The sequence below is a fragment of the Lampris incognitus genome, chromosome 5, assembly GCF_029633865.1.
Source record: "Lampris incognitus isolate fLamInc1 chromosome 5, fLamInc1.hap2, whole genome shotgun sequence".
In the NCBI taxonomy this organism is placed as follows: domain Eukaryota; kingdom Metazoa; phylum Chordata; class Actinopteri; order Lampriformes; family Lampridae; genus Lampris; species Lampris incognitus.
In genome coordinates, this window is record NC_079215.1 from 3,420,466 (window position 1) to 3,491,475 (window position 71,010).

The window sequence follows — 71,010 nt, forward strand, 5'->3', positions numbered from 1 at the left end:
GAGACGGTAAACCTGGGTCCATCCACTGATATCCTGTGTTCACAAAGCCCACATACACATTTCTAGAGAACAAGTTGAACAGTAACACACTGGCCTTATTTTACTTTTACATCGACTAACATGTAAGTGCAGACAGAACGCCTCATTTTTATAACATTTTGACTTCGAACAGATGAATGGTTAAGATCTACAGCTGTTTTACATCGATTTGGACAAATTTCAATCTTATTAAATTATTCTTAGCTAGAGGTTGAATATCTCACTGTAATTATTCCAGAATAATTAAATAGTAATGGGTGTATATTGTTGTATGAATAATAATACTGGCACCTGAAGCTCATATCTGCTACAACCACTAGTACTACTACTACTACTACTACTTTCGGCTGCTGCCGTTAGGGGGCGCCACAGCGGATCATCCGTTTCCACGTCCTCTGCATCGTCCTCTGTCACACCTGCATGTCCTCCCTCACCACCTCCATAAACCTCCTCTTTGGCCTTCCTCTTCTCCTCTTCCCTGGCAGCTCCATATTCAGCATCCTCAGCGCCTGAAGCATAGAGCGGTTTTTATTACTCACTTTACAATCATTAAAACCAAAAGTCCCAACGACCCCATTAAAAGGTAGTTATATATACAATCCTTTTCAAAAACAGGAAGCTCACAGTGCAGCCACTTTTTTATGTTAAGCACTTAGGCACTGTTGTCTTGGAGAAAACAGTTGGCTTGCTAGCATAACTACGTCTGCACCCCTCCAGAGAACACAAACCTGGACCGTGGAATTTTTCTTTCTTTCAGTCAACATTCATTCATTCATTCACTCACTCGTTCACTCATCTTCAGCCGCTTCTCCGGGGTCGACGAGTTGTGAAACACCAATGCAGTTGCCAATATCACCACAGGTGTCAGTAAATTAAGCAAATATTACAATCTTCGTGTTTGTCGCTTTAACGTTGTGCACCAAAGCTTTAACGTTACACACTGAAGTAGTCCTCTGACATTTACTCTGATGCATATGACTGTCGGAAGTGGCAGGGTTTCAAAATCCTCTTTTCGCCGTTATTACGTTTGCCCCTGTAAATCTGCTAAGTTTGCTTTTGTTTCCCGCTGTCTTCAGGATGACGGAGAAGATGCTGCTGATGCGAGCCAGTCAACACAAGAGAGCTGGACAGTGAGGACCAATAACAAGGAAAGCAAGAGTAAGTCCCTGTCAGCTGGTCCCATCTGGCAGCCTCACCAGGCATGTGGCTTGTTAACCTGTGAATACTGAATCCCACATCACTGCACAAGGGGGCCTTTACAGTCAGTTAAGAGTCAGGGAAATATAATATAAATGCTTTGAATCTTTCCGGCTTTGTTTGTTGAATTGGGATTCGGATCCTAAATTCAGATAGTTAATTTTTCCCCCTTAAAGAGACCCAAATAAATAGTTCCTTATTACCGGATGTTTGTCAAGATGTGATTTCCTAGTGTGAGGTTTGAATAGCCTGTCAGTTTCAAACGTTTTTTCCACTTCCGGTGTGGGAAGATGGCGGCGCGAATTCACATTTGCGGCGGCCTCACCCAGTACTGTCCATGCAGCGTCTCTGTCCACGTCTCAGTTTTGTCTTCGTTTGATGGCTGGGAGAGCTGAGTCAGGTTCGATGCTGGCAGACAGGCTATAGAAGCAGCTCACATGGACACATGCTGTTCGGACACATGTTCTTCAGGCAGCAGCATAGGACAGTGTTTCCCAACCCAGTCCTCAAGGACCCCTATCCTGCAGACTTTTCTTTGCAACCCTGAATAGGTACCTGTTTGTAGTTGTTCAACCAATCAGCAATGAATTATGTCAGATGTTGCTCACCTTGCATAATTAAGTGCTGTGAGATGATTGGTTGAGTGAGGACAAGCAGGGCTACCTATGCAGGATAGGGGTTCCTTGAGGACTGCGTTGGGAAACACCGGCATAGTGAGTGTGCTTAACAGTAGGATTTATTGTCTTCAGGGGGAAAAAAAATTCTTGTTTTTTTTTTTTTCCCGTCTCCCAATTGTATCCAGCTAATTACCCCACTCTGTTGAGCCGTCCCGGTCTCTGCTCCACCCTCTCTGCTGATCTGGGGAGGGCTGCAGACTACCACATGCCTCCTCCCATACATGTGGAGTCACCAGCCGCTTCTTTTCACCTGACAGTGAGGATTTTCACCAGGGGGACGTAGCGCGTGGGAGGATCACGCTATTCCCCCCAGTTCCCCCTCCCCCCGAACAGGCGCCCCGACCAACCAGAGGAGGCGCTAGTGCAGCGACCAGGACACATACCCACATCCGGCTTCCCACCTGCAGACACAGCCAACTGTGTCTGTAGGGACGCCCGACCAAGCCGGAGGTAACACAGGGATTTGAACCGGCGATCCCCGTGTTGGTAGGTAACAGAATAGACCGCTACGCCACCCGGACGCCCTTTCAGGAAGATTGAATACAGCAGAAATGTCTCATCAGTGTTGCAGCAGCTGTGTCGAGGATACGCTTAACGAAGACGCACCATGACTGCTCTTTAAGAAAGTCCGTGAGCTCTACTTGGGGTCTAAACTTGGTGACCCAGAGAAACCCTGGACTCCTCACAACTGTTGTGCAACATGTGCAGTCAACCTGACAGCTTGGCTCAGAGGTACTTGGAAGTCGATGCCGTTTGCATTCAATCAATTAATCAGTCAATCAAGTTGCATTTTATATAGTGTTTTTCTAGCTGGAACAGCCACTCAAAGCTCTTTACAGTTCACACACAATAGTGTGATCCTCCCATGGGCTACGTCCCCCTGGTGAAACTCCTCACTGTCAGGTGAAAAGAAGCAGCTGGTGACTCCACATGTATGGGAGGAGGCATGTGGTAGTCTGCAGCCCTCCCCGGGTCAGCAGCGGGGGTGGAGGTATTTTAATGTTTCTCCAGATTCCTGCGTTACACAGCAAATGTGAAGTTGTGTTCAGCTTGTCCTTGTCTAGCAATCTGTTTTTTTCAGGAAGCAAAACGTTTGAAAGAAATGGCTGTCCAGTGAGCTTGCTAACAGTCATGTTTTGCTAGCAGTGTACAACTAGAAAGTATTTTTTTGGCATAGCGTATATTAGTTGAACGGCAACCTAACCGTCGTGGTTGCAAAGCTGAAATATGCGGGGGGGGGGGTTTCTGTTGTCACACTTGGGGGAGCGGCTCTGTGAATGGAAGTGTGTGTGTGTTGAGTGTTTCATGACACGTCAGCCAGGGCTCATTCCCCAGCAGCCTCTTAGCAGAGCCGTCATGACAGGATCAGTCTGACGGTGACCCGTTTGTTCCCCACACAGGCGTCCAGGCGTCCCCGGACCTGCTCTGCGCCTCAACAAGCGTGGACGATGGACCGTACCTGGTGGATTTGGACAGGTAAGTTGTCCTGAACGTTCTGTCTCTGTTCCTTTCTCATCACACTTTTAGACCATCACACATTTCAAGTTCTTTATTGTCACATCCATAGTACACACTCGGCGTACATGGGAGCAATATATCGTTCTTCACAGTGCAACATACACAACACCACTGAAAGAAACAGATGTAACGGGCCTGGGTTGTAAGAAAATATCGAGTATTACGATACTGTTTTGTGATACTGTACTGATTCTCAAAAAACACAACCAATTTTTAATTAAGCTTACATGCCAAGATTCGTGGCAGATGAGGGTTAATTTTGTGTTGTGTGTAAACCCCCGACCGTTAGATAGCAGTGTTGTAATTCATCTTCAGCCATTTGGCTGTCCCACTCCTACGTAACAACGCAAACAGACAGGAAGTAGTGTCACGAACAACACAGGCCTGTGAACTTGCAATGTATCACCTTGCCTACTACTACTACTACTACTTTCGGCTGCTCCCGTTAGGGGGCGCCACAGCGGATCATCTGTTTCCATCTCTTCCTGTCCTCTGCATCTTCCTCTGTCACACCAGCCACCTGCATGTCCTCCCTCACCACATCCATAAACCTCCTCTTCCCTGGCAGCTCCATATTCAGCATCCTTCTCCCAATATAGCCAGCATCTCTCCTCCACACATGTCCACACCATCTCAGGCCATTGCAAGCAAGAAAGGGCTCAGAACTGATCCTTGATGTAATCCCACCTCCACCTTGAACCCATCTGTCATTCCAACCACACACCGCACCACTCCTACATACTTCTCTGACACTCCCGACTTCCTCATACAATACCACACCTCCTCTCTCGGCACCCTGTCGTATGCTTTCTCTAAATCTACAAAGACACAGTGCAACTCCTTCTGGCCTCCTCTATACTTCTCCATCAACATTCTCAAAGCAAACATCACATCTGTGGTGCTCTTTCCTGGCATGAAACCATACTGCTGCTGCTGATCACCACCTCTCCTCCTCTTAACCTAGCTTCTATTACTCTTTCCCATATCTTCATGCTGTGGCTGATCAACTTTATACCTCTGTAGTTGTTACAGTTCTGCACATCACCCTTGTTCTTGACAATCGGTACCAGTATGCTTCTTCTCCACTCCTCAGGCATCCTCTCACTTTCCAAGATTGTGTTAAACAATCTAGTTAAAAACTCCACTACCATCTCTCCTAAACATCTCCATGCCTCCACAGGTATGTCATCAGGACCAACTGCCTTTCCACTCTTCATCCTCTTCATAGCTGCCCTCACTTCCTCCTTGCTAATCCACTGAACTTCCTGATTCACTATCCCTACATCATCCACCCTTCTCTCGCTCTCATTTTCGTCATTCATCAGCCCCTCAAAGTACTCCTTCCAGCTTGTCAGCACATTTCCATCTCTATCCTGGATCACCCTAACTTGCTGCACATCCTTCCCAGCTTGGTCTCTCTGTCTAGCCAATCAGTACAAGTCCTTTTCTCCTTCCTTAGTGTCCAACCTGTCATACAACTCACCATACACCTTTGCCACCTCTCTCTTTGCACTCATCTCTCTATCCCACGTCTTCTTTGCTAACCTCTTCCTCATTCCACCACCAAGTCTCCTTGTCTTCCTTCCTCTGTCCTGATGACACACCAAGTACCTTCCTAGCTGTCTCCCTCACTATTTCTGCTGTGGTTGTCCAGCCATCTGGCAGCTCTTCACTACCACCCAGTGCCTGTCTTAACTCCTGCCTGAACTCCACACAACAGTCTTCCTTCTTCAGCTTCCACCATCCGATGCTGCCTAGCTACGGTCTCCCGTCACCACCTTGCAGTCTCCAATCCCTTTTAGATTGCGCCTCCTGCTTAAGATATAGTCCACCTGTGTGCACTTTCCTCCACGTCACCCTGTGTTCCTCCCTCTTCTTGAAATATGTATTCACCTCAACAATTTCCATCCTTTTCGCAAAATCCACCACCATCTGTGCTTCCACATTTCTCTCCTTGACACCATACCTACCCATCACCTCTGTTACAGTATCACAATATATTGAACGGTAACCCCTGTGTTGTGGTACGTATTGGATCGCCACATTCTTGCCAACACACAGCCCTGTAACAGAAACACAATCACTAAGAAAAACAAGTAATAATAACATAATATATTATTTGGATGGCGGTTCAGTGGTTAGCGTGATCGCCTCACAGCATGAAGGTCCTGGGGTAGTCCAACCTTGGGGGTCGTCCTGGGTTGTCCTCTGTGTGGAGTTTGCATGTTCTCCCCGTGTCTGTGTGGGTTTCCTTTCCTCCGGGGGTCCGGTTTCCTCCCATGGTCCAAAGACATGTAGGTCAGGTGAATCGGCCATACTAAATTGTCCCTAGGTGTGTGATGGCCTGGCGGCCTGTCCAGGGTGTCTCCCTGCCGCCCAGTGACTGCTGGGATAGGCATCCCTGCGACCCTGAGAGTAGGATAAGCGGTTCAGATAATGGATGGATGGATATTATTTGGATGGTTACAGGCTACACAATTACGGAATGTGGTCCAAGAAATGTAATCAGTCAGTCCCAGAGAAAGAAAAAGCGTGGCTGGTTCAGTTCAATGGCGCTGGGGGGGTCGGGTCCTGTGAGTGTTCAGAGTCCTGATGGCTTGGGGGAAGAAGCTGTTACATAGTCTGGCAGACCTGGCACCTCCTTCCAGATGTCAGGAGTGCAAAGAGATGGTGGGAGGGGTCAGCTACTATGTTGGAGGCCTTTTGGACACCAACATAGTAGCTGGCCCCTCCCACCAGCTTTTTTTTTTTTTGCTCCAGTGCTGTGCTAATCTAATCCCTGATTAGCCCTCCCTTTTTTACCCTACTTTAGCCACATGTGAACTGTATGAAATGCTTGCCATTGACATGTAATGACCATAATCAATACTTTCCAACCCTGTGTCCAATTCATTTACATCCCACTTTAGAAAATGAAAAGAATGATTTCAAAACTTAGAACTCACTCTTGTGTCTTCTCTCCCCCTCTGTCCTCTGCAGCTCCTCTCAGCACGTTGTTGATGAAGGGTGCATCATCAAGATGTTGAGGACATGCCTCAAATGCAACAAACAGTGTACAATTAGAAAGTGTGTCAGAGGCCTCCACCTGATTGTGTACCAGAGCTGCTACTTCTGTCACTGCCACTTCAAATGGTCGAGCCAGCCCGACAGCGACGTCCTTATCTACGGAAAATATGCATCGCTCCAGTATCACCACATCCGTGTCGAGTGTGACCGTACCGCTGTATCTCGGCATCCGCCAAAACTGAAGTGACCGTTAACGCCGAAAGAGGATCAACCATTCCTGTGACACACACCGGTCTTTCCTTTTCACTGGGAGTGATTCTGCAACGGCTGACTCGTCACATAAGCAGACAGTCCAAAGAGGGCTGTGTGGTCAAGATGATAGGCAGCCAAACTGAAAACCACATCAGGGTCGCACAACATGGGCATGATAAGCAACGTGTGAGCGAGTTAGCCCTTTCAAAAATCTTCCATACTGTAAGATTTGACTTGCTGCAGCCGGAATCATGAGACTGGTCTGGCCAGTGAGGCTTTACTACGGTCAGGGTCGCAGGATGCTGAAGCCTATTCCAGCAGTCATTGGCCAGCAGGTGGGGAGACACTGCACAGGCCGCCAGTCCATCACAGGGCCGACACATTCACACCTAGGCACAGTTTAGTAGGGTGATTCACCTGACCTACATGTCTTGGGACTGTGGGAGGAAAACCACGCAGACACGGGGAGAACATGCAAACTCCACACAGGATGACCCGGGATGACCCCCCTGAGGTTGGACAACCCCGGGGTTCAAACCCAGGATCTTCTTGCTGTGAGGCGACTGCGCTAAACACTGCGCCATCGTGCTGCCCACCAACAAATAATTTCAAAAATGTTCAGAGGTCCAAGGGCAAGTCTGCCGGAAATTTGTCAACTTGTGTGAGCATTATCAGCTACAGATGACCAGGGCCAAATCAGTTCAGCCAGGGGTGGAGCAGAAGCCCCTCCAAGGTGGGTCGTTCTTCAGGACTCTTTGACAGACACTTCCCCAGCAGATCCTCTCGATATTGGGACATCATATTCCTAGAGACGGTTCGAACACCTGTGACACAATGGAAACAGAAAAACTACAACTGGGAGTTATTAAAAGACTTTCCATCGATTTCCCTGAATCTGACTCACTTCTTTATCCCAGACACGTTAGAGTCAAGCACATTCCTCCTAAACAACACTCAACATTTTATCAAGCTTACTACAACTATTGATTCATGATCATCACAAGTTTAATATCAGCAAGAGTTTAAAAAGCTAAGCTGGTATACATGTGATTCCTCAAACTGTTTTGACCTAACCTAATAATTTATGTCAACATGTTACACTGGGGCACAACCCAGACACTCGTGTATGAACAAAATGGACAAACCAGCAGATGTGGCAGCATTGCAAGCCATACAGATCTTGTTCTGGGTCTTGTGGTCCCAACTTATCTGCTCGGTTCTGTTAACCTGTGGCTGATGGTCGACAACAGTCAGGATGGAGTTAATGAAACAGGGCCAGTTTAAAATATCGCTATCACCCCATGACAGCCAGAAACATTAGTATAAAAATAAAATGATGAAGCCACTGAAATAAATAATCTGGCACAGTTAAAATGGTCAGGAAGACATTCAGAATGCAGGGAAGGGGAAAACAACTGAATTCATTCCTGTCAGCATGTGACATTCATACTAAATGTCTCAGTCCCACTTGGCAGGAGGAATAGTATTTTAACTAGCGGTCTGTTACAACACTAAAACCTGCACAGTTAGGGGGTCATTAAAAACACTCAAATGGTCGCCCACTGGGGACCGGGGTTCGCGCCCTGGTCTCGTCAGATCCGACTATGGCCGGACTCGATGAAGCAGCAATAACGCTGTCTTCGGGAGGGGGGGCGGAGTCGGCATGTGTTCGTCACATGAATGTGTGTGGGGAAAAAGCAGTGGTTCGGCCTGGATTCACCTTGTCCCGGAAGTGGCGAGGCGTCTCCTTCCAGACTGCCGGCCGCAGAGATGCAGCTGGCGAACGCATGCGGTACGAGGGTGGGTGTTTGAACTAAAATAGGCATCGATTGGCCACTAAATTGGGAGAAAAAAGGGAAAAATCAGAAATAAATAAAAAACAAAAAACACTAAAATGATCTATTAGTTAAAAACCAGGGAAGAGAAGGACTTGGTCCAAAGTGACATGAAAATCATGTACAGCAGTGCAGGTGAGAGGAAGAGTTAGCTGTTAGCTACATATTAGCAGTGTGCTTCCAGATCCCTGGTACAGATCTGCTCCATAGGGGCGACTGGGTGGCATAGCGGTCTATTCCGTTGCCTACCAACATGGGGATCGCAGTTCGAATCCCTGTGTTACCTCCGGCCTGGTCGGGCGTCCCTACAGACGATTGGCTGTGTCTGCGGGTGGGAAGCCAGCTTTGGGTATGTGTCCTGGTCACTGCACTAGCGCCTCCTCTGGTCGGTCGGAGCACCTGTTCTGGGGGAAAGCGTGATCCTCCCACGTGCTATGTCCCCCTGGCGAAACTCCTCACTGTCCGGTGAAAAGAAGCGGCTGGTGACTCCACATGTTTCGGAGGAGGCATGTGGTAGTCTGCAGCCCTCCCCAGATCGGCAGAGGGGGTGGAGCAGTGACCGGGACAGCCCGGAAGAGTGGGGTAATTAGCCAGATACAGTTAGGGAGAAAAATAAATATCTGCTCCATGTCACAATCCTTTAACAGGAGGCTGAGTCAACGTCTGTGTGTGAGTCACTTTAGTCATCCTGAAGAAAAGCTGTTTCTGTGTTGGTACTTTGTATTGCCAAGTAACAGGCAAAATATTGAACAACCTGCAAAAATAGGATCTGCAGAAAGGATCCGTTTATAATTTATAGACCCCCACCACCTCAAGTGAATGAAAAGTCCCTGCCAATGTCGGAACGGATTGGAATGAGAAGGTGGGTGAAAAAGCAAAAAGGGCTTTGAAGAGTGGGAGTGACCGCATTAAAGTAAATATTAGCGAGTCAGAAGCTGAAGTGGGGATTAAGGGACAAATCAAAAGATGTTGCAGAACGAATGGGACAAAGAAAGTAAAGGAAGCTATCTTCTTAAAAATAAACCATTAGTTGGGAGTTCAGAGTCTGGAGGGCAACATAGTGTAGCGAATTCGGGGGGCAGCCCGGGAACCGCCGCAGCCAGAACGTGAACCCGGATCTCCTGCACCGCGGGTGACAACGTTAACCAGTCGACTAAAGGGTCCGACCCGTTAGCCAAGGGCTAGCGAGTCTAGTCATCCATGCATGTTACACTAGGAAAGAGGAGAGGGTTATAACAAGGTTAGGGAATGGTCTTACTGGTAGTTTTGCTCTGTGATTGGAAAGTATAATAATGGAAAGAGTGAATATTGTGGGGAGGAAGAAACAGTGGATCAGGTATTATTGTAGTGGCAGAAATATGAGAGAGAAGTTTTAAGGAATGCATTAAGAGATTGGAGAGCAAAATATCAATCTAACAAAAAATCTTCAGGTGACGTGTTAGAATCTCCTGAAGTATTTAAGGTCATCAACACTAAAGAGTAGAATTCGAGAAATATTAGTGTTATTCATCTTATTCATTTATTTAGTTAGTTATTTAATTTGGTTTATTTAATTTCTTTGCTTGGTAGAAGAATTGGAGAGAAGGTAGAGCTTTAGTCCACTCCAGATCAGTGGGTGGCGCTAATGCAGCCGAAAGCTGTTTGCCAACCGCCAATAAACTCAGAAGAAGCAGAAGAAGAAGGAAATCGCCAGGAAAGCACTATTTACTTTCTCAAGTGCACTTTATCCATCAAGTGAGCTGTTAAGATGTGGTATCGATCATAATAACTGCAGCTTCTGATACAGAAACGCTGATCAGGGTTTTTTTTCCCATTGCATGTACTCTGACATTGCATGTACTCTGAGATTGCATGTACTCAAGACATTGCAAGCACTCTGACATTGCATGCACTCTGACATTGCATGTACTCAAGACATTGCATGTACTGAAGACATTGCATGTACTCAGACATTGCATGCACTCTGACATTGCATGTACTCTGACATTGCATGTACTGAAGACATTGCATGTACTCAAGACATTGCATGCACTCAAGACATTGCATGCACTCTGACATTGCATGTACTGAAGACATTGCATGTACTCTGACATTGCATGTACTCAAGACATTGCATGTACTCAAGACATTGCATGTACTCAAGACATTGCATGTACTCAGACATTGCATGTACTCAAGACATTGCATGCACTCTGACATTGCATGTACTCTGACATTGCATGTACTCTGACATTGCATGTACTCAGACATTGCATGCACTCTGACATTGCATGCACTCTGACATTGCATGTACTCTGACATTGCATGCACTCTGACATTGCATGTACTGAAGACATTGCATGTACTCTGACATTGCATGTACTCAAGACATTGCATGTACTCAAGACATTGCATGTACTCAGACATTGCATGTACTCAAGACATTGCATGCACTCTGACATTGCATGTACTCTGACATTGCATGTACTCAGACATTGCATGCACTCTGACATTGCATGCACTCTGACATTGCATGTACTCTGACATTGCATGCACTCTGACATTGCATGTACTCTGACATTGCATGCACTCTGACATTGCATGTACTCAAGACATTGCATGTACTCTGACATTGCATGTACTCTGACATTGCATGCACTCTGACATTGCATGTACTCAAGACATTGCATGTACACTGACATTGCATGCACTCTGACATTGCATGTACTCAAGACATTGCATGTACTCAAGACATTGCATGTACTCTGAGACATGTAGGGGGGATTTGCAGGACTGGCTGTTAACCAAAATCCAACTTTCTCCTCTCACAAGAGAAAGTAGTGTGTTTGGTATCAACATGAAGGACATGAAGAGGGACTTGGATTTGAACAACATGACAGTCCTGGCGACATGTTTCATCCACACATCCAAATGGAGGAAAATGAAACCCCTTTTTCTGTTTTCAAAAGGAACCTTGTGGACGATCATCTCAGTGCATTGTGACTAATGAACAAAAAAAACAAAACAAAAACATACAAAGTCTCTCCACAGAGCTTATGAAGAACTGACCATATCTGAGGACCCCTAGAGCAACTATGAAAAAGTGCATAAGTGTTATCTTTATTAACTTTCTTATTCTCTATCATTTGTTAAAACTTTTACAACAAAACAAGACTTAAATCCTACCCATCAACCTTGTGTCACTTGTTTTATTGAAAGCAATTCATTTACAAAACAAAGGCATAACAAAATAAATAAATCCATTTATGTTATATATTTTATTTTATACAATTTAAGTTCTCTTTCTTCGCTGAGGTGCCTTGTATGTTAAGAGGCGTGTGCTGTCATGGTTTGTACGCCTTTATGTTTTGTACATGAATCACTTTCAGTAAAAAAAAAAGGTGACACAAGGTTGATGGGTAGGATTTAAGTCTCGTTTTGTCGTGAAAGTTTTTTGTTGCTTTCTTTTAAAAAATTATGTATATATGTATTACGTTATGCTGTGTTGTATGTGTTGAAATAAATCGTATTTTTTTAAAAAAAGTTACACTCTTGTACAGTAGGTGGCGGTATGCACGTTAAAGTTGTTTGCGATCCGCCAGTAAACCGAGAGGGGAAGAAGAAGAGGAGACGGCGGAAGACAAGGTAATGGCTATCGGACAGTCACGCTTCGCCGGAAGTGATCTCACCGGGCTGGACCCGCCTGCGTTACTATGGAAACTTCAAACGCGTTCCCTCTCATGCTAGGCTAGTTAGCAAAACACTCCCATTACTAGCAAACAGTCAGAAATAACGTTAACGTTACTGGTAACACTAACAATGGAGAGCAACGCTGGTTACTCCCAGCGTTTCAATTCATATTGCTCATTTGAGTCTAATCTTAGACAGCATGAAGTTGACACCACATCAAAGTTCATAGTCCAAAGGAAGGACAAAGATTTTGGTGTTTACCATACGATTACTGGTGAGTTTGCGGTCACTTGTTTTAGTACGAACGTTAACGTTAGCTAGCTAGCGTTAGCTAACGTTAGTAGCGTAAAGTTAGTAGTAAACGTTATCGATAGCCAGCGAAAGTTGTAACTTAACTTAAATTTGCCCGTAACGTTAACGCTGTCATGTTTTCCTAGTTGTCCGTAGCGTTAACGTAACGCTGGTTAACGTTTCCTGGTCAATTACCTACACAGGAGGACTATTATCATCCTGCTGCACCGGCGCTAACGTTATATATGTGCTGGAAAAGTATTACGTTAACGTTATTTAAGGCTAGTAGAAGTAGATGTTGACAACAACAGACCAGCTAACTAATGTCATCTGCTAACATTAATGTTACAGAGCCCTGGCCTGCTTGTTATCATGTCCATTGGGAGAGCAAGCATATCCCCTTCGATGGTACCCCGTACATTGTGGTAGGGAGGAAAGGGTATGACTGTCACCAGGGTCCAGACAGGCATGAAAGGCACAAGAGTCGACAACAAGAACTGGTAAGGGTTGCCACCTTGAGTTTGTCCAGAATCAGATCTGCTTTAGAAGGCTATAATATTTCCACTATTTCTCAACCTGGGTCCTATTTTTTTCTATCTCTTTATCTAGCTACATGTGGTTTTGTCTTTATTTGATGCCTTCAATAACTAGCCAGGCTAATAATAATCTAATATCAAAATAAAAGTGCTGTTCAACCTCTGCTGGTAAAACCAGGAATAGCAGCTATACTCAAAATTTGTATTGACAGCATTTACAGAATAGCAGCTATTGAAACAAGCTTAGTGTGGGAAGAACTTCAGTCAGTTTGGCTGGTCCATAACTCCCGACAGGAGCTATTTCAAAAATTAAAAATGTCACCACTCATTTAATGTCAGGAAATAGGGCCCAGGTTGAAAAATAGTGGACATTTCCTTTAATCTTTTTAGTCAAGTCCTTGAAATAAACCTGAAAGTTGTCAGTTCACATCCAAATGCCCCACCCTAGTGTTCCCCATGTTATTTGTGTGCCATTTTTACAATGGAACCGGACAGGGTGTCAAATCCTTATGAAATCAATCATGTGATGTGAAAAGTTTTAGTAGTGTTATGTTCTGCTTATTTTCTAGCTGAATGACCACACGGACCACTTAGGTCTACATAAAGAGAGGAGACGCCTAGTCCAGGACACAAAAAAGCTTGGGTGCCCAGCTGCCATCCTTGTGGTTCATGTCACCAGATTTCCTGAATACAAGGTATTTTCTCATTGAGTTCAGCTAACTTTAATCAGTTATTTCCCCAAACATGTCTCCATTGGATCGTATTTTGTGTTTTAGATTGATGAGGATTCTCCTAAATTGAGGAGGAAGAAGGCAGGAGAACTAAAGGTAGCCTTAGCAACCAACCAACCTGTAGTTCAGGAACAACAGTTCAATGGGTCCTTCCCCCCAGTTGAGGAGCATAGAAACCACCCTGTGACAGGAGAGGCCAGAGAGATCGGAGACCCCCGCTCTACTCCACCGCCCGTGACCAGAGAGACCGGAAACCCCAGCTCTTCTCCACCGCCCGAGACCAGAGAGACCGGAGACCCCAGCTCTACTGAGATGACCAAACAGTCCAAAACCAAGAAAAGGCAGAAGTGTGGCAGCTTACTGCGTGAGATCTCAGACCTTGCATACCCTCTGCAGGATGAGTCATTTCTGGACTCTGTGATTGGTCGCCTCACTGACCTTTTGGAGGATGTTAGGGTTCACACTCCTCACGACGAGACCCTTCCTCTGTCATACACCCCACCATCTAAGAAGGCTAGACACCTGAAATCTCTCAGCATGGTCCCTAAAAAACATCCATTCTCAGGAAGGGTTGGTCGTCGGGCTGAAGCAATGAGATCAAGTTCAAGTTTCAAGCTCACAAATCTGCCGCCCTCCACTCACTTGCCCTCTGACCATTCCCAGTCAACCACTACAGTTCAGTCATTGGTAAGTTTTATAACAGATAGTTATTAGAATTGTCTTAAAGGGATGTATAGATCATACATGCTGAAGGTTAATTATTTAGGAAGAAAGTGCACATTTTCTTACTTATCTGCTGCACGACTAGACCAAAACAATAACACAGAGAGATGAAGAAGAAAGCAGAACCTAAGAAAAACTATATTATATTTTTACTTTTTGACTAGATGGTACATTATAGTGGGATTTACGCCATCATTTAGTATGATTATTTTTTTTAAATAACTCTGTATTTTATTTTTGAAGGGATAACCTGCATGGTATCCCTTTAATTATTGTTCAAGTTAGATCTGATCATGTCATTTGACATGTTGTGATTGGTTGAGAGGAATTATATGAGAGCTGATATGCATTCCCTTGTTTGTCTTCTATCAGGCTGTAGCTGAGGGTGTGTTATCAAATATGCCTGCTTCTGTCTCATCACCTGATTATCAATCACAGACAACAGAAGCTACCACTGCTTTGTCACCCCTGAAGTCTATAAAGGTTAGTCTATTCATCAAATCTGTGTTATTTCCTTGTACTGTATGTTATAAGTTCTCTAAATGCTACACTCTTGAGCAATCTTAAATGCAAAGCTTGACCCTAACCCGAGTGTGTTGTGCACCCTCTTCCCTCAAGAGTGTTGAAACAGTTAGGCTAGGGGAGGTTTAAGACCTTCGGCTTTGTCTCGGGCCTCACAGCTCACATAGCCATGGGTTATTTTCCCAACCCTTAGACCTCTCATGATTTATCGCTTATAGAATTTATGTGAATTGTTATTTTAGATATTTTAAGAAGATACATTCAGTTTTGACAACTGCGTTGGATTACATTTTATATTCGTTGATATTTGACAGTGTTCTATTGAGTGATTTACTTTTCACGTTGTTTTCAGGCTTGTTTGATGATTTTATTATAAAGTATTTATCGGCTAATGTTTAGCATATTTTAACCTCCAATTCATCGCAGGCAACTTTGTTCTTCTACCTGTTTTTGTTTGGTTAATTTATCCTAACTCATTTAATTATATTTTGTTAAAGGTTATGTCTTCTGATGATACAAAGTTTATTTCTAATTCCTAATAACCCCAAACATACTGTAGCCGTGTGGCAGCATTGGTTCATACTAACTTTATTTCTATTTTCCTGTTTTTTTCATTGTATGTGATATGGACCTATGTCTGAAATAAAGATTTATTATAATCTCATCCATCTTTATTATAACCCTGAGAACAACATTGGGCTAAAACACTAGACTGTAATAGCCTTATCTGGGAATCTACCACTATCACCGAAGGAGGTAACTGATTCAGCCTATAATTCCCATTCATGAAACCGCTCATTTTTGTGAAGGTGCGTCTGGTGTCCCTACCAGGCACACAGTCACAAAAATGGGCATTGTAGCAGATGCTGAAGGTTTCATGAATGGGAAATAGGCTGAGTAGTGTTGCCTCCTTCAGTGATAAGTCAGCTGACATAGGCTATCAAAAAAAGTTAAAGTATTCCACTAATAGGCACATGAAAGCTTTCCCAAATACCCCCTGCTATTCCACTAAGTACACCTAGCTTAAGCTGTGTTAGCTATCCGTTTTTAAACCATTAAAGTAAATATGTTATAGCTAACAATTATGTGGCGTCTTTCCTGTTCGTTTTCGCCTAACGTTAGCTAGCTAGCTAAAATTAGCCCCGAGCTAACCTCGTCTATGGAGATTAACATTGCAAATCATCGCTAGCTAGCATATGCTAACGTTAGGCGAGCGGTCAAATTAAAGTATTGTGTTATGTTTCAGGTACATGCTGGATACTGTAGTGGGTTAAGGCATATGTATTCAGTGGTTATTTCGAGTTGACAACGTTAAATATCTGCTTAAATTTGTGTGGAAAAAGTTCTATTAGCTAGCAGTTCTATTAGCTAGCCAGCCTACGTTAGTGTGTTGTTATCGTTTGCAACGGATATGGGGCATTGCGTCACTTCCTGCAAAGCGTGACTGTCCGATAGCCATCACCGAAGAAAAGACAAGAGACGTAATGATAGCGGCCGCTAGCTAGCGGGCGGGCTAGACAGGCAGGCTGCGTACATATCGGTGACGTAACTAGCCGAGTAGGCTAAGAGGTCGCCGCGACGCATGAATACGAGTGAATACGTCTAACCGGAGGCTTAGGTTGCTGTATATTCTACCGTCAGTATTAATGCCGGTATTCCAGTTCTCTGGTTACAAAGCACCTTGCTAAACCCTGCTAAAGCTTGCTAAACCCTGCTAAAGCTTGCTAAACCTTGCTAAACCCTGCAAAAGCTTGCTAAACCCTGCTAAAGCTTGCTAAACCCTGCTAAAGCTTGCTAAACCTTGCTAAACCCTGCTGCATGCACGTATTGAAGGGCGTGCGAGCTAACGTGTGTTGCTGCGTTCTCCAAGCTATGGACCCAGTCACGCTGCCCCGGTGGGCATTAAAATACGCTGCCCCCCTCATGGCGCCTATTCCCCCATGTGTCGTTCTTATTGTTTAAGCCTATCGTCATTTCATGTTATTTGGGTGTAACGTCACATGGCATAGTTTATCAATGTGTGTCAATGAACTCGCAAACCATAACATCATTTTGAACACGTCAGCTTGTTATAAGGGCTCAAATATATACCTATAAACACCACCAAAAAACAATATTTCTAAGTTTTGACTCATTAAAAAAGAAACTTACCATTTTAGCAAAATGTTCCTCTGTTATATCAGGAGTGAATTAATCCAATTAGTTGGTGGCCTGGTGTTTTATCACTAATACAGTACTGGTTGATTCAGATTTGGTCATAATCAGTCATGTTCAAACTGCCCTTACGGATCACCTACTACATGACATGACATGACATGACATGACATGACATGACATGACAGTCATTTAGCCGACGCTTTTATCCAAAGCGACTTAAAATAAGAGCATAATTTAACGTAGGAGATCAGGAGAACTACTGGTCATCAGAGGTCATAAGTGCATCTGCTCTCTAAACAAGCATCTAAGAGCAACACCAGTGTTGCTAAAGTAAAAGAGCAAGAAAGAGGTTTTGTTTAAATGAGTGAATACAATAAGTGCTGAGAACAAGTAACAGGGTAGCGGTTCTTGAAGAGGTGAGTTTTCAACCTGCGGTGAGAGATGGGCAGCGACTCCGCTGTCCTGACATCAGCGGGGAGTTCGGTCCACCACTGCGGGGCCAGGACAGAACAGAGCCGGGACCGGGTCGCTCGGCAGCAGGGGCCTCTGAGCGACCTATGACGTCACCTTGAACCTAGAAAGTTCAAAGCGACATCAGAAAGCAGAGGTGGAAAAACCCGGTCCAGAAAGTAAAAATCCTAACTGTCTTCACTCCACCCATGTACTAAACCATCAGGTTGCACTGACTAGTTTCTCAAATCAGCTGGTTTAATACGTGGATGGAGTAAAGACCCGGTTAGGGTTTTTTACTTTCTGGACTGGGTTTTACCACCTCTGTCAGAAAGATGACTCTCCTCACGACAACTCGCAGGGAACGTTAACGTAACGTTAACAACAACAAAAAGACTGCAAATTTGGTGTTGTTATGACGTCACTTCCACTTTCGTATACTGCTCTACTTCCGGTATAGTAACCGCCGAGGAAGAAGGGGGCGGGACCGCGTATCACCATGTCGAGGAGACGCTGTTTTCTTCGATGCGAAGGCAAGTTCCCTTTGTACGGACTTCCGAAGAAGGAGGAGGGGAAGAGCCGGTGGCTGAGGTTCCTTTCTCGCACGACTCATCCTCATCATCATCATCAGCGGCAGCAGCACAGCCCCAGTCCCAACCCCAAACTGGTGCTGTGCTCCCTTCATTTCACCGAGGACTGCTTCCTGAACTGGACGCAGTACACCGCCGGGTTTTGCACACGGTTGCTCCTGAAAGACGGGGCGATCCCCACTTTGTTGGGCCGGTCCGGAGCTTCGGGGTCACCGCCTGTAAGTATGCTCCGCTAGCTGCGGCTTCTTAGAACGGCGCATGCCAACCGCCCAGTACACGGGGGGGGGGGGGGGGGGAGAAGAAGAGGAGACTGCTTCATCCGTGTTCGCGTCTGGACTCCGCCCTTATCGATCCAGGCTAGTAGTGACACGTGACTACACGTGCAGACAGACAGGTGTGTGTGTGTGTGTGTGTGTGTGTGTGTGTGTGTGTGTGTGTGTGTGTGCGCGGTGCAGGATGAGAGGGGCGACCATCACCGGGGCGACCATCACCGGGGCTGGTTCCTGCTCGCCTTCATCTGCTCCATCTCCCAGCTATTATCTACAATCATTTTAATCATTCTACTTTAGCCCATCTATACCCACCCCCCTCCCCTCTTTTTTCCTCCCCAGTTGTACTTGGCCAATTACCCCACTCTCCTGAGCCGTCCCGGTCTCTGCTCCACCCCCTCTGCTGATCCGGGGAGGGCTGCAGACTACCACATGCCTCCTCCCATACAGGTGGAGTCACCAGCCACTTCTTTTCACCTGACAGTGAGGAGTTTCCCCAGGGGGGCATGGCGTGTGAGAGGACCCCCCTCCCAGTTCCCCTTACCCCCCGAACAGACGCCCCCCCCACAGTCCCCCCCCCTCGAACAGGCACCCCGACCGACCAGAGGAGGCGCTAGTGCAGCGACCAGGACACGTACCCACATCCGGCTTCCCACCCGCAGACACGGCCAACTGTGTCCGTAAGGAGGTAACGCAGGGATTCGAACCGGCGATCCCCGTGTCGGTAGGTGACGGAATAGACCGCTACACTACCCGGACGCCCGCCCATCTATATCCTTTCCTCCTCCTCCCCGGGTATCATGGCATCACCGTTTTCTTGTGCTGTCCCTGGATGTGCGGCGACCCAAATGCACGGCGACAGTACCTAGCAAACAGAGGTGGACCTGGCCGGACTTCTAGGTGGGACCCGGGTGGTCAGCAAGAGAACCTTTATCTGCAGCACCCACTCAACGCCGGATCCGTTTCGCAATTCGGACAGAAAGCTCAGGACTTTGCAAAGCAGCTGAAGCTGATTGACGGGGCCGTTCCCACTCTCCCTCCACATTGTGCTCTTCTTGCCATGACCGAGCACGTTACACCTCCAAAGCCCAGTTCGTTTGACTGGCGTAATCACTCGTACAGTTCAGTGTACCGTGCCCTGACCCGCTTGAAGAGGTGGACTCGGGCACGGTTCAGTTGGACTTAGACACGGTACGCCGTGTGATATTGGACTACTACTACTACTACTACTTTCATCCATTCCCATCTCTTCCTGTCCTCTGCGTCTTCCTCTGTCACACCAGCCACCTGCATGTCCTCCCTCACCACCTCCATAAACCTCCTCTGTGGCCTTCCTCTTCTCCTCTTCCCTGGCAGCTCCATATTCAGCATCCTTCTCCCAGTATACCCAGCATCTCTCCTCCACACATGTCCACACCATCTCAATCTTGTCTCTCTTGCTTTGTCTCCAAACCGTCCAACCTGAGCTGTCCCTCTAATATACTGGTTCCTAATCCTGTCCTTCTTCATCACTCCCAGTGAAAATCTTATCATCTTCATCTCTGCCACCTCCACCTCCTGTCTTTTCATCAGTGCCACTGTCTCCAAGCCATACAACATAGCTGGTCTCACTACCATCTTGTAAACCTTCCCTTTAACTCTTGCTGGTACCCTTCTGTCACACATCACTCCTGACACTCTTCTCCACCCACTCCACCCTGCCTGCACTCTCTTCTTCACCTCTCTTCTGCACTCCCCGTTACTTTGGCCGTGTGATATTGGGCTATATAAATAAAACTGACTTGATCGCTAACCGTGCCCGAGCATGGAACACTATGACATCAATTATGCAATTGTCCCATTTAAAAAACATCATTGTGCGTGCAGCACGATTCACTGAAAATCGCTGTGTTGCATAATATATAAATCTATAAGGTATGTGAGAGGGTTGTGTGTCACTGCGCCCAACTACAAATAAGCCAAGAGATAAATAAAATCATGAACTCCATTGCGCCACATCAAAATCCTGTTACACTTTGTGAAAAAACTAATTAGCACCACTGCCGGCATGTCCATATAGGCACACAAGGATACTGCCCAGGGCGGCACTTTGGCAAGGGCAAGGAAATGTGGGCCAACTGTTCATGAGCAAAATCGCAGAGGAACTAATACCAGTAACTGCAGGCTAGCTAGGCTATGCATTTTGTAATCACAATGAATTGCTGAGGAATGTGTCAATCACCTTGCACCTGCAGCTGCCTCCCGCCCCCAGCTCTCTAGCCAATGGTAGCCTGGCCTACTGTACTGCCACCAATTTCTATTGTCTTCGGGGGGAAAAGGCAGTGCAAGAGCAGTACAGTGGCCCAGTGGTTAGCACTGTTACCTCACAGCAAGAAAGTCCTGGGTTCTAACCCCAGGCCGTCCCGAGTCCTTTATGTGTGGAGTTTGCATGTTCTCCCCATGTCTGCGTGGGTTTCCTCTGGGTACTCCCGTTTCTTCCCACCATCAAAAGACATGCATGTTAGGTTATTACTTTTAGGTTTGTGCCCCTGACCGAGGTATGGCAAGGAGAACTGGAGTTGGTCTCCGGGCGCCGCCTTGCCTGTGTTTGGATGGATTAAACGCAGAGGATGAATTTTCCAACGAGGATTAATGAAATACATCTTATCTTGAATCGGATAAGGAAATGTGTATGGCATATTGGCATTTGTGTGTTGTTGCTGGTGTTTGTTGTATGTGTATGGCATATTGGCCTTTGTGTGTTCTTGCTGATATGGTACATTGCAAATAGAGGGGTGGCACAATTGTTTTTCATCTAGAGCGGCAGAAGTGCATGCAAGTCCTCGTTGGCACACAACTGACTGATTTTTCCATTTTCATTAACACTTGAATCCTATTTCCATGTTTGTTAGGCCACCTCTTCTAATGATCCTTCTACCATGGAACACATCGGAACAAATATCGTCTGTCAGCAAGCAAGCCTCCAACTGCCAAACAGCAGAACCACAATGGTCCAGTTGGTTTCTCCAACAGGGATTGTACTTCTAACTCCCACTTTGTCCATACTACCTCTGGTAAGTGTTAACTGCCCTGTTGAGAGTGAACAATGCAGTACTGACAGTATCATCAAGGCCACGGATCTTTGACATTTTATGGAAAAGGGAGTGTTAAACCTTTGAGAGAGATATTTTAAAGGCTTATAAAAGCCCTTTAAAAATTGAGATGTTTCTTAACATGAGTGAGATCCAATAAAATCTTTGACATGGACATCTTTAACTTGACCCTTGTTTCTGTTAGTTTGCCTCTTCTAGTGATCTGCCTACTGCTAAATGCTCTGAAAGTGAGTCTAAAACAAACAGCGTTGCCTGTCAGTGTGTGAACCTCCAAGTGCAAGAAAAAGGGACATACATGTACACCCGGCCTACCCGTACAAGAAGCAAAGGTGGGTGTGTGACTACGTTCACTTTTACAAGACTCCATCATTGAGGTATGAATAAATGAGATCTCCTCATTGATCCAAGAGAGCTTTTAGTCATATTCACATAAACAGTAATTGCTGATGTAGACCAGTGTTAGGAATTCACTTTAACAGCTATTCTGAGGTGGTGCAAATCTTGTGATTTGCAGATCACTAGTCCACACCTTTTAAAGAGTCACTTAACCCCAAACCATTTTAATGTGTTTCCTGATATCTTCAGGTTAAAAACCATGTAAAGGTTAAAAACATGCCAAGCTGGTCTTGGTACTCTGTGATGTTAGCGTAGCAGGATAAACACAGCTGCAGCTCATAACATTAACAATGGATCTGTTTGATTTAGGTGTGTCAGCACACCTATCAGCATTGAAAGACAGAGCCATTACTAGGAACTGTTAATAGTACTGTTAATGCTGGTTCTTTGGAACAGCTAACATAAGATGCATTTAGTGTTACATTTAAAATGATATTTGTATACAGCCATTTACATGTTAAGTTGACCCAGCCATATGCAGCTGGATTCAGAGCATCCTGTGGAACAGGCCACAGAGGGTGATCACACCCTCTTACCCTCAGTACAAGGGCTCCTCAGGGCTGTGTTCTCTCCCCCTGGCCCTTCTCACTTTACACCACCCACTTTACATCCACGGATAGCTCTGTGAAACTAACAAAATACACAGACGACACAACTATTGTAGGCCTCATCTCCAACAATGATGAAACCCAGTACCGCACTGCAGTAGACCAAGCTGTGACTTGGTGCCTAAATAACAATCTTCTGCTTAATACAGCCAAAACCCAAGAACTCATTATTGGCTTTCGATGCATGCTTAATCCCAAAACACCCATACAAATTAACGGAGACCCCCATCACCACCACTGACTCTTTTAAATTCCTCTGAACATACATCAGCAAGGACCTGAAGTGAAAATGAACACTGAACACATCATTGCAAAAGCTCAACAACGTCTTTACTTTCTTAGGCAGCTTAAAAAATACCAGATCAAACATCAACTTCTCATTCTGTTTTACTCAGCCATTATCGAATCCATCATAACCTCTTCTATTGCAGTATCACAGTATTATAGTATTACAGTATGATACGGCAGCACGGACAGTCAAACACAGAAAAAACTGCAGCGGATTGTCAACAAGGCATCCAAAATCATAGGCAACCCACTCCCCTCAGTTGAATCTGAACATACTCACTGGGCTGTAAAGCGAGCAAAGAAGATCACCTCCGACCCCTCACATCCTGCTCATCACCTCTTCCAGCTCCTTCCCTCAGGGAGGCGCTACAGGTCACTGTCCACTAAGACTAAATGCTTCACAGTTTTCCCCCCCTAGCCATCAGGACTCTTGAATTCCTCCCTATAGTCCCTCCTGACACACCACTGGCACAAGTACCACCATTCACCTAACTATTACGCGTGATATGTTTAGTTCTGTTATTGTGTGACTGCATTGTTCGTGATAATATGTGGAGTGTCTGTTGTTGTCCATGTATGTATTGTGCTGCAGAGTTTGTGTACCAAAAACACATTCCACTGGCCTTGGTCATGTGGCTAAGAAAATAATCTAATCTAATCTAATCTAATTAGGTGTCCATGTACAATTCCTTTTTTTACACATTTGCAAATGAATAAAAAATTTTTCCCCAAGTTCAAATATTAATATACAATTATGAGTAACAAAATACAATTTCTACCATTCATGAGTTATAATGATTTCATGTGATGATTTTGGGTGACCATTACGATAAATTACCTTTATTTTCTGAGGAACTTTCTTGCAAAAACGTCAGAGGAAACACTGCTTTCGAATTTCAGTTGCTATTTCTTAAGGAGTAGTCATCTTTTCTTCTGTACTCAGTAACTAATGACTTTACTGATATACATCCACAGGCATTCAAGTTAAAGTACACTGCAAGGACGCCTATGTAAATGCGAATGAGAAACACCTTGAAAACTTGGAAAGGTAAATCTTGAACAATGAACAGCACTTTCCCCAATCTGATGTAACGTTTATTAGCGCAGATAAAATGGTGTATCTTGTGTGCCACATATTCTACCCCCCCCCTTTTCTCCCCAATTATATCCGGCCAATTACCCCACTCTTCTGAGCCGTTCTGATCTCTGCTGCACCCCCTCTGCCGATCCGGGGAGGGCTGCAGGCTACCACATGCCTCCTCCGATACATGGGGAGTTCGCCAGCCGCTTTTCACCTGACAGTGAGGAGTTTCACCAGGGGGGACGTAGCGCGTGGGAGGATCACGCTATTCCCCCCACCCCCGAACAGGCGCTCCAACCAACCAGAGGAGGCGCTAGTGTAGCGACCAGGATACATACCCACATCTGGCTTCCCACCCGCAGACACGGCCAATTGTGTCTGTGGGGTCGCCCGACCAAGCCGGCGGTAACACGGGGATTTGAACTGCCAGTCCCCGTGTTAGCAGGCGATGGAATAGACCGCTACATTCCCCAGACACCCGATATTTTTTTACAGTTAAATTTTTTGTAGGCGACTTTATTTACCAAAACCTCTTGTCATACACAATTACATTCCATGTTCAAGTATTCATGGTGACAATTCATGTTTTTGCTCTCTAGAGACCCCCCCAATCCATCACTGATAATTAACGGCTGTTTTTCGTTTCCCGTTTACAGCTCAGAAACACAGCATGTTATTGATGAAGAGTCCATCTTGGAGCTGCTAAAGTACTGCCCTAAATGCAACAGACAATGCCGCTGTACAAAAAAAACCAAAGGCGTCTACTTCATCGTCATCCAGAGCTGCTATTTCTGCGAGTACCGCCGCAAATGGGCCAACCAGCCAGAGGCTAAAGACATCCCAATCACCTCCTGTCGGCGAAAACAGCGGAAGAAGAAACGGCCTCAGTTGGACAAAGTGTCTGTAAACATTTCCATTCAACCATCAGATCTTAAGGAATGTTATGTGGTCTTGGGTCACCCGTGCCCAATTCCACATGACCAATAACACAGCAGAGAATCGTGACCATCCCCTACAGTTCAGATTATCTGTTGCATCGGCTTTCAACCCGTTACGCAGCCTTAAGAGGATACAGGGAAACAAACGTGTAAATATTACGGACAGTGCTTGAGCTGCGTATAAGTGGATGTATTTATTCATGTGGGTTCATGTCCAAGAGGAGAGTCAAGTCAAGTCAATTTTATTTGTATAGCCCAATATCACAAATTACGAGATGCTGAGGTTGAGAATTAAAGTGGTTTTGTCTTACTTGGTGGGGTTTTCTTGTATATTCTTGGGGTGTCTTTATCTTAGCTGGAGAAAGTCTTGGAGTTTGGGGAATGTCCCTTAGAACGGCCTCTCTGCATTGCTGCTCCTTAGTGTACACATACACACACAATATAAGTCAGGTATCATTCCTCCAACACCTAAGAACCATTATATAGCATCAGCATAGGCTAAATTAGTCATACTGTGAGGGCAATTCATATATGAATGTTGCTTACTTTTAATCTTGAAACCATGTATCAGATGTACTAGGTTCACATTGTTTGAATGGATGCCTGAGGCTCATGTGTAGCAGGTCAAAGGTGGTTCCATAAAGGGCCTTCTCCTGTGTGAACTAGTGAAGGCCTGTGATTGACTGTTGATTGATGCCAGAGGAACATCTGCAAAGTTCATTCAAGGGTGACAAGGCTTGAAGGGACGATCATGGAGAATTATGAGCTGGAAGATGAGGATGAGGGGAGACCTGACCTATGAACTCTGAGCAAGTTCTGATATTAGGATGACAGTCCAGCAATAAAGATGAGCTCCTTCTTCCGACCAGGATGCGGGAGAGACTCTGGGTACATACCATTATGATTGAAGCAATGGGCATGTTTGTGTCGCTTGGCATAAAGGGAGTGCGCTCTGAGATGACAGCGCGCATTCGAGTGTCTGGGCTTGTGCGTCTGTTCATTGAACATATTAAAAATGTGACAATACTGTACGAGATTTTTGTCTCGCTCCTAATTTAATGTCAGAGTGGAATGAAATAATTGCCACGACATACCAAACATACGTATCTCTTGAAATTCTGTAATATGCAGTCCGTAAAGCTATTGCCATTGATCCTGTTCCATTTACACATCTCTGTCCAAGGTATGTTTTGTTTAGAGGAAATCTAAAAATGTGTATTGAAAGGTATCCTTGTTCTGTTTTTTTTTTTTTTATAATGGTGTTTTTATTGAGAGGAAACCAAACTTGGCATTCTTTTTTCTTTCGACGCAAACAGTATATCTTAATTTTGTTGACATTGAAAGAAAAACAGTACACAAAAGTTTGGGACACATTTTCTGTCACCTTTAGCAGAGCCTAGGCAATGTAGAGGGGGAGCGAGACGACACATAAAAGGGAACGTATTTAACAAACTGACCGGAAGTGGTGTGCTTCAAGTTAAACCATCTGTGTGTGATCCCTTCCATCAGAGGACTTGTGGGTTGCTGAGCTTTGAGGCAGTCCTTGGTTAGTTCTGACTGTCCTTGGGTTTCGTACCTTTAGAGCTCTGCGTCATAGGCTTTACTAACCAGCTGCTGATGGAGAACAATGACCCAGTGTTACATGCACATCAAGTTTTAGCAGGAAGGCAAGTCAAGTCAATTTTATTGGTATAGCCCAACATCACAAATGCCAAATTTGCCCCAAGGGGCTTTACAGCAACACATCCTGCCCTTAGACCCTGGCATCGGATAAGGAACAACTCCCTAACAAACCCCCTTTAACAGGGAGAACCCTCAGGGAGGGCAACAGGAGGGATCTCTCTCCCATGAAATTCATTCAATCTGACAGATTTTCCACGACCCTGGTTTGCTGCAACATCTGGCAGCACGTCGCCAGACCAATCCCACCCTGGAAATCTTAGAAATTAAACTGGAGTGAAATGTGCAGGAACGTCTAAGTCAGTGGTTCTCAACCTTTTTGGGGTCCTGGACCCCCTGCGTATTTTTGATCTACCCTGAGGACCCCTCCACCTGATCTTGGGGGAGGGGGGTTGCAATTTGATAGAAACAGTAGAAACTGCATTTTAAATTGCATTATAGCATTTATTCACTCTTTGGGGCAAAAATAAGAGCTTTCAGTTGTAACTTAGATATAGTTAACAAAACAGAATTCTTATGCAGTAACTTTCAGATATATGTAACAACACAGAATATGTATTCAGTAACTTTCAGATATATGTAACAACACAGAATATGTATTCAGTAACTTTCAGATATATGTAACAACACAGAATATGTATTCAGTAACTTTCAGATATATGTAACAAAACAGAATATGTATTCAGTAACTTTCAGATATATGTAACAAAACAGAATATGTATTCAGTAACTTTCAGATATATGTAACAACACAGAATATGTATTCAGTAACTTTCAGATATATGTAACAACACAGAATATGTATTCAGTAACTTTCAGATATATGTAACAAAACAGAATATGTATTCAGTAACTTTCAGATATATGTAACAAAACAGAATATGTATTCAGTAACTTTCAGATATATGTAACAAAACAGAATATGTATTCAGTAACTTTTAACAATGCAAACGGGAGCGAGATCTCTTATTAAAATACAATAAATTACACTTGTGAAACAGATGTAATTAGAGAAAAAAGTCCTGTTACCCTTTATAGTTTAGGTAGATAAAGGTCTCAGTCACATCTGAGTAAAATAATCCTATTTCTATAAATGTCATAGGATCTTTTTTTTAAAGATATTTTATTTTCACTGACCCCTTGCAATTACACCACGGACCACTAGGGGTCCGCGGACCCCCGGTTGAGAAACACTGGCCTAAGTTAGACGAGCTGACTGCACGACGAGTTTCAACAAATTGTGCTGTTGATTGATGACAAGACGTGCGACCATGAATTGAAATCGAGGATTTTTTTTGGTCTCCATCAATAAGCATGGGATGCATCGGATCTATGGAGTCGTGATCCGTACTGCTAACTGGGACGTTAACCACGGCTGGAGTGACTCTCCACGCTGGCGACATGTTTGACCGGGTAGGATGAACACAAACACGCCCCTACTGCAACAGGGAAAGGGGCTGAAACACGACGACGAAGCGGCGAAGCTTCTGCCGGACGGCTCATCTGCCAGCTCCCGTACGGTTTGTAATACTGTAGCGAATTCGGGGGACAACGCAACCACAGGAACTGCCGCGGCCGGGACGCGAACCCGTACCGCCCGCACCGCAGGAGGCACCGCTAACCGCTGGACTAAAGGGTCAGACCCGCCAGCCAGCGGCCAGCGTGTCTTCTTATCCATGCACGTTACATTAGATTAGATTACCTGTGTTCACATTAGTCGGGGGACGCCGAGTGACCATTTTAAACTGGTGTCCTGTCGCGGACTCGTCGGGTTCAGGGTTCGGCATCTAATAGCGATACTAGTCCTAACCTGGGGCGTGTAGAAAAGATGAAAAACGAGGGAGGAAACAGAAAGGACCGATTCCCAAGACTAGAGACACGGCCAGGAGGTGGGCTAGCTTACCGGGGTCGCAGGCTAGCAGTTAGCAGGTTCCCGTAAGCGGCGGACACCGTCTTGGTCGGTTAGTTCAGTCTGGGTTGACGGTGTTGAGCCGGAGAGGTGTGGGCTTGTGCTGCCGGACAGCGTGTTCAAAATGGCGCATCCTGAGGCGTACGTACGCAAACTGCCGCCATTAGTTCAATCCGGCGGGCGGCGATATTATGAACCCTACATAGCCCTCGCCAAAATCCCGTACCCTGTCCCAAATCTCGCGAACGGACGCCGGATTTCCGCTGCGTTGCTAAGGAAACAATCAACTATCAACTCGGTGCGAAGCAAAGCTAACGTTAGCTACCTTCAATTTTGGTCGCCAAAGTTAGTAAATTTCTCCCCCTAGTGGCAAAATAATAATTAAAATGGCAGTCTTATGTGCTCTCCTCTGTTCATGATCCTCATTAGTAGAAAATGTAAACTTTCTGGTAAATGAAGTGAAAGACATGACTAGGATGTTTGTCTTATGATTTAAGTGTTTGCCCTGAAAACGAAATTAAGCAGGAAGTCTAGATTATTTTTGGTTTTGATTAAAAATAATCAAAATATTAAGTTACATAACTTATGAATCGTCTAAAAAGTGAACCATGGGGTTGAAATTATGATTGTGAGGGAAAGAATAGCCTTAAGTTGACTAACCTAACAATTTTAGGTTACAAGGTCTGCCTCTGCTCCTTGGATACGTTATTGGTATTATATTAATGTTGATTGTGGATAACTTAGACAGGTTAAATTGTGGGTGTACAGCGTTTCCTTGATGAGCGCTAACCCCATAACAACATATTTTCGCGTTGCTACGGTGGCGCACACGTGACAAAGCCAGAAACGGGATTTTGGCGAGGCCTATGTAGGGTTCATAATATCGCCGGCGGGCGCGCCCGCGCCGCACACCGTTTAACCACGCCTCCAATCCCTTCTCCATGGAAACCAGCCCGAGTACGTAAGGAAAGGGAAGAAGGGGAAAAGGCAAATACAACCCCCGTCACTTCTAACATCTCTCCCCCCCTTGCAAAAGAAAACAACCCAAAACCATCTGGTTTCAACCTATTTGGTTTTGTTTTGTTTTTGTTTTTTTTAAATGTATTTCTAGTTTTCCTCCTTATCCCACCCGACTAACCCAATGGCATATGGCCGGAACTCTTGTGGAATAACTCCCCCGGCTCACGTTTCCACAGGAAGGAGATAGTCGTAACACCAGCTTCCTTCACACTCGTGTCGCTGCTCTCGCTATCTTACACGCTGAAGCCTCCTCGCACGGATTGCGTCACCTTCAGGCCGCGAAGGAGGCGCAGGGAGAATGCTTTCGGCTGCTTGGCTGCAGGCGCCCGGATGGGCCAGAGGGGTCGCTGGAGAACGACGAGTCCCCGAACACTACACCGATCTACACCCGCTATCCCTCGGGTAAGGGTGGCCTAATGAATGCCTTACCCCGTGGACGCTCTGGCCGGGACCGGTTACGGCGAGTCTGGGGTACGAACCTCCCAGCCAGGTGACGAGCGGACTGCAGTCCTCCATTGCCTTGGAACCGAAGGTCAGAGAAACTTTTAGTCGCTGCCACATACAGGTGATGATTATGATTCTGCTGTTGTTGCTGCACTACAAGCACATTTCACTCCTATGGCTAATGTGGTAGTGGAACGCCACACATTCCGAAAACGAGTTCAAGGCCCACACGAGACTGTTACTCAGTATGTGGCTGCTTTACGAGAGCTTGCTTCATCATGTGACTTCGGAGATAAAAGTGATGAGATGTTGCGTGATCAGCTTATTGAGTACGTCTCAAATGCACGCATTAGAGACAGGCTGCTGCTAGAGCCTAACTTCACTGTAGACAAGGCTATCACAACTGCCACACAGATGGAGTCTGCAGCTGAACAGGCTAAATGCATGGTTGGAGAAAAACCCAACTTACAAGTCCAAGCTATGCAAAAGAAATCACGTCGGCCACAGTACCAGAATAAGCCGTCTACACATGCACCTACCGCTACGACTGCAAAGTCCTCTCATACAAGTTCCAGATGTGGATCTGACGGCCATCTAGCAAATGCACCCTCATGCCCTGCTGCTAAAGCAACCTGCAAAACCTGCCACAAGAAGGGACATTTTGCCAGATTGTGTTGCTGTGCTCCCACCCATCCAGTGCGAGAAGTGGAGGTTCCGGAACTTGCTGATCTATGCATTCAAGGGTCTGCCCGCACAGCTGATAAAATACCATGCAATGTCAAAACCAAGCCATCAGACTCACCAGCCCATGTCATGGACCTGGTTGTTGACACAGAGTCCTCGGTGTCCATACTGCCCAGCTCTGTGTTTAAAGAGCATTTCAGTGAGTCACAGTTAGCGCCACCTACTGTTCGGTTGGTCACATACCCCAAGACACACATACCTGTGTTGGGATGCCTTTCAGCTACGGTGTCCATATATGACATCACCGCTCCAGCAGACTTCTTTATCATGGAGAATGGAACGCCGTTGCTAGGTATGGATCTGATAAAAGCACTGAACATCCACATAGTAGGCGGTGCTGTAATGTCTCCTTCTCCTCTTACTACTGCTCCAGATGCCCCTGTCATGCACCCATCCGCCTCTCCTCTGCTCATAGCCTGTGCTAAAAACTTCATGCACCGGGTCAAGGTTTCTGCATCTGTAACCCCAGTCTGACAAAAACTGCGCCGACTGCCCCTGTATGTGAGAGGTGCTGTCACAGAAGAGACAAACAGGCTCTTTGCCGCTGGTGTGATTGAGAGAATCAGTGCTTCCTCCTGAGAGTCTCCTATCGCAGTTACGCAGAACAAGAAAGGAGGCATTCGTATGTGCGTGGATCTATGGGAGTAAAACAAGGCTGTCGTCACAGACTGCTATCTACTCCCACACATAGATGAGCTGTTGTCCACTCTGCGGGGAGCCGCAGTGTATTCAATGATCGATATGGCAAGTGCCTACCATCAGGAGCCTCTACATGAGGAAAGCCAGGAGCTCACCGCTTTCATTACCAATGATGGTCTCTTTCGCTACTGCCGTGTGCCGTATGGCCTCTCCTCTGCACCATCTGTATTCCAAAAGATGATGGCTACCATCCTGGAAAGTCTGCCGGGAGTGCAAAATTATCTTGACGATATCATCATCTACGGAGCCAACAGCACAGAACATGATGCTCGTCTGAAGAAAGTCCTCCACCATCTGAAAGAGGCAGGTTTACTCCTGAACGAAGAAAAGTGCTGCTTTATTCAGTCGAGTCTACTCTTCCTGGGTCACGTGGTGTCTGCCGAAGGCATCACGCCTGACAAAGAACACCCTGAAGCTGTTCTGAACGTCCCAGCTCCAACAGACGCTGATGCACTGCACTCTTTTCTGGGCTTGTTGTCATGGTACTCAAAGTTCATCCCGAACTATGCGACAGAATCGGAGCCGATGCGTGCATGCATCAGAAAAGAGACTGATTTTCAATGGACAGCTGAGGCACAGAAAAGCTTTGAGAAAGTGAAGTCACTCCTGGTGAACAGTGCCGCCCTTGCCCTCTTCGACCCATCCCTGCCAGCAGTGGTGTCCACTGATGCCTCAGATTACGGCTTAGGAGCTGCGCTGACCCAGCTTCACCCTGACGGCACAGAACACACGTTGGCTTTTGTCTCCCGGACCCTCACTGAAGCAGAACGCAAATACTCCACTGTAGAAGAAGAAGCGCTGGGATGTGTCTGGGCAGTTGAGAAGTGGCGCACATATTTGTGGGGTTGTAGATTTACCTTACGTACTGATCATCAGTCCCTCACAACCCTGCTTACCACAAAAGGTATAGGCCGTGCTGGAATGCGAATTGCACGCTGGTCTGCCAGGCTCTTGACCTATGACTATGATGTGGTCTACCATCCTGGATCTGAGAACTCCACTGCTGACTGCCTCTCCCGTCTTCCTCTACCTGTACCTGCCGATCCTGCTCTGGATGCTGAGCCAGAACTGGTTGCCCTCGTCACTGCTGCTCTTGGTGCTTTTCCCATTGCTGACTTCGAGGCTGCTGCTGCTTCGTGCAGGGAGATTTCTGCAATCCGTGAACAGATTGCTCGGGGCTGGCCAAGGAAAGTGAAAGCACTGAGTCCAGATGTGATGTTGCTCCATACTTCCACATATGTTATGAACTGTCATTGAAAGACTCACTGGTGCTTCGAGGAATGCGTCTGGTTGTGCCGGTCTCCTTACGCGCTACTCTTGTAGCCCTTGCACATGAAACGCACCAAGGGGTGGTACGCACAAGGCAATGCCTGAGAGAGTACTACTGGTGGCCAAAGATGGATACCCTGGTCCACTCTACAATCCAGTCATGTGAGCCCTGTCAGTCTAACGACAAGACTGCGATGCCTCGCCCTGCTCCACTTCAGCCAGTGCCTTTCCCAGATAGGCCATGGCAAAAGCTGACTATTGATATTGTCGGGCCTTTTGAGACAGCTACGTGGGACTGTCGATACGCCATCACCCTGGTCGACTACTACAGCAAGTGGCCAGAGGTCAGTTTCTATGCGAATGTCACAACAAAGGATGTTACGTCCTTCCTCTCCACTGTCTTCAGCAGACATAGCAACCCTGAAGCCATAGTAACGGATAATGGTCCTCCGTTTGTATCTGCTGACTTTGCTACTTTCTTGGCTGAACGGGACATTGCACACTACAGAGTCTCAGTGTACTACCCTGCTGCAAATGGGACCATCGAGCGCTTCAACCGTGTCCTGAAACAGAGTGTGCAAATGGCAATCTCACAGTCTGAGCCATGGAAACCTGCCTTTACTGCCTTCCTGCTGACTTATCGTGCCACACTGCATGCAGCTACTGGTGTTTCTCCCTTTCAACTACTGCATGGCCGGAGGATGTGTACGAAGTTGAGTGTTCTGCCGCCCTCACGTGTTGACCATGTCTCGGATGAGCAAGTACGAAGGAAGGTCACACACCATCAAAACAAGATGAAGTCATATGCTGATCAGAAGTGAGGTGCACACACTCCGTCTTTTCAAGAGGGGGATCGTGTGCGAGTGAAAACACCTTTCCATGTGCCCAAGGCTCACCCGAAGTTTGACAAACAACAACGAATCAAGAAAAAGATGACCCAATCACATACCTACTGGAGGATGGTCGAAGATGGAATGCCTGCCATCTAGCTCCTGATGTCTCTACAGTTCCAAGTCCACAGGACATTCCTGCTCCACCCACTCTTCTATCCTCTCCAGACTGTCCACGAGTCAGAAGGAAGCCTACTTGGATGCAGGATTATGTGACTGCTTAATTATGGGTCTCAAGATAGACTGCATACAAATATCTTGCAGTTTTCTAAATGTAGAAACACACCTGGGTTGTGTTGATGTTCTATTATGCAGGATAATACATAATAATGTTGGCTAGAGTCTATGAGTAATAACACTCTTGGTTATGTACACACAATGTTATTTTCTTGGTTGTGTTTGTTATTTCTTAAACAGTACTGCATAGAGACAAGGAACAATTCATGTGTTACCTGTGTTGCAGGTTTATTAAATTCATTTTTTTACCCCAGAGGAAATTTCATTTTCTTTCCACAAAGAGGGGAAATGTTGTGTGTCCTCTAATGCTTGTATTATTATTTAGTTGTATTTTCATTTTAACCACTAGATGTCACTGCTAACTTTTGAGTATTGTTTTCACCAGAAGTGTTGTTGTGTAGTACAAAGGAAATGACATACAGGGAAACAGGAAGTAGAGATTGGAAGCAATCCATGCTGCAACTACTACTACTCTCGGCTGCTCCCGTTAGGGGGCGCCACAGCGGATCATCCATTTCCATCTCTTCCAGTCTTCTGCATCTTCCTCTGTCACACCACTCACCTGCATGTCCTCCCCCACCACATCCATAAACCTCCTCTTTGGCCTTCCTCTTTTCCTCTTCCCTGGCAGCTCCGTAAACCCAGCCACTGAGGAGGCACAAGCCGCCAGTGCATTCCTAGTGCCGGCCCCAAGCCCAGATAAATGGAGAGGGCTGCGTCAGGAAGGGAGGGCATCCGGCGTAAAATCTTTGCCAAATATACGGATCATAAATAAGATTGCCATCCATGCTGCAAGATGTTCATTAAACCGTAAGCTAAAAGTCATCCATGTTCTCCTGCGTGCTTTATGTGCCATACATCTCTACAGTTTGCTGAAGGGGAGGATGAGGAAGATTGTGAGACTGTGTTAGCCAAATTGGACAATTACTTTGAACCGAATGTTAACGTCATCCACGAACGAGCCCCTGTTCACCAGCGAGTTCAAAAGCCCGGTGAGAGCGCAGAGTTCAAAACCCCGGTGAGAGCGCAGAGTGCTAAAGCCCGGTGAGAGCGCAGAGTTCTAAAGCTCGGTGAGAGCGCAGAGTTCTAAAGCCCGGTGAGAGCGCAGAGTTCTAAAGCTCGGTGAGAGCGCAGCGTTCTAAAGCCCGGTGAGAGCGCAGCGTTCTAAAGCCCGGTGAGAGTGCAGAGTTCTAAAGCCCGGTGAGAGCGCAGCGTTCTAAAGCCCGGTGAGAGCGCAGAGTGCTAAAGCCCGGTGAGAGCGCAGCGTTCTAAAGCCCGGTGAGAGCGCAGAGTTCTAAAGCCCGGTGAGAGCGCAGCGTTCTAAAGCCCGGTGAGAGCGCAGAGTGCTAAAGCCCGGTGAGAGCGCAGCGTTCTAAAGCCCGGTGAGAGCGCAGAGTGCTAAAGCCCGGTGAGAGCGCAGAGTGCTAAAGCCCGGTGAGAGGGCAGAGTGCTAAAGCCCGGTGAGAGCGCAGAGTGCTAAAGCCCGGTGAGAGCGCAGAGTTCTAAAGCCCGGTGAGAGGGCAGAGTGCTAAACCCCGGTGAGAGCGCAGGGGAGTATATCAGAAGCCTGCACGAGCTGTCGGACACATACTCTTTTGCAGAAGCCAAGAACGAAAACATCAGCGACCGCTTAGTAACCTAGCATACTGGAGAAAGCAGCTGCAGCTAACATCTGATTTAAGTCTTGACAAGGCGGCAGAGTTAGTGCGGCAGTCCGAACGAGCGACGGGACATGTCAGCCTATAGAGTGGTGTGCCTCAGTGGTACCTGTACCAAGGAAAAATAAGGAACAGCCTTAAGTGACGCAAGGGTTGATGGGTAGAGGTTTAGAAATAGGGTAAAATGACATGATGTTACACTCTTGTACAGTGGGTGGCGGTATGCACCGTAAAGTTGTTTACGACCCGCCAGTAAATCGAGAGAAGAAGAAGACGAAGAAGAAGATTTTTTTTTCCTAGAACAAGTAGAAGTAGAAGTAGAAGAGGAGGAGGTAGAAGTAGAAGCGACTCCGGAGTAGTCCTGCAGCCGCAGGCACACGGTCTAGACGGTCGACATGGTGGAGTGTGCGGTTGTTGGATGTAAACCGGACCCTGGAGCTTCCTTCCACTACCTACCCAAGCACCCCGCTATACTGGCCAAATGGCTGGAGTTTATATACCGACACCAGGCTCACATGCCCACGAACCTGCAGGGGCTGCGGATCTGCCACGCTCATTTCAGTGAGGAGTGTTTCCACAACTTCATGCCCAGGTTGCTGGGCTTCCACAAGAAGCTGCTGCTGAAGGCGGACGCGGTGCCGACGGTTCGTCCTGCGGCGGCGGCAGCGGGCGGCGGCCAGGCGGTAAGTCGTGTACTGCTCTTACTCAGCCGAATCAGAACTTCCTGCACCCAGCACACTCCTGCTGCGGGGTCTATCAGCAGCGTTAACTACCCTAGCTGTTTGCTAGCGCTTAGCTAGCCGCGAGTTGACCGCTGTACTGGTACCACTGCAGGCGGCTACGTTTCCACGTTCCGCCGTATGGAGCCGCCGACGGTGCTTTCAGGGCTTGGTCCCAAACCCAACTCTCGGAACCAGAACCTTAAGTGCGGTGCGGGTCACCCCGAGTGGTCACGTCAGAGTGGTGCAAACCAGTCAACTAAAGGGTCCGACAGAAGGGGGTCGGTCTCCCCGGTACTGCCTCAGCTCAGCTCAAGGGGTCGTGATGTAGTGAGTTGGGTCTTTTCGGTACTTTTAGTATATCCCACTTCTCCCGTTATAACCATGCGACACGGTGACCTGCACAACCCCCGGCCTGTAGGGACACCGAGGCCTGTAGGGACACCGGGGCCTGTAGGGACACCGAGTCCTGTAGGGACACCCAGGCCTGTAGGGACACCGAGTCCTGTAGGGACACCCAGGCCTGTAGGGACACCGAGTCCTGTAGGGACACCGAGGCCTTTAGGGACACCGAGGCCTGTAGGGACACCGAGTCCTGTAGGGACACCGAGGCCTTTAGGGACACCGAGGCCTGTAGGGACACCGAGTCCTGTAGGGACACCCAGGCCTGTAGGGACACCCAGGCCTGTAGGGACACCCAGTCCTGTAGGGACACCCAGGCCTGTAGGGACACCCAGGCCTGTAGGGACACCGAGTCCTGTAGGGACACCCAGGCCTGTAGGGACACCCAGTCCTGTAGGGACACCCAGGCCTGTAGGGACACCGAGTCCTGTAGGGACACCGAGGCCTTTAGGGACACCGAGGCCTGTAGGGACACCGAGGCCTGTAGGGACACCGAGTCCACACTTTCCCTCTCAAGCTGCATTTTGTGCAGGCGAGGAGACATACTAATTACGACTCAAGAAATTTGTTCTACAGTGTAATTACAGTTTAGAAAAACTACTACTACTAACTACTACTACTGCTACTACTACTGCTACTACTACTACTACTACTACTATCACAGCGGATCATCCGTTTCCATCTCTTCCTGTCCTCTGCGTCTTCCTCTGTCACACCAGCCACCTGCATGTCCTCCCTCACCACATCCATAAACCTCCTCTTTGGCCTTCCTCTTCTCCTCTTCCCTGGCAGCTCCATATTCAGCATCCTTCTCCCAGTATACCCAGCATCTCTCCTCCACACATGTCCAAACCATCTCCATCTTGTCTCTCTTGCTTTGTCTCCAAACCGTCCAACCTGAGCTGTCCCTCTAATATACTCCTTCCTAATCCTGTCCTTCTTCATCACTCCCAATGAAAATCTTATCATCTTCATCTCTGCCACCTCCAGCTCCACCTCCTGTCTTATCATCAGTGCTACTGTCTCCAAACCATACAACATAGCTGGTCTCACAACCATCTTGTAAACCTTCCCTTTAACTCTTGCTGGTACCCTTCTGTCCCAAATCACTCCTGACACTCTTCTCCACCCACTCCACCCTGCCTGCCCTCTCTTCTTCACCTCTCTTCTGCACTCCCTGTTACTTTGGACAGTTGACCCCAAGTATTTAAACTCATATGCCTTCATCACCTCCACTCCTTGCATCCTCACCATTCCGCTGTCCTCTCTCTCATTCAGGCATAGGTATTCCGTCTTGCTCCTACTGACTTGCTTTCCTGCATTTTGGCTGCGTTTTGTGCAGGTGAAGAGACGGGATTTCACTGCTAAATCTATTACTACAAACGCAGTCGTGTGTGGTGCTCATTTTAGACCTGAGGATTACCTCCCCAATAATGTGATGGAGTTCAGGATGGGCTGTCGAAGCCAGGGCTGAGTGAGACTGACAGCTACTGCAGTCTCTTCAGCGCACACAGCGGCTTCATCAGCTCCACCTTCTGCAGCAGCTTCTAGTTCTGCTGTCAGCGGGGGTAATGGTCACAGATCCATCAGAGATTCAGCATGTCGAAAACGGGAACTGTGCAGTAAATCTTGTTTTCTAATGTTTGCTAACTTCCAAAATCACATGAAATAGATCACCAGTTTCGGTCGTTATGCGACTTTGCTGTTTATGAGGTTGGGGATACCTGCAGTCAGCTGAGACTGATGAAGTCAACTAGATAAGCGATGAAACGTTTCTCCCACTAAACTTGGTTTCCAGATGAACTGATTCAACTTTCTGGGAGCATTACATATCATTAGCTAGCATCCACAGAGCTACACGTGTATGTAGTATCTATACGCTAACGCCGGCCACTCACCAAGAAACCTGGCCAGTTCTCCACTGGTTCTCCTCTCACCACAACTCAATTTCTCTCCTCTGAACATTATTCCTTCTAATCCTGGTCTCTTGGACGCCTAGCAGGCTCATAATTATAAGGCTGCGGTCCATCATATGTGTCTGAACAAACATTTACAACCTCTTCAGTGTCAAAACTAGTATTAACATCCATTAATTTCTTACCATTAAACTTGTCTGCTCTCCCTTATGTAACATCACTTCCTGTTTGGCTTTTTTTAGATGGCGCAAGTAAAATTCTAAAAACAACCACAGATGTGGTATATAAGTGTTTTTATGAAAATCTAGTTCCTACATAATTTTCCTACAAACTGTTGCACTAGGGTCTCCAACTTGCAATTTGCTGTTTAATCTAGTCAGAAATGTAAGCAGAAGACATGGCATTTGTTATTTTTTTGTTCCCTTTAATTCAGGTATCGTTCGAGACCGAAAGAACAGCTGCAATAATGATGGTCAAATTTACCCTTCAACATTGACATTGTAAAATCAATGCTTTTGCACCAGTTTAAGAGAGCTAAAGTCTAGATTGTCAGAATAATGTTGTTTTGCTAACCAACAGCCCAGAAAAGCAAGCTAACGTTTTGGAAACACTTAGAAACTTTACTCAAAAGATTGATTTGTTTGACCCAGTTAAAGGGGATGGATCACGCCTTAACTCCCATCTCTGTTGATGGCGTTTCTATGAAATCCTACCTAAAAGAAACTGCATGGGCAATTCCATCCATCCATCCATTATCCAAGCCGCTTATCGCAATCGGGATCACAGGATGCTGGAGCCTATCCCAGCAGTCACTGGGTGGCAGGCGGGTAGACACCCTGGACAGGCCGCCAGTCCAGCTCAGGGCCGACACATTCACACCTAGGGACAATTGAGTACGGCCAATTCACCTGACCTACATGTATTTGGACTGTGGGAGGAAACCAGAACACCCGGAGGAAACCCATGCGGACACAGGAAGAACATGCACACTCCACACAGAGAACGACCTGGGATAACCCCCAAGGATGGGCTACCCCCGGGTTCGAATCCAGGACCTTCTTGCTGTGAGGTGACTGCGCTAAACACTGTGCCACCGTGCTGCCCGAACACCATATAATTTAATTGCTTTCACACAGCCATACCAACATGCACCCTGGCTCTGCCAAATGATGGAAGCTAAGCAGGTATGGGCTTGGCTAATACTTGGATAGGAGACCTCTCGGGAAAACTGAGTTGCTGTCGGAAGTGGTGTTGGTGGGCCAGTAGGGGGCAGTCTTCCCTCTGATCCTAATTTTTAAAAAAAATAATGATAACAAAATATCAAATCCTAATGCCCCAATGCAGTGATGGGGACACTGTGCTGTGACAATATGTAGCACCCATCTGGGTGATGCACGGCGGCATGCGAGGAGATAGAATGCGAGGAGAGAATAGTGGTGGGGTTGCATAAAAAATGTTTTGCCAATTTTCTTACCACTGGTTCTCATGTTAAATTAAAAAAAAGTGAAATCTTACAATAGCATATTTTCATATTTTTTTAGATGCGCGCATACCCCTGATCTGCACAGATGGTAGTGTGAAACTAAATGTCAGTTTATTGCGTAAGCTAGAAGCCAGGTTCATGAGAAACTTTGCACCCGAACAGTTGTGCAAACAGAGGTGCATTCTTGAGATCTGATTTAACTTCTTGTAGAAACTCTTTTTGTGTCACATCAACACATCCTGTCATTTTATTTCTGAGTGAACAAATACAACACATTCGAATGTGTCGACAAAAGATTGTTTGGAATGCTCTGAATATACTGTGGCAGAGGTTTTGCGTAGATTTGGACAGGGTTGAACACTGTAATGGCGGCACGGTGGCGCAGTGGTTAGCGCGGTCGCCTCACAGCAAGAAGGTTCTGGGTTCGAGCCCTGGGGTAGTCCGACCTAGGGGGTCGTCCTGGGTCATCCTCTGTGTGGAGTTTGCATGTTCTCCCTGTGTCTATGTGGGTTTCCTCCGGGTGCTCCGGTTTCCTCCTACAGTCCAAAGACATGTAGGTCAGATGACTCGGCCGTGCTACGTTGTCCCTAGATATGTGTGTGTGTGTGTGTGTCTGTGTTGGCCCTGTGTGATGGCCTGGCGGCCTGTCCAGGGTGTCGCCCCGCCTGCCGCCCAATGACTGCTGGGATAGGCTCCAGCATCCCCGCGATCCTGAGAGCAGGATTAGCGGTTCGGATGATGGATGGATGGATGGATGAACACTGTAATCTGAATACTGGGGTTTCAGAATGTGATGTGGGCAGAATACAGATGCTTCATTTCTGTATTGTGAATACGTAATGCCGTTACTTGCATTCAAATTCAACCCAGCCCTGGATTTGGAGTAAGAATACACATGTATGATATGTCTATAGTTTGTAATACTTTGCTTTCACAGTAGCGCTTATTTACAAAAAAGGCACAACTTGATTTGGGAGTGCACATAAGGTATCGCCCCCATATACCTTATGAAAGTAAATGAAAAAGTAGCCGATCTCCACCACATCACAATCCTCTGTTAAAAATGTAAAAAGAATTTGTACTTGGAACACAACTGACTGATCTCACAATTTTCACTAACACTTGAACCCTGTTTCCGTGCTTGTTAGTCCACATCTTCTAGTGATCCTTCTACCATGGAACGCATCGGAAAAAATATTGCCTGTCAGCAAGCAAGCCTCCAAGTACAAAACAGCAGAACCACAATGGTCCAGTTGGTTTCTCCGGCAGGGATTGTACTTCTAACTCCCACGTTACCTATGCTACCTCTGGTAAGTGTTAACTGCCCTGTTGAGAGTGAACAATGTAGTACTGACAGTATCTTCAAGGCCACAGATCTTGGACATTTTATGGAAAAGGCAGCATTACACCTTTGAGAGAGATAATTTTAAAGGCTTATAAAAGCCCTGCACAAATTGAGATATTTCTTAACATGAGCGAGATCCAATAAAATATTCAACATGGACATAGTTAACTTGACCCTTGTTTCTGTTAGTTTGTCTCTTCTAGTGACCTCATCTCACCTGCTCTTCTAGGGCGTCCGTCAGGACGCCCTAGTGATCTGCCTACTGCTAGATGCTCTGAAAGTGAGTCTAAAACAAACAGCGTTGCCTGTCAGTATGTCAACCTCCGAGTGCAAGAAAAAGGGACATACATGTACACCCGGCCTACCCGTACAAAAAGCAAAGGTGGGTGTGTGACTACGTTTACAAGAATTCATCGTTGAGGTATGAGTAAATTTGAGATCTCCTCATTGATCCAAGAGAGGAAAACATAATTCAGAGGGTTTTTTTAGTGCCAAATTCACAAAGATTTTAGCCATAGTCACATAAACAGTAATTGTTGATGGAGATCAGTGTTAGGAATTCACTTTAACAGCTATTCTGAGGATTTTAAGTGGTGATTTGCAGATCATTAGTCCACACCTTTAAAGAGTAACCTAACCTCAGACCATTTCAGTGGGTTTGCTGACGTCTGCAGGTTAAAAACCATATAAAGGTTAAAAACATGCCAGGCTGGTCTTGGTGCTCTGTGACGTTAGCATAGCAGGATAAACACAGCTGCAGCTCATAACATTAACAATGGTTCTGTTTGAGCACACCTATCAGCACTGAACGACAGAGCCATTATCAAGAACTGTAAATAGTACCGTCAACGCTGGTGTGTTACATCTAAAATGATATTTGTATACAGTGATTTACATGATAAATTAGTTGTGTCCAAGTACAATTCTTTTTTTTTCACATTTGCAAATGAATAAATTTTTTCAAGTGTTATTTTGCACATATTCAAATATTAATAACAAAATACAACTACTAGTCTAGACATTCATATACGAGTTATGATAGCGACTTCCCGGGATGATTTTTGGTGACCATAACTAGAAGTTACCTTTATTTGGCACCACAGTGGCCCAATGGTTAGCACTGTTGCCTCACAGCAAGAAGGTCCTGGGTTCGAACCCCAGGCCGTCGCAGGTCCTTTCTGTGTGGAGTTTGCATGTTCTCCCCGTGTCTGTGTGGGTTTTGTCCGGGTGCTCCGGTTTCCTCCCACCATCAAAAAGACATGCATGTTAGGGTTAATACTCCTGTCTGTGCCTCTGACGAAGGCAACAGGAAAAAGAACTGGAGTTGGTCCCCGGGTGCTGCTGCTGCCCACTGCTCCTATACAGTAGGATGGGTTAAATCCAGAGAACAAAGTCGTAAGAATACAATGTCAAATAATGTGGCTTTCTTCTTATGAGACCTTTATTTTCTGAGGAAGTTTCTGGCCAAACCATCAGTGGGAAGCACTGCCTTTGAATTCCTATTTGCTATCGAGTAGTCATCTTTCATTGTCTTCTGTGCTCAGTAAGTAATGACTTTACTGATATACATCCACAGGCATTCAAGTTAAAGTACGCTGCAAGGACGCCGATGTAAATGCAAACGAGAAACGCCTTGCAAAGTTGGAAAGGTAAGTCTTGAATAATGAAGACCACTTTCCCCGATCTGATATAAGGTTCATTAGCTCAGACAAAATTTGGCGTAGCTTGTGTGCCACATATACTATATTATTTTTTTAAAGTTAACTTTTTTTGTAGACAGGTTCATTTACCAAAACCTCTATCATGTGCCATTACATTCAATGTTCAAGTATTCATGGTGACAATTCATGTTTTTGCTCTCTAGAGACCCTCCCAATCCATCACTGATAATTAACGGCTGTTTTTCGTGTCCCGTTTACAGCTCAGAAACACAGCATGTTATTGATGAAGAGTCCATCTTGGAGCTGCTAAAGTACTGCCCTAAATGCAACAGACAATGCCGCTGTACAAAAAAAACCAAAGGCGTCTACTTCATCGTCAACCAGAGCTGCTATTTCTGCGAGTACCGCCGCAAATGGGCCAACCAGCCAGAGGCTAAAGACATCCCAATCAGTTCCTGTCGGCGAAAACAGCAGAAGAAGAAACGGCCCCAGTTGGACAAAGTGTCTGTAAACATTTCCATTCAACCATCAGATCTTAAGGAATGTTATGTGGTCTTGGGTCACCCGTGCCCAATTCCAAATGACCAATAACACAGCAGAGAATCGTGACCATCCCCTACGTTTCAGATTATCTGTTGCATCGGCTTTCAACCCGTTACGCAGCCTTAAGAGGATACAGGGAAACAAACGTGTAAATATTACGGACAGTGCTTGAGCCGCGTATAAGTGGACGTGTTTGTTCATGTCCAAGATGAGAAATGCTGAGGTTGAGAAATAAAGTGGTTTTGTCTTACTTGGTGGGGTTTTGCTGGGTCATTCTGATACATTCTTGGGGTGTCTTTATCTTAGCTGGAGAAAGTCTTGGAGTTTGGGGAATGTCCCTTAGAATGGCCTCTATGTATTGCTGCTCCTTAGTGTACACATACACACACAATGTAAGTCAGGCATTCATTCATTCATCTCATCTTCAGCCGCTTCTCCGGGGTCGGGTCGCAGTGACAGCAAGCTAAGTAGGGCACTCCAGACGTCTCTCTCCCCAGCAACGCCCTCCAGCTCCTCCTGGGGGATCCCAAGGCGTTCCCAGGTCAGATTGGACGTGTAGTCCCTCCAGCGAGTTCTGGGTCTACCCCGGGGTCTCTCCCAGTTGGCCATGCCCGGTAACCTTCCAAAGGAAGGCGCCCAGGAGGCATCCTAATCAGATTCCCAGACCACCTCAACTGGCTCCTTTCGATGTGAAGGAGCAGCAGCTCTACTCCCGAGCTCCGTCCGAATGTCCGAGCTCCTCACCCTATCTCTAAGGCTGAGCCCAGACACCCTACGGAGGAAACTCATTTCAGCCGCTTGTATCCGCGATCTCACCCTTTTGGCCACTACCCAAAGCTCATGACCATAGGTGAGGGTTGGAACGAAGGCTGACTGGTAAATTGAGAGCTTTGCCTTCCGGCTCAGCTCCCTCTTCACCACAACGGTCTGGACGTGGTGATATGGCGTACCTGCCGTCTCTTCTCGGTGTTAAAGGCTGCGTTACAGTAAAGTCATGTCGTCTTTCCAACTTGCCAGAGTTGAGCTGCACCCTACTCTCACTATAGATCACAATGTTATCCGCGAACATCATTGTCCACGAAGACTCCTGCCTGATCTTGTCCGTCAACCTGTCCATCACCATTGCAAACAAGAGAGGGCTCAGAGCCGATCCTTGATGTAATCCCACCTCCACCTTGAACCCATCTGTCATTCCAACCGCACACCTCACCACTGTCACACTTCCCTCATACATATCCTGCACCACTCCTACATACTTCTCTGCAACTCCTGACTTCCTCATACAATACCACACCTCCCTGTCGTATACTTTCTCTAAATCTACAAAGACACAATGCAACTCTTTCTGACCTTCTCTATACTTCGCCATCAACATTCTCAAAGCAAACATCACATCTGTGGTGCTCTATCCTGGCATGAACCCATACTGCTGCTGCTGATCATCACCTCTCCTCCTCTTAACCTAGCTTCTATTACTCTTTCCCATATCTTCACGCTGTGGCTGATCAACTTCATACCTCTGTAGTTGTTACAGTTCTGCACATCACCCTTGTTCTTGAAAATCGGTACCAGTATGCTTCTTCTCCACTCCTCAGGCATCCTCTCACTTTCCAAGATTGTGTTAAACGATCTAGTTAAAAACCCCACTGCCATCTCTCCTAAACATCTCCATGCCTCCACAGGTATGTCATCAGGACCAACTACCTTTCCACTCTTCATCCTCTTCATAGCTGCCCTCACTTCCTCCTTGCTAATCCGCTGAACTTCCTGATTCACTATCCCTACATCATCCACCCTTCTCTTTCTCTCTAATTTTCTTCATTCATCAGCCCCCTCAAAGTACTCCTTCCACCTTCTTAGCACACTCTCCTCGCTTGTCAGCACATTTCCATCTCTATCCTTGATCGCCCTAACTTGCTGCACATCCTTTGCAGCTTGGTCCCTCTGTCTAGCCAATCGGTACAAGTCCTTTTCTCCTTCCTTAGTGTCTACTCTGTCATACAACTCACCATACGCCTTTTCCTTTTCCTTTGCCACCTCTCTCTTTGCTTTACACTGAGTCTCCTTGTACTCCTGTCTACTTTCTTCATCTCTCTTACTATCCCACTTCTTCTTTGCCAACCTTTTCCTCTGTATACTTTGCTGTACTTCCTCATTCCACCACCAAGTCTCCTTGTCTTCCTTCCTCTGTCCAGATGACACACCAAGTACCTTCCTAGCTGTCTCCCTCACTATTTCTGCAGTGGTTTTCCAGCCATCTGGCAACTCTTCACTACCACCCAGTGCCTGTCTTAACTCCTGCCTGAACTCCACACAACAGTCTTCCTTCTTCAACTTCCACCATTTGATCTTCGGCTGTGTCTTCACTCGCTTCCTCTTCTTGGTCTCCAAAGTCATCCTACAGACCACCATCCGATGCTGCCTAGCTACATTCTCCCCTGTCACCACCTTGCAGTCTCCAATCCCTTTTAGATGGCGCCTTCTACATAAGATATAGTCCACCTGTGTGCACTTTCCTCCACTCTTGTACGTCACCCTGTGTTCCTCCCTCTTCTTGAAATATGTATTCACCACAGCCATTTCCATCCTTTTCGCAAAATCCACCACCATCTGTCCTTCCACATTTCTCTTCTTGACTCCATACCTTCCCATCACCTCCTCATCACCTCTGTTCCCTTCACCAACATGTCCATTGAAGTCCGCTCCAATCACCACTCTCTCCTCCTTGGGTACCCTCTCCACCATGTCGTCCAACTCATTCCAGAATTCTTCTTTTTCATCCATCTCACACCCAACTTGCGGGGCATATGTGCTGATAACATTCAGCAATACACCTTCAATTTCCAGCTTCATACTCATCACTCTGTCTGACACTCTCTTCACCTCCAGCACACTCTTGACATACTCTTCCTTCAGAATTACCCCTACCCCATTACTCCTCCCACTCACACCATGGTAGAAGAGTTTGAACCCACCTCCGATACTCCTGGCCTTACTCCCCTTCCACCTGGTCTCTTGCACACACAGTATGCCTACCTTTCTTCTTTCCATCACGTTAGCCAGCTCTCTCCCTTTACCAGTCATAGTGCCAACATTCAAAGTTCCAACTCTCACCTCCACATGGCTACCCTTCCTCCTCTCTAGCTGCCTCTGGACATGCTTTCCCCCTCTCCTTCTCCTTCGCCCAACAGTAGCATAGTTTCCACCGACACCCTGCTGGTTAACAGTACCGGTGGCGGTCGTTGGTAACCCAGGCGTCGACCGATCTGGTATGTAAGTCTTATTTATGATCCGCATATTTGATTTGACAAAGATGTTACGCCGGATGCCCTTCCTGACGCAACCCTCCCCATTTGTCCGGGCTTGGGACCGGCACTAAGGATGTACTGGCTTGTGCATCCTCAGTGGCTGGGTTTTATATCAACATGACCGATGAGTCTTTGTCAAAACTCTGATTGGGTAACTGTTTTGTGAAAGCACCAACAGTCATCCTCACAGTATCGTCACAACGTCGACATCAGGGTCCAAAAATATTGTGACATGTAATTTTGTTCATCTGGCCCAGCCCTACATTAAACAAAAACAGTACACAAAGTTTGGGGCCCATTTTGTGTCACCTATGGAAATGTAGAGGGGGAGAGAGACAACAATATAAAACGTATTTAACATACTGACTGGAAGTGGTGTGTTAAAGTTAAACCATCTGTGTGTTTGATCCCTTCCATCAGAAGACGTGTAGCTTCTTGAGCTTCCAGGCATTCCTCGGTTACTTCTGTTAGTGGTTTTCGTACCGTTTTAGCTCTGCGTCACCGGCTTTGCTGACCATCTGCTGAGAGAGAAGCACGCCAAATTAACCAGCAGTCTACACACTGACCCAGTATTACAGCCATCCATCCAGCCATTATCCCAACCGCTAATCCCGCCTGTTCTCAGGGTCGCAGGGATGCTGGAGCCTATCCCGGCAGTCATTGGGCGGCAGGCGGGGAGACACCCTGGACAGGCCGCCAGACTGTCACACAGGGCCCACACACACACATTGACACCTAGGGACAATCTAGTACGGCCGAGTCACCTGACCTACATGTCTTTGGACTGTGGGAGGAAACCAGAGCCCCCGGAGGAAACCCACACAGACACGGAGAGAACATGCAAATTCCACACAGAGGACGACCCGGGACGACCCCCAAGGTTGGAGTACCCCGGGGCTCGAACCCAGGACCTTGCTGTGAGGCAACCGCGCTAACCACTGCACCACCGTAGCACCCAACATAGCATGTATGAACATTTTGAAAAATATACAACAATAATCATCATCATCATAGGGGGCAAACACAGTCAAGGTGAAAGCATAGACCATGCACAGAACATTCACATCAAATTTTAGTAGTAAGGAGGTAAGCACATCAGATAAATCCCACCCTGGAAAATCTTAGAACTAAAACTTGAGTGAAATATGAAGGAATTTTTAAATTGGATGAACTTACTGCATGACAGCAACAAGTTTCAACAAATTGTGCTGTTGGCGAATGAGCGGAAGTGGTCCAAGTACCAGGAGCTGGTGGATCAGTGCTGGAGGAGAGGCTGGAAGGTGTGTTGTGAGCCTATTGAAGTAGGATGTAGAGGCTTTGCTGGCTGCTCACAGCTCTACACTCTGCTTGGCCTCACTGGGGCTGCTAAAAGGAAAGCCATCAAGTCTTCCATGGAGGCTGCAGAGAGCGCCTCCAGATGGCTTTGGATCAGAACGAGTGATCTGTGGGCCAATGCTGCTGGGACACAAGCCAGGGCCTGATCACCCCTGGCTGGGTCGCCTGAGAGAGAGTGCATGATGATGAAAGACCCAAAACACCCGAGGACCTCAGGAAACGTCACTGATGATGTGTCCCAGTGCATCCTACGATGTATCTTCGAGTCTATGGTGTTTAAATTACCATTCATAAGCACGCATGCATCAGTTAATAAAAATCAAATAATTAAGAATACATGTTGCCAGGGTGGCACGGTGGCGCAGTGGTCAACACGGTCGCCCCACAGCAAAAAGGTCTCAGGTTCGAGCCCCAGGGTCATCCAACCTTGGGGGGGTCGTCCTCTGTGTGGAGTTTACATGTTCTCCCCGTGTCTGCGTGGGTTTCTCCGGGGGCTCCGGTTTCCTCCCACAGTCTTAAGACATGTAGGTCAGGTGAATCAACTGTACTAAATTGTCCCTAGAAATGAATGTGTGTGTGCCCTGTGTGATGGCCCGGTGGCCTGTCCAAGGGGTTGTTCCCCCGCCTGCCACCCAATGACTGCTGGGATAGGGTCCAGCATCCCCACGTTCCTGAGAGCAGGATAAGTGGTTCGCATAATGGATGGATGGATGGATGGATGGATAATGGATGGATGGCTGGATGGATGGATAATGGATGGCTGGGTGGATAATGGATGGCTGGGTGGATAATGGATGGATGGCTGGGTGGATAATGGATGGATGGCTGGGTGGATAATGGATGGCTGGGTGGATAATGGATGGCTGGGTGGATAATTGATGGATAATGGATGGCTGGGTGGATAATGGATGGCTGGTTGGATAATGGATGGATGGCTGGGTGGATAATGGATGGCTGGGTGGATAATGGATGGATAATGGATGGCTGGGTGGATAATGGATGGATGGCTGGGTGGATAATGGATGGCTGGGTGGATAATGGATGGATAATGGATGGATGGATGGATAATGGATGGCTGGGTGGATAATGGATGGCTGGGTGGAAGCACAGCATGCATCCGTTAATAAAACAACAGGAAAATGACTCGTTTTTTTCAGCAAACGTGCAGCGTTCCCGTCAGATTACGGTCCACGCCAAGTTGGTTTAAAAGGATCAAAACAGTAGTGAGGCTCATTATGTCGCATTCAAGAGAGACATTTTAAGGCTTAAGGCCGATTTAAAACCAGATTTGCATTTTTATTTTCAGAAACATGTGAATGGCCACTGGGAATATTTCAAACTGGGGCATACAGAGAAGGACTAAAGCCGAGCATGTGAAATCTACAGTTTGATTTTTATGACTGTGAATACTTCCATAACAATAATCAAGATTGTTCCACATTCGAGGATGACACACGAGAGCCACCTGTAGGGGGCGCTCGGGTGACATCTGAGCTGATACAGAACACAGTACTGTTCAGTGCAGACTAGTAGTGCCAAGAAGGGCGAGGCTCATTCCAAAGCAGACACGTCACTGTTTCAGTCCTTCATTCGGGTAATGGTTTGGATTACTTCTGTTCAGCTGTCCATGATGCTGAAAGTTTGGTCCGGAAATAAACTGCTATTGATGCAAACCAACTTGACTCCTCGCCCCCCCCTTTTTTTGTGAGGTAGGACCCCACATTAGCTTTTGAAACGGGCCCCCAGATGCTTAATGCCTCCCATGCTTTTTCCAGACGACTTCATCCATCCATCCATTATCCAAACCGCTGATCCTGCTCTAAGGGTCGCGGGGACGCTGCAGCCTATCCCAGCAGTCACTGGACGGCAGGCAGGGAGACACCCTGGACAGACCGCCGGGCCATCACAGGGCCCACACACACACACACACACACAGACACACACACCTAGGGACAAGTTAGTTCGGCTGAGTCACCTGACCTAAATGTCTCTGGACTGTGGGAGGAAACCGGAGCCCCTGGAGGAAACCCACACAGACACGGGGAGAACATGCAAACTCCACACAGAGGACGACCCGGGACCACCCTCAAGGTTGGACTACCCCGGGTCTCGAACCCAGGACCTTCTTGCTGTGAGGCGACCGTGGTAACCACTGCACCACCGTGCCGCTACCAGACGACTGATTAAGCCAATCTGAAGTATTTTGTTTAAAGCGGTACGCCAGTCCACATCATGCCAGATAACACTTTTGGACCACGGCATCAGCAACCTCACGCTTTTATAAAATACGTATCGCCAATCTGAAATACTTACATATCCATAAACAACTAGTACATCTTTTTGGCATAGCCATATATTTCTTGAACAGCAACCTAATCATGGTTGCAAAGCAATACTGACACATTCATGGAAGTGGTTCTGTAAGTTAAAGTATCTGTGTATATATAGAATTTGTTTTTGTTTTTTGGATTTCCCCCCCTTTTTCTCCCCAATTGTACCCGGCCAATTACCCCACTCTTCCGAGCCGTCCCGGTCACTGCTCCGCCCCCTCTGCTGATGCGGGGAGGGCTGCAGACTACCACGTCTCCTCCCATACATGTGGAGTCACCAGCCGCTTCTTTTCACCTGACAGTGAGGAGTTTCACCAGGGGGACGTAGCACGTGGGAGGATCACGCTATCCCCCCAGTCCCCCCCCCCCGAGCAGGCGCAAGTGCAGTGACCAGGACACATACCCACATCCGGCTTCCCACCCACAGACACGGCCGATTGTGTCTGTAGGGACGCCCGACCAAGCCGGAGGTAACACGGGGATTCGAACCGAAGATCCCTGTGTTGGTAGGCAACAGAATAGACCACCACGCCACCCGGACGCCCACAGTATCTGTGTATATTGAGTGGAAAATGGTGGATTGCTCCCTCCGGGTTGGAGATGAGTTGTTTCCTCAAGTGGATGAGTTCGAGTATCTCGGGGTCTTGTTCACGAGTGAGGGTAGGATGACGCAGGAGATTGGCAGGTGGATTGGTGCAGCATCAGCAGTAATGCGGACGTTGTACCGGACGTTGTGGTGAAGAGGGAGCTGAGCCGGAAGGCAAAGCTCTCAGTTTACCAGTCAGTCTTGGTTCCAGCCCTCACCTATGGTCATGAGCTTTGGGTAGTGACCGAAAGGGTGAGATTGTGGATACAAGCGGCTGAAATGAGTTTCCTCCGTAGGGTGTCTGGGCTCAGCCTTAGAGATAGGGTGAGGAGCTCAGACATCCGGAGGGAGCTCAGAGTAGAGCCGCTGCTCCTTCACATCAAAAGGAGCCAGTGGAGGTGGTTCAGCATCTGATTAGGATGCCTCCTGGGTGCCTTCCTTTGGAGGTTTTCTGGGTACGTCCAATTGGGAGGAGACCCCGGGGTAGACCCAGAACTCACTGGAGGGACTACATGTCCAATCTGGCCTGGGAACGCCTTGGGATCCCCCAGGAGGAGTTGGAGGGTGTTGCTGGGGAGAGGGAGGTCTGGGGTGCCCTACTTAGCTTGCCGCCACCGTGACCTGACCCCGGAGAAGCGGCTGAAGATGAATGAATGAATGAATGAATGTATATTGAGTGTTTTATGACACCTTATCAAGGGTTTATTAAGCGTTTGTACAGCAGCTTCTTAACCTATCATGAGAGGATCTGTGACCACTGTTTCCCACACAGGCATCCAGGAGTCCCCCGGATCTCTTCAGTGCCTCAACAAGTGTGGACAATGGACCGTACCTTGTGGATTTGGATAGGTATGTTGTTATGAATACTGTTAGTTCCATCTGTCTAACAGCATTTTATTTGCCTTAATGTGCAATCTCTATTATTTTCTCAGCATAGTTTCTGACCATCAGACATTTGCGCCAGTGGTGGGCTAATCTCACCCCCGATGAGCCCTCCCTTTTTACCATCACTAACATTCAAGAACATAATCAATACTGTACAACCCTGCGTCCTCATCCTGGAATTTTTCCTACCTTAGAAAAAAACAAAAAACAAAACTGATTTAAACACTTGCAACTCAGTCTTGTGTCTTCTCTCTCCCTCTGCAGTTCATCTCAGCACATTGTTGATGAAGGAAGCATCATCAAGATGTTGAGGACACGCCTCAAATGCAACAAGCAGTGTACAATTAGAGAGTATGTCAGAGGCCGCCCCATCACCTTGTTGAGCCAGCCGGACAGCGGTGTCCTTGATTCAGTATCGCCACATCCACGCTGAGTGTGACCGTCCCGCTGTAAGTCGGCATCCACCTGAACTGAAGTGACTGTTCATGCTGACAGAGGATCCCCCGTCCCTGTGACACACACCGGGCTTTCCTTTTCATTGGGAGTGATTCTGCAACGGCTGACTCATCGCATAAGCAGACACCAAAGAGGGCTGTGTGGTCAAGATGACAGGCAGCCAAACTAAACCCCATCAGGGTCGCACAACATGGACATGATAAGCAACATGTGAGTGTGTTCGCTGTTTAAGAAATCATTCCATGTTGTAAGATTTGACTTTGTCCTTGCTGCAGCTGGCATCATGAGACTGGTCTGGCCAGCGAGGCTTTACTAGGATCAGGATTAACAAGGGACATCATATTCCTAGAGACGGTTTGAGCACATGTGACACGATGGAAATGGAAAAACTGCAACTGGAAGTTATTAAAAAGACTTTCCATCGATTTCCCTAAATTTAACTCACTTCCTTATCCCATGGGGTTACGGGGTTAAGTACAGGAGTAGTACCTGTCCTAGATGGCCTTTCGTGGCATCCTAGACTGGTCTCCATACACCCCAGCATCATGTGAGGTGCAAAATATAGCCTCTCCATGATGCATGACCGTCCGTGCATGTTGAAGAGCCACACCCTCCTCGCGGTAATCCTGTTAACGTTGTCAGGAGACAACAGAGCAGACCACGGCGGATCTAGAGGAGTAAACCTCCATAATAAATCCTGCTGTTCCTATGGGCAGCAGTAGTCCCTGGTGCATTCATCCATAGACTGACGTTATGGACCGGGGACATCGTGGCTTTGCAGATGATCAATGCACCTTGACAATGGAAAGGCACAAAATCTCCAGTTAGCGGAGAACCACAGAACTGCATGTGGAGTAGCGCCCCCATGCTTTAAACTAACATGCACAACCGACACCTGATGGGGGGCGTCCTGACGGACGACCTAGGTGAGGTGAGGTTCTCATCCCATTTATACAAGGCACGTTAGGTTCAAGCACATTCCTCATCAGTTTTCCCAAACAATACTCAACATTTTATCAAGCTTACTGCAACTATTGATTCATGATCATCACAAGTTTAATATCAGCAAGAGTTTAAAAAGCTAACCTGGTATACATGTGATTCATCAAACTGTTTTGACCTAACCTAATAATTTATGTCAACATGTTACACTGGGGCACAACCCAGACACTCGTGTATAAACAAAATGGACAAACCAGCAGGTGTGGCAGCATTGCAAGCCATACAGATCTTGTTCTGGGTCTTGTGGTCCCAACTTATCTGCTCAGTTCTGTTAACCTGTGGCTGATGGTCGACAACAGTCAGGATGGAGTTAATGAAACAGGGCCAGTTTAAAATGTCGCTATCACCCCATGACAGCCAGAAACATTAGTATAAAAATAAAATGATGAAGCCACTGAAATAAATAATCTGGCACAGTTAAAATGGTCAGGAAGACATTCAGAATGCAGGGAAGGGGAAAACAACTGAATTCATTCCTGTCAGCATGTGACATTCATACTAAATGTCTCAGTCCCACTTGGCAGGAGGAATAGTATTTTAACTAGCGGTCTGTTACAACACTAAAAACTGCACAGTTAGGGGGTCATTAAAAACACTAAAATGATCTATTAATTAAAAACCATGGAAGAGAAGGACTTGGTCCAAAGTGACATGAAAATCATGTATAGCAGCCAAGGTGAGAGGAAGAGTTAGCTGTTAGCTACATATTAGCAGTGTGCTTTCAGATTCCTGGTACAGATCTGCTCCAGATCACAATCCTCGCACTTGCCTGGAGTGCCATGTGTACCTACAGACCAATTAAGGATTTTAAAATGTGTTTTGACTCTTCCAGTGCAAATTCGGCAAGCGGCCTGAGGGGATTGTTACCTGTACGGCCAGTCCAAATACCTTCCACACTCAGCTGTGACTGGCGGGAACAACGTTATCCTTTGTCACAACTTACGTTCCGAGTGTACCAAGTCTTTTAATGATGAAGTCAGTACTGGACTCGGAGAGGAACACATTTTATCCCTCACTCTGTGGGTCAATGCAGACAGCTGGTGTACTGGAAAGACGCCAGCTGGACTCGACCCCGGAGTCTCTGAACCTCCAAGTCCCTGAAGTAGTCATCCTCGTCATTCTGTATAATGATCTTCTGCAGCTCATTAATCTCACGCTCCATCCTGGAACGCAGCTCCCGCTTCATCTTCAGCAGGGCCTGCAAAGACAAAAACAGGGGGTGACGGGAGAATGCTTGTATGCTAAACTCTTACATTGTTTTCACGGTATAAGCTTACACAGTGTATGTTCCTTTTTTTTTGAGGGGGGGGGATCCCCCCCACCCCACCCCCCTTTACCTCCCTAATGGTATCTGGCCCATTACCCCACTTTTTCCGAGTTGCCCCGGTCGCTGCTCCACCTCGTCTGCTGATCCGGGGAGGGCTGCAGACTACCACATGCATCCTCCGGCTGCAGTCACCAGCCGTTTCTTTTCACCTGACAGTGAGGAGTTTCACCAGGGGGCCGTAGCACGTGGGAGGATCACGCTATTTCCCCCAGTTCCCCCTACCCCCATGAACAGGCGCCCCGACTGACCAGAGGAGGCGCTAGTGCAGCGACCAGGACACATACCCACATCCGGCTTCCCACCTACAGACACGGCCAATTGTGTTTGTAGGGACACCCAACCAAGCCGGCAGTAACCCGGGGATTTGAACCGCTATCCCCATGTTGGTAGGCAATGGAATAGACCGCCACACCACCCAGACGCCCGAAGTGTAAGTTCCTGTATTAAAAGTACTGAAATGTACAATGTGAAATTTGTCACAATCTGATGTCTTTTGACAGACATTTACCTTTTCTTGAGCTTTTTTCCGAACCTGGATATCGAGCCTTTCCTGTGCGAGTTCTTCAGCGAGTACGGCAAACTGAAAAGTGGAGGAAACACATTAAAGCTTGTCTGGGTTTCATTCAAAGTGTCTACAGCTATTTGCAATAAGCTTCATTTTTATTGTTTTCGTTCTCAGATTAAAGCCAAGGTCAAAATAAAATGTAAGAAAGCACTTTGAGAATGATTCTGAGACAAGCGAATGTCCTCAAAATTAATGTAATCCAAATGTGTGGTATGTTCTTGTAGTAGCTCACCACATGCTCCATTTCGTAATAATGCATTTTTTTGAGATAGTGTTTAAGAAAAGGTTCCCTCCAACCTGGTCCTTGTAGTAGTTCTCCATAGACTCGATCTGCCCCTGGTGTTGTTTCTGGTGCTCCAGTCGCTGTTCCCTGGCGTAGGCCCGCTGTTCCCGCAACTGGGCCTTCTGGAGCTCCAGACCCTCCTCGAACACCTGACGAAACATCTGGAGCCACACAGACACCAGCTGTCAACACCTTACATGGACACTGCCCTAGAGGGTCACTGGTAAGTACAAATCCCTTAAACAGGAGGCTGGGTGGACATCTGTGTGTGAGTCATTTTATCTTTTCTTCAGGGAGCATTTTTTCCCCCTCACAGTCCACATGCAGCACAGTGATGGGATGAGGTCAAGCCTTGGCACAGAGAACCACAATTCATCATCAGTAGGGATTAGCCTTTCGTTACCTACCCTCTCCTCCTTGGTGCGTGCTCTCATCAGGCGGGCACGGTGCTGGACGTGGTAGTCGTTGTAGTACTTCTTGGACCGGGCGATTTGCTGCCTCTGTTCCTTCAGTTTATTCTGGGCCAACTTCTGCTGCTGAATGCGCTCCTTAAAGTCCCTCTGGAAAACCAAGATGTGTGTAAATAATTGGGAATGTCCAATTTTGGCCATACCAGTGTAAGCGTAGTATGTGGTGCCCATTTCAGGAAAATCAACTAGTTTTATAAAACTTCGATAACCTTTTCACAGATTACAGGTTTATTATGAGACTATCATGATTGCCAGAATTAGGTGTAAATAAAAGCTGTTTTCTATGTTTACTTCAATGTCTGTGGGTCATTTTATTGCAAACTGAATCTGCATTCTGTTTCATACAATCAAGGATCTGAACCACTACCGTCTTCATTTCCTGGGCCATCAGCGGGATAAGAGTGAGAGTCAACCCTGTTTCTGCTGTGCTGTGTCGTCCACTGGTTAATGTCCTTAACACTTTCAAGAGGCAAGTTTTTTTCATCTTCTGGCTTGTTCCCCGTTTCTCAGGGGTCACCACAGCATATTTTATTGTTTCCATTGGTACCATATGAGGGTACAGCACCAATGGCAGTCATTGTTAACCTGGGCCTTGACCGATCTGGTATGGAGCCTCAACCGATACTGTATGGTCTTACCAATTCGCATGATGATTTGGCAAAATTTTACGTCGGATGCCCTTTCTGACACAACCACCAACCCTATGGATGGGGGCACAGGTAAAGCGCTGGATGCTATTCCAGTATTCATGGACTTGCGCCCATGCCTGTCACCAACTTTCAAGCGGTAAGTGATACTGCATAAATCACCCACATAGGCAGGTACCAGGACTACCTCAGCCCACAGAAAGTCATTGTTTTTCAAGTTGATTGGAAATGGCTGATTATGGTGTTCTTGAGATACACTAATGTCTGGAAGGCTTTAGTGTCGAAGGACGGCAGAGCATAAACACACAAGAAGTGTAATGGATGAAGGCATGTTTTTCTGCCTCCAGAGCAGTATAGCAGTTAACTTGACAATGTCTGGAAACACTAAGACGGGTAGGAAAACCCCATGACATTTATACAACACAAGGTCTGTCGATGAAAGCAGGTAAAACAAAGGGCATCTACATACATTTGTGTGCTTGTATAAAAAAAACATGCTGAGGCTCACCAGACGCCTGTTATGCTCCTTTTCTTTTTGGATTATCTTCACCAGCAGGTCATGTCTCCTTTGCGTTTCATCCACCTGAAGACACAGGCTTTTATTTAATCAGTTTAACACACAAAGCATTTTACAATGCAATGGTGATGGACAAGTTAAGTCTCTGTGGACTATGATGTTCACAGATGACATTGTGATCTGTAGTGAGAGAAGGGATCAGATTGAGGAGAGCCTGGAGAGGTGGAGGTATGAACTGGAGAGAAGAGGAGTGAAAGTCAGTAGGAGCAAGATGGAATACATATGCATAAACAACAGGGAGGGCAGCGGAAAGGTGAGGATGAAAGGAGTAGAGATAGTGAAAGTGGATGAGTTTAAATACTTGGGGTCAACTGTTCAAAGTAACGGCGAATGTGGAGGAGAGGTGAAGAAGAGAGTGCAGTGGAGTGGGTGGAGAAGAGTGTCAGGAGTGATTTGTGACAGAAGGGTACCAGCAAGCGTGAAAGGGAAGGTTTACAAGACAGTAGTGAGTCTAGCTATGTTACCAGTGAGACCAGCGATACGGAGAAAGATATCCTTGCTAAGGGGCTGAAATTTACTGCCAAGCTGAGGCAAATCCTGCTAGTGGAACTGATCAAGCCACGGAATCAGCGGTCCATAAAAACAACATCAAGATTCAAGAGTTTTATTTGTCACATACACACAAGCACAAGTCCCGAGTGCAGTGACATGCATGGACCCGGAAGTGGAGCAACTGCAAACAAAAATTTCAGCCTGCCTCAGCAATGTAAAGGTGCTGCTGTCCAACATCAGTAGGAGGCTCTCAGAGGAGGCTCTCATGACTCTCAGTAAGGACAATAACATCCTCATCCTTCCGGCAGCCAAAGGCAGATGTACTGTTTTATTAAACCAGACAATCATGAGAAAGTTGTGACGTTACTAAGAGACATGAATACTTATGAGCCCCTGAAAGGAGATCCAGGCAGTGGTCACAAGAAAAAGGTGATAGATTGTCTGAAGCTGTTAGAACAGGACAACACTATTGACAGAATTTTGTACCACAGATTATACCCAGGGGGCGCTACACCTAGTCTGTATGGTTTACCTAAGATACATAAACAGGATGTCCCATTATGGCCTATTGTTAGTATGACTTACTCAGTAACCTATAACATCTCTAAGCTGGTAGCCAGTAATGAACATCACAGTCAGAACACTATGGGTTTTGTGGATAAGGTGAGGGACGTCATTATGGAAGAGGATGAAACATTGGTCTCTTATGATGTTAAGTTTTTCTTCACATGCGTTCCTGTTGATGAAGCAGTGGAGGTAGTCCGTATGAAATTACAAAATGACCCCACCCTTAGCAATAGGACCACCCTTAACACTGACCAAGTGTGTCTGCTCCTGAAGCTGTGTCTTCAGTCCATGTACTTCACATACAGGGGGCAGTACTATAGGCAGAGGCATGGGTGTGCTATGAGTTCCCCAGTCTCACCTGTAGCGGCCAACTTTTAAATGGAGGAAGTGGAAAAGAGGCTCTGATGTCCTATCCAGGGGCACCACCTCGCCATTGGTTCAGATTTGTGGACGATGCCTGGGTTAAAATTAAATCTCAGGACGTACCACATTTCACCGACCACATTAACTCTGTGGACACCACATCAAGTTCACCAGGGAGGACGTGGAACACGACAGGGTAGCCTTCTTACACTGTGAAATTGCAGTTAGTTATGGGGGACATTTGATTGTTGATGTTTACCTAAACCAACACATACTGATCAGTACTTAAGGTTTGACTCTCATCATCCACTGCAGCACAAACTAGGAGTCATCAGGACGCTGGACCACCGAGCTGACAACGTCCCCACCAACACAGCGGCTGGAGAAGGGGAGAAAGCCCACATTAAACAGGCCCTGGTTAAGTGTGGTTATCCTAACTGGGCGTTTGTCAAAGCCAGGAAGACGCCCAAACAGTGCACCAGCCGATCGAAGAGAGGAGAAGGACAACAGCTGTCTAAGTGTAAACCAGTGGTGATTCTGTATATGGCGGGAGTGTCGGAGAAGTTGAGATGTATATTTTCCAAACACCGCGTCTCAGTTGTTTTCAAACCCAAAACACACTGCGCCAGTAATTAGTCCACCCCAAGGATCAGGTCCCCTGGCACAAACAAAGCAATATAGTGTACGCTGTTACGTGCGAGGAGGATTGCCGTGACTTGTACATCAGGAAAACCAAATAGATGCTGGTCAAGAGGATGGCACAACACAGAAGAGCTAACGCGTCAGACCAGGACTCTGCAGTCTACATCATCTACAGGCCAGTGGCCACACTTGGATGTGCAGGATGAGGATGTGCACATCCTTGATAGGGAGGAACGCTGGTTTGAATGGAGAGTCAAAGAGGCCATCTACATATGTGAAGGGGGAACGACCATCCCTGAACTGAGAAGGGGGCCTAAGAGTACATCTGTCACCATGTTACAATGCTGTGATTGCAAACATTCCTAAATCCTCTGTGAATAGTACACATGGCCATTGTAACTCTAGTTAATGCTCATGCTATTTGCATATGAAACTGATTGTTGGTTTCAGTCATTATGCTACTGTATTGTTTATAAAGGTGGGGATACCTGCAGTCAGCTGAGACTGAAGAGGTCACTTAGATGATGATGAAACATTTCTGTCAATAAATGATGTGTCCAGATGAACTGATTCAACGTTCTTTGATCAGCTATGTTATATGGTTTGGAGATGGTGGCACTGACGAAAAGATAGGAGGCGGAGCTGGAGGTGGCAGAGTTGAAAATGTTAAGATTTTCATTGGGAATGATGAAGAAGAATGAATTAGGAACAAGCATATTAGAGGGACAGCTCAGGTTGGACGGTTTGGAGACAAAGCAAGAGAGACAAGATTGAGATGGTTTGGACATGTGTGGAAGAGAGATGCTGGGTTTTCTGGTAGAAGGATGCTGAATATGGAGCTGCCAGGCAAGAGGAAAAGAGGAAGGCCAAAGAGGAGGTTTATGGATGTGGTGAGGGAGGACATGCAGGTGGCTGGCGTGACAGTGGGAGATGCAGAAGACAGGAAGAGATGGAAATGGATGATCTGCTGTGGTGACCCCGAATGTGAGCAGCCAAAAGAAGAACACAAATCATTTTACATTGAGGAAAACGACAGAAAATTGTTTTATATAGATGTAATGCAAAACTGATATTCAAACTGACATACAAAATTGCATCACAAATTACCACACCTTCAACCAGACAGGAAAGGACTAATTAGTGCAGTCAACTGGTGTAGTGTGGGTTAAACAAAGAACATGAAAACTGTATATGTATAGGCCCTCCATGGCACATGATCAAGTATTACTACTTTAGAGGGTTTTGCCAGTTTGAAGATTTATTTTTTCCCCGCAATTTTACATTTTCTGGTGTTTACTTGTATTTGCATACCCTTTGAGTTTGCCATTATATATTCTCATATCTGAGGCTTTGTTTATTACTGCTATGCACAAACCACCAGGCAAGGGTTTTGGTACATTTAAAGATGTGCATCAAAAGAATGTGCCTTCCCACTGGGAGGAATCTACATCAAACTACAATCTTACAATACTTTGAAATGGATTTGGTAAACCAGCCACAGCCTTACCTGGCTGCAGAGTTTGCTGCGGTGCCGGTGGCTCTGACCGGAGTAGATTGCGTTGAGTTGGCCCACTTGGTTCAGCTGTTGCTCCCACATGCGGCTGAGGGATTGAGGGGAGATGTGGAGGAAGGGAAGCTCCTCCAGGAGCACTGGAAGAAGGTCGTTCTCCTTCATTTTCACTAGAGAAGGAGAGATGAGGGTGAAGAGAGAGAGAAATGGAGAAAAAATTTTAGTCTTAACTACCTACTTCCATTTGGTCAAAACGTTGCTCAAACCTTGAATTTGAGTATAATTACATCAAAGACGGATGATTAGTGTATCTAAAAGGCTTGAATTCAGTTTTTTTACTGCTCAAATACTCTGATTTGTGTAAAACTGACAGTGAACTCTACCAAGCATAGATGCCATTTCACTGCAGTTACTAATTGGCAAAATTGCTTTTTGACGGTTTAGTTTTTCCAGTGCTGAACGAGACTCTAGACCACACTACTGTCGAAAAGGGTTAAAGGGTCCAACATTTTGTACCTCATAGCCTTGTGTCCAAAAACTTATCTGAGACTGAGAGCTACAGAACTGTCACAATCCCACCTAAATACCTGCAGCATTTCTGTCAGAAATGGAGGGGTAAAAAAAAAGAAAAAGAAAAAGAAAACTGGCTCCAGGAACTAATGAAAGGGATGACCCCCCCCCCCCAATTGTACTTGGCCAATTAACCGACTCTTCCAAGCCGTCCCAGTCTCTGCTCCACCCCCTTTGCAGATCCGGGGAGGGCTGCAGACTATCACATGCCTCCTCTGATACATGTGGAGTCGCCAGCTGCTTCTTTTCACATGACAGTGAGGAGTTTCACCAGGGGGACGTAGCGTGTGTCAGGATCACGCTATTCCCCCCAGCCCCCCCCCCCCCCCCCCCCCCGCCAAACAGGCATCCCAACCGATCAGAGGAGGCGCTAGTGCAGTGACCAGGACACATGCCCACATCCGGCTTCCCAGCCGCAGACACGGCCAATTGTGTCTGTAGGGACGCCCGACCAAGCCGGAGGTAACACGGGGATTCGAACGGGAGATCCCTGTGTTGGTAGGCAACGGATTAGACCACTACGCTACCCAGACACCCATGTGATTGTTTCGGCTTGTTCCCTGTTTCCCAGGGGTCACCCCAGCGGATTTGATAGTTTCCATCGGTACCCTGTGAGGGCACAGCACCGATGGCCGTCTTGTCAATCCACATAATGATTTGGCAAAATTTTATGTTGGATGCCCTTCCTGACACAACCCTATAGACGGGGCACAGGTAAAGCGCTGGATGCCATCCCAGTTATCATGTACTTGCACCCATGCCTGTCGCCATGCGCATAGACATAATTACGACTCAAAAAATGTGTTCCAGCGTGTAATTACAGTTTAGAAAAACTACTACTACTACTACTACTTTCAGCTGCTCCCATTAGGGGTCGCCACAGCAAATCATTCATTTCCATCTCTTCCTGTCCTTTGCATCTTCCTCTGCCAGCCACCTGCATGTCCTCTCTCACCACATCCATAAACCTCCTCTTTGGCCTTCCTCTTTTCCTCTTCCCTGGCAGCTCCATATTCAGCATCCTTCTCCCAATATACCCAGCATCTCTCCTCCACACATGTCCACACCATCTCAATCTTGTCTCTCTTGCTTTGTCTCCAAACCGTCCAACCTGAGCTGTCCCTCTAATATGTTCGTTCCTAATCCTGTCCTTCTTCATCACTCCCAATGAAAAAACCATACAACATAGCTGGTCTCACTACCATCTTGTAAACCTTCTCTTTAACTCTTGCTGGTACCCTTCTGTCACAAATCACTCCTGACACTCATCTCCACCCACTCCACTGCACTCTCTTCTTCACCTCTCCTCCACACTCCCTGTTACTTTGAACAGTTGACCAAGTATCTAAACTCATCCACCTTCACCACCTCTACTCCTTGCATCCTCATCATTCCGCTGGTCCAACCTCTAGTTCACGCAAATGTATTTCATCTTGCGTCTACTGACTTTCATTCTTCTTCTCTCCAGTGCATACCTCCACCTCTCCAGGCTCTCCTCAACCTGCACCCTACTCTCGCTACAGATCACAATGTCATCCGCAAACATCATAGCCCTGGACACTGCTGCCTGATCTCGTCCGTCAACCTGTCTATCACCATTGCAAACAAGAAAGGGCTCAGAGCCGATCCTTGATGTAATCCCACCTCCACCTTGAACCCATCAGTCCTTTCTACCACACACCCAATTTCCCCTCGGGGATGAATAAAGTATTCTGATTCTGACACCTCACCACTGTTACACTGCCCTCATACATATCCTGCACAACTCTTACATACTTCTCTATCGCTCCGAACTTCCTCATACAATGTCACACCTCCTCTCTTGGCACCCTGTCATATGACAGGGTGCTTTCTCTAAATCCACAAAGACACAATGTAACTCCTTCTGACCTTCTCTATACTTCTCCATCAACACTCTCAAAGCTCAAATGGCTCTTTATTTATTGCCATATCAACTGTTAAGTCTATATGGCAATAAATTATTGAATCTTGACTCTAGAGACCCCCAATTCATCACTTATAATAACAGCTGTTTTTCTTATCCCATTTACAGTCCAGAAACACAGCATATTGATGAAGAGTCCATCTTGGAGCTGCTAAAGTACTGTCCTAAATGCAACAGACAATGCCGCTGTACATAGAAAATGAAGGTATCTATGTCATCGTCAACCAGAGCTGATGTTTCTACAAATGCAACTGCAAATGAGCCAACCAGCCAGAGGCTAAAAATATCACCATCAAATCCTATCGGCCCTAGTTGGCAAAACCATCAGATCGTTAAGAATGTTCTGTAGTGCTGGGTCACCAGTGCCCAATTCCAAATGATCAGTAACACAGCAGAGAATCATGACCATCCCCTACATTTCAGATTATCTGTTACATCAGCTTTCAACCCGTTACGCAGCCTTAAGAAGATACAGGGAAACAAGTAAATATTACGGACAGTGCTTGAGGCATGTATATGTGGATGTATTTCTACACGTGTGTTCATACCCAAGAGGAGTGATGCTGAAGTTGGGAAATAAAGTGGTTTTGTCTTACTTGGTGGGGCTTTGCTGTGGCACTCTCGCCTTGTTCGTCCTCGTGTGATGTGTCTGGTACGTTCTTGGGGTGTCTTTATCTTAGCCGGAGTAAGTCTTGGAGTTGGGGGAATGTCCCTTAGAATGGCCTCTCTGTATTCCTGCTCCTTAGTGTACACATACACACACAATATAAGTCAGCTATCATTCTTCCAAAATGTAAAGCCATTATAAAGGATCAACATAGGCTAAATTAGTCAGTCATGCCAAACATATCTCTTGAAATTCTGTTATATGCAGCCTGTAAAGCTGTTGCCGTTGATCGTGTTTAGAAGACTTACAGCTTCCCGAGCTTTGAGGCGCTCCTTGGTTAGTTCTGCCCGTTCTCGGTTTTCGTACCTTTTTAGTTCTGCCTCATAGGATTTGCTAACCAGCTGCCGATGGAGAACAATGCCAAATTAACCAACAATCTACATATTGATCCAGTATTACATTCACATCCAATTTTAGCAGGAAGGAGGCAAGCACATCAGCAGATACATAAATCCCACCCAGAAAATCAGAGAAATTAAAAAAAAAAGAAGAAAAAGAAAAAAATTGAGTGAAATAAGCAGGCATTTCTAAGTTAGATGAGCTTACTACATGACAGAGCAATGAGTTTCAAAAAATTGTACCATTGATTAATTACAAGTTGTATGACCTTAAAGCTGAAATCTAGATTTTTTATCTCCGTGTATATGATCCGTCTGGTCCATAGAGTCATGATACATTATGCTAACTGGCATTTTAACCATGGTTGGAGATGGCGGACTGCACTGGGATTGGGATCCCGTGGGATCCAATGCAAATCTTGCGGGAGTGGGCAGTTTTAACTTTGCTGCGGGTGGGAGCGGGCAGTCAAAAAATAAACAGCGGGTCCCAGGATTTAGCTAGCACTAACCAGAAGGATGGAGTCAACACAAGAATAACTGTAATTCCTGCACTAGTATGAATGCAATTATGCACTAGAACATAATTTTGATACGCTATAACCAACAGGTATGCATCTCTTTAGTAATACTACACAGAAAAATGTGTTTTCCCTGTGGGTCAGGAGAAGATACAAAGTCTGTGGAACTATATTGTGCAACCGTGAGTGGTCAGAATGTGTGCAGGCACGGGCGGGAGTGGACACAGACATTTCGGGAGCGTAACACACACACAATGGTCAAGTAATGATCAGAAATCCAGTGGGAGCAGGATTAAGAAAACAGTCCTGTGCAGGGCTCTGGCTAGAGATACTCCATACACAACTGTTGAAATTTTTGACCAGGTAGGATGAACGCTTGTGCAGCAGTAAATACATTCCTACTCAAACTTAAAACTGGAAAAAGGATTGAAACATGACAACGAAGTGGTGATGCTTATGTTGGACAGCTAATCTATCAGTTCCCATATAGTTTGATATAGTTTGTAATATATTAGACTTGCAGAGGTGCCCGGTGTTGCCCGGGGAAAATGCTCGCACCAAAACAACCAACAGGATGTGATCTTTACGATATAATCGATGATGAAATATAAGATAATTTATGATATGATACGTGTGATAAACAAATATTGAATAAACGAATCTTATTAACGAAAATTTATCAAATGTCATAATTTTCAATCCGTTCATCAAGCTTCTTTGCCAATGTGCGTATTAATCGCTCAAGAACCTCAGAGTAAATCACATTGCATGTCTTACTATTTGGCACTAGGATAGAACGCTTTTCTGCACTACCAGTTCTGGAGGCAGCTGTGAGAAACAAGGAGCAGAAAGATTTACTCCAATCGTTTTAAAAGTCTGTCCTTCGGCTTTCTTGATGGTCATTGCAAAACATGGCTTGCAGGGAAACTGAAGTCTGCGAAACCGGAAGGGCAGCTTGCTGCCGCCGCCGCAAATCACCACAAAATAAACTCTATTTCGCAAATAAATCAAATTTTTTACTTGGTTTTTGAAATATTTTTCAAACTGTGCAATCCTTGGAAAGTGCTGATTCTAAAGATACCTTTCTTTTTGTTCTACAATGAGTATTTCTTGAGTTTTAAGCAAACATACAAACATACATCCTCGCTTTATATACAGTGCATCCGGAAAGTATTCATTCCCCTTCACTTTCCCCACATTTTGTTATGTTACAGCCTTATTCCAAAATGGATTAAATTCCTTTTTTTCTCATCAATCTACACACAATACCCCATAATGACAAAGTGAAAAAGGTTTTGTAGAAATTTTTGCAAATTTATTAAAAATAAAAAACTGAAATATTGCATGTACATAAGTATTCACACCCTTTGCTATGACACTCAAAATTGAACTCAGGTTCATCCTGTTTCCACTGATCATCCTTGAGATGTTTCTACATCTTGATTGGAGTCCACCTGTAGTAAATTCAATTGATTGGACATGATTTGGAAAGGCACACACCTGTCTATATAAGGTCCCACTGTTGACAGTGCATGTCAGAGCAGAAACCAAGCCATGAAGTCAAAGGAATTGTCTGTGGACCTCCGAGACAGGATTGTATCGAGGCACAGATCTGGGGAAGGGTACAAAAAAATTTCTACAGCTTTGAAGGTCCCAAAGAGCACAGTGGTCTCCATCATTCGTAAATGGAAGAAGTTTGGATCCACCAGGACTCTTCCTAGAGCTGGCCACCCAGCCAAACTGAGCAATCGGGGGAGAAGGGCCTTGGTCAGGGAGGTGACCAAGAACCCGATGGTCACTCTGACAGAGCTCCAGCGTTCCTCTGTGGAGATGGGAGAACCTTCCAGAAGGACAACCGTCTCTGCAGCACCCCACCAATCAGGCCTTTACGTTAGAGTGGCCAGACGGAAGCCTCTGCTCAGTAAAAGGCACATGACAGCCCGCTTGGAGTTTGCCAGAAAGCACCTAAAGGACTCTCAGACCATGAGAAAAAAGATTCTCTGGTCTGATGAAACCAAGATTGAACTCTTTGGCCTGAATGCCAAACGTCCCGTCTGGAGGAAACCAGGCACCTCTCATCACCTTGCTAATACCATCCCTACAGTGAAGCATGGTGGTGGCAGCATCATGCCGTGGGGATGTTCTTCAGCGGCAGGAACTGGGAGACTAGTCAGGATCGATGGAAAGATGAATGGAGCAAAGTACAGAGAGATCCTTGATGAAAACCTGCTCCAGAGCGCTCAGGACCTCAGACTGGGGCGAAGGTTTACCTTTCAACACGACAACGACCCTAAGCACACAGCCAAGACAACGAAGGAGTGGCTTCGGGACAAGTCTGTGAATGTCCTTGAGTGGCCCAGCCAGAGCCCAGACTTGAACCCCATTGAACATCTCTGGAAAGACCTGAAAATAGCTGTGCAGCGACGCTCCCCATCTAACCTTACAGAGCTCGAGAGGATCTGCAGAGAAGAATGGGAGAAATACCCCAAATATAGGTGTGCCAAGCTTGTAGCTTCATACTCAAGAAGACTTGAGGCTGTAATCGCTGCCAAGGGTGCCTCAACCAAGTACTGAGTACAGGGTGTGAATACTTATGTACATGCAATATTTCAGTTTTTTATTTTCAATTTGCAAAAATTTCTACGAAACCTTTTTCGCTTTGTCATTATGGGGTATTGTGTGTAGATTGATGGAAAAAAAAAGGAATTTAATCCATTTTGGAATAAGGTTGTAACATAACAAAATGTGGGGAAAGTGAAGGGGTGTGAATACTTTCCGGATGCACTGTATATAGGATTACCTGTGTTCACACTGGTCAGAGGATGCCATTTTTGTAAGGGTGGGAACTGTTTACAGCTGAGTTGACAGCACTCAAGTGACAACGGCTGCTGCAACTTGTGTGTGGTTCTCACAGCCAGATGGAGGGACAGATCGGGGAAATCACGGATTTCAGTTTTAACACATTTGACCACTGTAATTTCAAAACATAACCCAAGTGACAAATTTTAAACCTAGATTGTCTCGATAAATAAGCCCTTAATATTGTTTTACCATGGCAGTGCTCTAGGTTTAGTTTAATACCTGTATCACAGACTAATGCACCACCCAGTGGTTAATTGACTAACTGTTCAATTTGTCTCGATATGTATGGCTGTGTTCTGTTCTGTGTGTGGAAGAGGCCAGTTATTCATTTATAAAGGCGGTTGGTTATAAGGCAGAATAGGGGGATACAATCTATTTTAAAGAGAATTTAAAGACAGCAACTCAGATTTTCCCATAATCAAGAATGCCAAACCGATAAAATTTGTACCGTTTTAAAATTTTGTTAACTATTCTGAAAAAAGTGCAATTTGTTAAGTTCACTCATTTTCATCGGTAGTTTCAGATGAGCTTGAGTTAATTCATCACTATAGGGCCTGAGTCATATTGTCTTTGAATAATGGCTAAAATCCTTGCCAAATAGGGACCAGCACTGTGATATCGCTGCATGAGAACGTGTCCATTTCACTGAAGAAATACTGTTTGCACTATCTGACACAGCGAAACTCATTTTCATGCTAGATGAATTACAAAATAACCTTAACACACATAACTCCCATTTACTAAATTGAGCACTCAAGAGACAGACAACCATCCCTTTACACCTACTATCGCTTTAAATTTTAGCATATTTTCATACCTCACTGGGCTTTGTGTAAAGTCGTCTGTGGCGTGGCTGTCGTCTCCGTGTGCAAATGGCTGCCTCAGCAGGGGTAAGGTTTGCTTGTCTCCTGTTCAAGCTTGGTGCCCCTCTCATTGTGCCCTCCACTTGTCCCTGCAGGGAGTGATGCGCTCGGGGAGGTGAGGGGGACAGAGAGCGTGTCCGGTGGGCGGCTTTGGGGTGGGGAGTGCCTGGCAGAAGAGTCAAAAAGGAAATGAGTGGGAGAGGAAAGGTGCCCCCCCCCACACTCATCACATTGTATTACCTTAAGTATATGCAGATAATGAGTTTTGACTTTCAGTTTGGCTATGGGAAACGAAATAGGAAACAAGTTTTTTACAGACTTTTACATAATACACGTTGGTAAATGGCATCCTTCTCTGTGTTTGTGGCTAAATGGGGAAATCAGAGCAGTATCACTGCTAGCACATCGCACATTTGTTTAGCCAGTTTTTGGTGAGTGGCTTACCAACTGCTATCTTTCTGGTACCAGTATTATTATAAATACCAGTTGTTAATGGTCTTCTGTGTATACCGCTAGCTCAGACCGAATCAGCTGTAACTTGAGTTTAAATGCTTATCCAAAGCCTTGATCGGCATGCAAATTGTCTGACACCCACATGAAAGACAGTCAAATAAGTGGAAAAACACTTGACGTGTGGTTTTAGGGAGAGCTATGGTTTTATGTCCACACGGCTTTAACTAAAGTGGCCTGAAGCGTTCAAATGAGAACGTTCATCAAGGCTGCAACCTGGTTTGCTTTTGAAACAGGTTGATAATATGCACGTGTTACAATGGTACAATTTCATTTAGAAGCTTTTATCCAAAGCGACGTACATCTGAGTGTTAATACAACACAAGCAACAACAACACAAGTGCCAAAAAACTAGGTTCAAGTCGACAGGACATAGGTGTCAACAGGCAGTGCACAAATGCAATGCATAGGGTGCATAGAAGAAGTGTGTGTGTAGTCTCTGCTTGGTGGAAGTTGTCTAAGAGTGTGTGCGAGTACCTGTGTGTGGTCTTGGGGTCCTGCGACACTCCATGATGCTGTCACTGTGATGGGACTGCTTGTCCTCCTCTCTGACCTCACTGGACTCTCCACTTTCACCCAGGGCTTGCTTCAGCATCTACAAGAAGCACAAATTTAAGAGACACGCAGAGAGAAAGAGAAAATTGATGTTTGGTAGTAGACAAAATCCATTCGTGTTTTTTAACAAAATCTATAGGGACGATGGCATGGGCTCTTCCATGAGCCAATGAAGAAAGACTCAAAGAGATGTAGGGCAGCAAATCCCACACCACAAACACAATGAGCAAAAATTGTTAACACATAAAATGCAGAAGTAATCAACATGAGGATCTCTTACATGGAACAACTATGTGAAATGACCATACAGTTAAATGTATGCACACATGCAGAGACCTGGTCAAGCTCCTCAAGTCGTCGGGAGAGCTTCTCTGACATGTGGTGCAACTCCTGCTCGGCCTGTCGGTTATTCTGCCTCTGATAAGACAGAGGCTCGTCATCGCCCTCCTCCTGCATCCTGCTACTACAGGGACAAAGTGGAAGGAAGTGCAGAGATAGCCTGGTTAAGACAGAAAAAAACAGAAACACAAACTATGGCAGGGTAACAGTAGTCTGATAAACATCTCCATTCAGCACTAAAACAAAACCTTGCTTACATTGCTGTAATGGATGTGCTGGAATGCCTAATAATGTTAGCGTCAAAACAATGAGTGTCCTAAATTGCAGTGATCACGTATAACATTTTTTATTTCCACAATGACATACTCAAAGCCCTGTAGTCTGAAGCAGTTAATTTTCCGCACACAGAAGGAATTTACTGCATCCATCAAGGACTGTCCTTCCGATCGCTCTGTCTCTCGAATTAATAGAAAACTTGTCTCTGTGTGACTTTTTTCCCCCTCAACGCCAGTCTTACCAGAGGCCTCTCCTCTCTCTGTGAGCTGGCTGGCTGTCCTGCCCCAGGACAGACCTCAGATCTCCTTCTTTCTCATTTGTATTGTCCATTGGAGTAGTGGCGGTGAGCTCCATCTCATCCTGCAGGGTGAGGAAGAGCACGTCAGGCTGCGTGCGGAACAGAACCCTCCTGGGACCGCCATGGGTCAGCTGAAAGGGGAGGAAAGACAACAGAATGAACTCTCAAACTTCTTAAAACACGTAACATTGTTTTAGAAAAGGGCTATATTAAGTATTATTATCAAAGCAATTACAACAAAGCAGTGAGCTGTGTGTGTGTGTGTGGGGCTCCTCGATGGAAATGCATGGTATTTGTGTGTCTTCCAGGGCAGTCATAACCCGGTTCAAACCATCACTTACATGAAATTTGCATATGTGGATAGACGCTGAAGACAATATACATACTGAAACAACTGATGAAATCAAACCCAGGTGGATAAAACAATAGAATTTATGTAA

The 71,010-nt window shown here is 46.2% G+C and overlaps 5 protein-coding genes across 7 annotated transcripts in view; 4 read left to right on the plus strand and 1 right to left on the minus strand.

The window, feature by feature from the left end:
- Positions 1-7,568, plus strand: part of LOC130113283 (uncharacterized) — a 23,830-nt gene extending 16,262 nt beyond the window's left edge. The window contains exons 3-6 of the mRNA XM_056280860.1: positions 1-6; positions 1,116-1,197; positions 3,314-3,389; positions 6,411-7,568. The exon at positions 1-6 is cut by the window's left edge and continues 91 nt beyond it. Of these exons, the coding sequence (XP_056136835.1) occupies positions 1-6; positions 1,116-1,197; positions 3,314-3,389; positions 6,411-6,684 (438 nt within the window). The 3' untranslated portion in view covers positions 6,685-7,568. The remainder of the gene's footprint in view (positions 7-1,115; positions 1,198-3,313; positions 3,390-6,410) is intronic.
- A 4,754-nt stretch (positions 7,569-12,322) lies between these two features.
- Positions 12,323-15,638, plus strand: LOC130112333 (uncharacterized). The gene is made up of 5 exons (XM_056279661.1): positions 12,323-12,467; positions 12,836-12,984; positions 13,590-13,715; positions 13,797-14,438; positions 14,847-15,638. Exons 1-5 carry the CDS (start codon positions 12,323-12,325, stop codon positions 15,039-15,041), a joined length of 1,257 nt encoding a protein of 418 aa, XP_056135636.1. The 3' UTR covers positions 15,042-15,638.
- A 2,424-nt stretch (positions 15,639-18,062) lies between these two features.
- On the plus strand, positions 18,063-25,878 carry LOC130113370 (uncharacterized). Its single transcript, XM_056280957.1, has 5 exons — positions 18,063-18,411; positions 21,354-21,515; positions 21,739-21,883; positions 23,822-23,894; positions 24,584-25,878. The coding sequence occupies exons 1-5, from the start codon at positions 18,103-18,105 to the stop codon at positions 24,912-24,914; spliced, it is 1,020 nt and encodes a 339-aa protein (XP_056136932.1). The 5' UTR covers positions 18,063-18,102; the 3' UTR covers positions 24,915-25,878.
- A 9,848-nt stretch (positions 25,879-35,726) lies between these two features.
- LOC130113409 (uncharacterized) lies at positions 35,727-43,734 on the plus strand. Its single transcript, XM_056281002.1, has 5 exons — positions 35,727-36,098; positions 41,084-41,245; positions 41,470-41,662; positions 42,857-42,929; positions 43,202-43,734. Exons 1-5 carry the CDS (start codon positions 35,811-35,813, stop codon positions 43,530-43,532), a joined length of 1,047 nt encoding a protein of 348 aa, XP_056136977.1. The 5' UTR covers positions 35,727-35,810; the 3' UTR covers positions 43,533-43,734.
- Positions 43,735-53,429: 9,695 nt separating this feature from the next.
- LOC130113087 (centrosomal protein of 95 kDa-like) overlaps positions 53,430-71,010 on the minus strand; it is a 30,110-nt gene continuing 12,529 nt past the window's right edge. The window contains exons 10-21 of one of the 3 annotated variants that reach the window (XM_056280598.1): positions 70,514-70,701; positions 69,994-70,120; positions 69,580-69,697; positions 68,547-68,758; positions 64,260-64,352; positions 63,941-64,079; positions 60,827-60,999; positions 57,187-57,261; positions 55,969-56,121; positions 55,576-55,722; positions 55,222-55,293; positions 53,430-54,584 (exon numbers count right to left, since the gene is read on the minus strand). In XM_056280598.1, coding sequence (XP_056136573.1) covers positions 54,411-54,584; positions 55,222-55,293; positions 55,576-55,722; positions 55,969-56,121; positions 57,187-57,261; positions 60,827-60,999; positions 63,941-64,079; positions 64,260-64,352; positions 68,547-68,758; positions 69,580-69,697; positions 69,994-70,120; positions 70,514-70,701 — 1,671 coding nt within the window. In that variant the 3' untranslated portion in view covers positions 53,430-54,410. Of the gene's footprint in view, positions 54,585-55,221; positions 55,294-55,575; positions 55,723-55,968; positions 56,122-57,186; positions 57,262-60,826; positions 61,000-63,940; positions 64,086-64,259; positions 64,353-68,546; positions 68,759-69,579; positions 69,698-69,993; positions 70,121-70,513; positions 70,702-71,010 lie in introns of all 3 variants that reach the window. The other 2 variants (XM_056280597.1, XM_056280599.1) reach the window with 2 other exon arrangements.

Excerpts from the sequence above, each read along its gene's own strand:
- LOC130113370 (XM_056280957.1), top strand. The coding sequence starts at position 18,103 with ATGTCGAGGAGACGCTGTTTTCTTCGATGCGAAGGCAAGTTCCCTTTG. Across the intron at positions 21,516-21,738 it reads CTTTGTCCATACTACCTCTG|TTTGCCTCTTCTAGTGATCT; the intron begins GTAAGTGTTAAC and ends TGTTTCTGTTAG. Across the intron at positions 23,895-24,583 it reads CACCTTGAAAACTTGGAAAG|CTCAGAAACACAGCATGTTA; the intron begins GTAAATCTTGAA and ends TCCCGTTTACAG.
- LOC130112333 (XM_056279661.1), top strand. The coding sequence starts at position 12,323 with ATGGAGAGCAACGCTGGTTACTCCCAGCGTTTCAATTCATATTGCTCA. Across the intron at positions 12,468-12,835 it reads TGTTTACCATACGATTACTG|AGCCCTGGCCTGCTTGTTAT; the intron begins GTGAGTTTGCGG and ends TTAATGTTACAG. Across the intron at positions 13,716-13,796 it reads CCAGATTTCCTGAATACAAG|ATTGATGAGGATTCTCCTAA; the intron begins GTATTTTCTCAT and ends TTTGTGTTTTAG.
- LOC130113409 (XM_056281002.1), top strand. The coding sequence starts at position 35,811 with ATGGTGGAGTGTGCGGTTGTTGGATGTAAACCGGACCCTGGAGCTTCC. Across the intron at positions 41,246-41,469 it reads CGTTACCTATGCTACCTCTG|TTTGTCTCTTCTAGTGACCT; the intron begins GTAAGTGTTAAC and ends TGTTTCTGTTAG. Across the intron at positions 42,930-43,201 it reads CGCCTTGCAAAGTTGGAAAG|CTCAGAAACACAGCATGTTA; the intron begins GTAAGTCTTGAA and ends TCCCGTTTACAG.